Source organism: Melospiza georgiana, chromosome 17 (genome assembly GCF_028018845.1).
Source record: "Melospiza georgiana isolate bMelGeo1 chromosome 17, bMelGeo1.pri, whole genome shotgun sequence".
Classification (NCBI taxonomy): domain Eukaryota; kingdom Metazoa; phylum Chordata; class Aves; order Passeriformes; family Passerellidae; genus Melospiza; species Melospiza georgiana.
Window position 1 is genome coordinate 9,081,708 of NC_080446.1, and position 65,459 is coordinate 9,147,166.

The 65,459-nt window shown below is 52.6% G+C and overlaps 4 protein-coding genes across 4 annotated transcripts in view; 2 read left to right on the forward strand and 2 right to left on the reverse strand.

Annotated features, from left to right (window-relative positions):
- MATN4 (matrilin 4) overlaps window positions 1–5,448 on the reverse strand; it is a 7,563-nt gene extending 2,115 nt beyond the window's left edge. Inside the window, exons 1-8 of the mRNA XM_058036338.1 lie at window positions 5,376–5,448; window positions 3,944–4,086; window positions 2,478–2,904; window positions 1,723–1,845; window positions 967–1,089; window positions 745–867; window positions 487–609; window positions 1–51 (exon numbers count right to left, since the gene is read on the reverse strand). The exon at window positions 1–51 is cut by the window's left edge and continues 363 nt beyond it. Coding sequence (XP_057892321.1) covers window positions 1–51; window positions 487–609; window positions 745–867; window positions 967–1,089; window positions 1,723–1,845; window positions 2,478–2,904; window positions 3,944–4,086; window positions 5,376–5,448 — 1,186 coding nt within the window. The remainder of the gene's footprint in view (window positions 52–486; window positions 610–744; window positions 868–966; window positions 1,090–1,722; window positions 1,846–2,477; window positions 2,905–3,943; window positions 4,087–5,375) is intronic.
- An 8,904-nt stretch (window positions 5,449–14,352) lies between these two features.
- RBPJL (recombination signal binding protein for immunoglobulin kappa J region like) lies at window positions 14,353–28,255 on the forward strand. The gene is made up of 12 exons (XM_058036575.1): window positions 14,353–14,380; window positions 14,490–14,565; window positions 20,867–20,992; window positions 22,826–22,896; window positions 23,124–23,239; window positions 24,096–24,270; window positions 25,028–25,165; window positions 25,629–25,738; window positions 26,368–26,508; window positions 27,150–27,305; window positions 27,493–27,596; window positions 27,982–28,255. The coding sequence occupies exons 1-12, from the start codon at window positions 14,353–14,355 to the stop codon at window positions 28,253–28,255; spliced, it is 1,515 nt and encodes a 504-aa protein (XP_057892558.1).
- Window positions 28,256–38,078: 9,823 nt separating this feature from the next.
- On the reverse strand, window positions 38,079–56,874 carry SDC4 (syndecan 4). Its single transcript, XM_058036191.1, has 5 exons — window positions 56,762–56,874; window positions 43,226–43,367; window positions 42,304–42,356; window positions 41,879–42,062; window positions 38,079–40,557 (listed from the first exon to the last, which is right to left on the reverse strand). The coding sequence occupies exons 1-5, from the start codon at window positions 56,834–56,836 to the stop codon at window positions 40,406–40,408; spliced, it is 606 nt and encodes a 201-aa protein (XP_057892174.1). The 5' UTR covers window positions 56,837–56,874; the 3' UTR covers window positions 38,079–40,405.
- Window positions 56,875–63,598: 6,724 nt separating this feature from the next.
- Window positions 63,599–65,459, forward strand: part of SYS1 (SYS1 golgi trafficking protein) — a 2,298-nt gene continuing 437 nt past the window's right edge. Inside the window, exons 1-3 of the mRNA XM_058036285.1 lie at window positions 63,599–63,775; window positions 64,404–64,471; window positions 65,018–65,459. The exon at window positions 65,018–65,459 is cut by the window's right edge and continues 437 nt beyond it. Of these exons, the coding sequence (XP_057892268.1) occupies window positions 63,614–63,775; window positions 64,404–64,471; window positions 65,018–65,258 (471 nt within the window). The 5' untranslated portion in view covers window positions 63,599–63,613 and the 3' untranslated portion in view covers window positions 65,259–65,459. The remainder of the gene's footprint in view (window positions 63,776–64,403; window positions 64,472–65,017) is intronic.

A 65,459-nucleotide genomic window follows, 5' to 3' on the forward strand; every position in this document is an offset into this window, starting at 1 on the left:
TCTTGGAACCGTCGATCACCATCACCAGGTCGACGTGCCCAGCTCCACACTCTGCAGGGACAGGGGAAGGTGACAGAGGAGCAGCCTGGCCACTGTCACAGTGAAGGGCTGGGGCTGAGTTCTGTGGCACTATGGGAACATCCTGGAACTGCAGCTACAAAGGAGAGCAGACTATGCCCAAGGGACTCAGCCCAAAAACCTCCACTGACATCCCAACACCCCATGAAAGTCTTTCCTAGGTTTCTCTTTTCCCAAAGTTTTCCTTAAAGCCGTTGCATCTTCTGGGCCATGTCTCTGAGGACACAGGCATCCATCCCCACAGCAGCCAGGGTGTTCCCCCAAGCAGAGCCAGCTCACCACCCTCTCCCAGCCTAGCTTAGAGTCCCAAGTGGTGACAGAACCCCCCAGCCCAGTTTCAGGTGAGCTCTCTCCAGGAGCACAGAGCCCAGATAAGGGGAATGTCAAGGGCTGTGTTCCAGTACTCACTGCTGCATGTCTTGCCATCAGCCTGGAGCCGCTGGCCCTCAGGGCACACGCAGTGGTAGGAGCCCTCTGTGCTCACACACTTGAACTCACAGCCGTGATCCACCCCGTTGCAGAGGTCGGTGGCTGGAAGACAAGCCGAGGGCATGGGGTTATCCCCACTCAGGGTGGTTTGGGAGCAGCCCTTCCCTGGAGGCTGGGCAGGACATAAAGGCACGTGCTATACACACAGCCTGTGCTGTGCAGCACGCTGGGACCTACCCCTGCAGGACTTGCCATCGGGCTGGAGCGTGAAGCCGCTGCGGCAGCGGCAGTAGTGCCCGTTGGGGATGCTCACACACTCGTGCTGGCAGCTGTGGTTCCCAAAGCTGCAGTAATCAATCACTGTGGACACAAGGAGAGCGATGGCAGAAGGGAAAAGACAAGAAGATAAAGAGAATGGGAAGCAAACAAGAAGGGACAGGGAGGGAGACAGCCTCTTACTTGTGCAGCTCCTCTTGTTGTGGCTGAGGTAGTAACCCGGCCGGCAGCGGCAGTGGTAGGAGCCCCGCAGGCTGACACAGTGGTGCTGGCAGCCGTGCCTCCCGTCAGCACAGGCATCGATGGCTGGGGGAAAATGGGACACCCATCACCCTCCTGACACAGCCTTCCTGGGACACCCATCACCCTCCTATGGGACACCCATCACTGTCCTGAGCCAGCCTCCAACAGGACACCCATCACCCTCCTGTCCCAGCCTCCATGGGACACCCATCACCCTCCCTGGGACATCCATCACCCTCCTATGGGACACCCATCACCCTCCTGTCCCAGCCTCCATGACACAGCAGGTCAGGGCTGCTCCAGGGCTTCGAAGCAGCTCCCAGCACCATGAAAGAAGGAAATGTCCTGGTGTGGCGGTCAGACCAACTAACACAGCTTTGCACTAAAATCCAGGGGAAAAGCACTGTGCACTCGGGGTGTGAATCCTCTGGAACTCACTGCCTGGACCCCCTCAGCTGACAGGCGCCTGGTTGTGCCCCCATAAGTCATGGGTGTCCCATCTCAGGGAGTTGGGCAGGATTTAGCAATGCTGAGTGTCTGCAGGCATTACAGACCCGGGAGGCAGTGGGCCCAGTGAACAGAGCACCCAGGCTGCTGCTGGCCTCCCTGAATCCTCTGCTGCATGCCAGCTTCCCTCCGTGGGACCCATAACTACAAGCTCCCCATGAAAGTTCAGAAAACAAAAAGGGTTTTTACGGGAACAGGTCTTTCCATCCCCATTGAGCCTGTAGCCTGGGTTGCACTCGCAGTAGAAGGAGCCAGGGGTGCTGATGCAGCTGTGCTGGCAGCCGTGCTCCCTCTCCACGCACATGTCCACCCCTGCAAGACAGAATGGGCATCAGAGTGGCCCACAGGCATGCCAGACACATGGGCACCCTGGCTCTGGCATATGCCCTGTGCCTGCAGCAGAAACCAGTGTGACACAGCCCCACACAGCCCCAGTGCTCAGCCACTGATTTCCAGCACACAGACACGGTACACTGCCCTGTCCTTGCACCTCACTGGGGAGGTTGCTTCCCCATCCACACTGCTTCTGGCAGAGGCAGTCACCCCAAACACCCCTCTGAAGGTCTGGCCTTTTTTTTTTTTGTCAAATAATTAAACTGTATATCCCTACATTATCCAAACCACTTGTGGTCAATACACTTTCAATTAACCTTCCTCTATATTTCCTACTACCAAAAATAACCATCATCATCACTCCACAACCATCCCCAAACAAACAGAGAACTAACCCCAAAACTGGCCCCATCCCAAAAACCAAACAAAAATACAAACCATGATGATAAATCGACTAAGCACCCACCAAACTTTATGTTCTTATAGCTTATAAAAATCATTACACTGAAGACGTCAAGATGGCTGCCACAGCCCAAGGACAAAAGACTTGGGTGAGGAGCAGACACCAGGACCCCCCTTGCCACTCAGCACCAGCAGCAGCCCTCACCCACCACAAAGCTTGTCCTGGAACTGCTTGGCGAACTGCTGGATGAGCTCGAAGGACTCCACCAGGAAGACGTGCTCCTCCAGCGGCGGGGAGGCCATGGCCCGCAGGGAGTTCATGTCTGCCCGCTGGATGCCCACGGCGTAGATCTCGATGCCGGCGTTGCGGGCCTGCGTGGCCACCTCGGTGACGCGGTCCTGGGGCCGCCCGTCGGTGACGATGATGGCGATGCGGGGGATGCCCTTGTGCGGGGGCCGCGCGCCCTCCTGCGTGCTGAAGGCCACGTTCATGGCGTACTGGATGGCCAGCCCCGTCATGGTGCCCTGGGCCAGCGGCACGATGCTGTTGATGGCCCTCTCCATGTCCGCCCGCGTGAAGAAGGTCTTGAGGGAGAAGATGTTCTGCACCTGGCTGGAGTACTGGATCACCCCCACCTGTTGTGTGGTATCACATTTAATTAAATGACATGTTCTGTCTCACCCCTCGAAAATTTAAGGTTTATTCCAAGCCTGTGATCCCCCCCTGAAGTATCACAGATCTATAATCCCAGTGGCCCAAGTCTTATTCAGCACCCACCTTGAATCTCCCTGTTAAGCTGTGTGACAGACACAAAAGCCTCTTAGCCCTTTTCTCTCTCTTGGCCCCTTGGCTCCCTAGGTTCTCCCTCTCTCCCCCTCTCTTTCCCTTCCCTCCTTCTCCCCCATGTGAAAAATGTGTATTTTATGATTGGCTTTTCGCAAATATTAAAATGAATATCATATGTGTTGTGTTAGAAAGTGATGTTGTATTAATTCTCTTAAGTAGTGTGTTAAATACAGTTTTAGGTTATAATAAAATGTTGAAATAGAAACTATGCTATGTAGGATATTTTTTTTCTAAAGAGAGGACTCGCACTGAGATAGCAGCCACAGGACACCTAAATCTTTCAGAGAAAGAGAATTTATTGCTGCATTATCAGGAGAAACGAACTTCTTCCCACCTTGCTCGGGCAGGATTATGAGGAAGAAGTTGACGATGACCAGACAGAATCCTGTATTTGAATGGAATTTATGCATCATGTATTGAGGTGTATGAATATGCAACAGGCGGTTGTTTTTAAGGGCTAATCCTCCATTAATGTGGGTCCTTTTTCGGGCTTGTGCTGCCCAGAAAAAGGTACCCAGACACCCATAACTCTTTGTTTCTATTATCTCATATTGTCCTAATTCAAATTGTCCAAATTATTATTACTCTAATTGTATTACTATTTTTAGAACCATTTTATCACTATTAAACTTTTAAAATTTTAAAAACAAGTGACTGGCGTTTTTCACACTCGGAATCCATGCTGCTCCCAGGGTGGGACCCCCAATAAACCCTCATGTAATGAGCACCCTCAGAAGCTGTGTGGAGTCTCCTTGCCTGCCTGCTGCTAGCAGCGAACACACAGCTTAGGGGGCCCCCAGGGATCCCCCAGAAGAACAGCTCACCCACCCGTGTGGCGTTGGGGCCCACGTCCAGGTTGCTGATGATGTCCATCATGAAGCGCCGCATGGTCTCGAACTCGAAGGGGCGCACGCTGCGCGAGCTGTCGATCACAAACACGATGTCCAGGGGACCCGTCCTGCATTTCACGCCTGAGGAGAAGGCAAGGAGAAGGCTGAGTCCTGTGGCTGTCTGCAGGGAGCACAGAGAGCTCTGCCTGCTGGCTGGGGGTTGCTCATGGGGGATGGAGAGAGCAGCCCCCACAGACCGGCACCTTCCACTGCCCAGTGAAACCACAGAAGGCTGTCACAGACATGTTTTATGAAAAATCCTTTCATTAGGATCCTCTTCTCCTGAGAAGCTGAGAGGCCTCAGAAATTAAATGTAAACAATGGTTATCTGCTGCTGTGGAATGCAACAGGTGCATCTGTGATTCGTCTCATGTGGTTGTTTCTAATTAATGGCCCATCACAGTCCAGCTGGCTCAGACCATCTGGTCAGTCACAAGCCTTTGTTATCATTCTTTTTCTATTCTTAGCTATCCTTCTGATGAAATCCTTTCTTCTATTCTTTTAGTATAGTTTTAATATAATAGATATCATAAAATAATAAATCAAGCCTTCTGAAACATGGAGTCAGATCCTCATCTCTTCCCTCATCCTGGGACCCCTGCAAACACCACCACAGAAAGTGGTGGCAGAGAGCGAAGCAGGGCCAACAGGCTGGGGAGACATCTCCTGACTGTGGGTTCTTGTGGCTGTGGTTTTTTAAGGGCAGGGAATGAGACATTAAAAAGCAGAGCTAAGGGCACACACTTGATGGAGATTGAGCCAAAGAGCTTCTCTTGAGCGTAAGGATGCTACCCCCAGTGCAAACTGGGAGAGTGTTCAGCAAGTGAAATGCCAGTGAACATTTCTGCTGGTAGAATTGGGCCTTAATCACAAGGAAATGCTTTCAGTGCCTTTGAGATGATGCCAATCTCAGCTGCTCTAAAGGTCTCTGAGACATACCTGCTCCTTTCTCCATTTGGTGCCTTCACTGTTTTTAAGCTAAAATTGATTTAGATCTCTCTGTCCTGGGAGGAGAGAGTCTGGAACCTCTGGGTTTGCTTTGTCTCCTGCACCTGGAGAGTCAAGCAAGGAGGAGACTTTCCCTTACAGCTGTGTCTCCTGCAAGGTCACAGCCCATGGCCTGGAGGGTGACAAGCAAGGCTGTGTCATAGCTGAGGAGGTGCCCAGAGCTAGCAGCACCAAAGCCACCGTGCTGGGGCCAGGAAGTTTGTGTTCCACTGCTGGGAGGATCCTCCATCCTCCTGGGGATGCTCCCAAGGAAGAGGCATCATGTCCCCCCATGTCACACAGCAAACTGTCCTCTGAGGGCTCCACTGCCCCAGGTCCTCACTTCTCTCCCCTCCATGCACTCCCCACCAGCCAGGGCTCACCTGCAGGTTTTGGTCTGGCTTCCAGTGTTGTCAGGAGGAGCAGGAGGAGAGGGGCAGCAGGCAGGAGCTTCATGATGGCTCTGGGAGAGCACACAGTTCCAGTGCTGGAAGGTTGTGCTGCAGGGAGAAGACAAGGTGCAATCAGTGCTCAGCCACAGGGCAACATTCTCCTGTGATGGGTGTCCTTAGGAAGTGCCAAAAACCTTCAACAGCAGCAGTTTTGACAGATCCATCCCCAAACTTCTCTGAATCCACATGGAATGTTTCCTGTTCCAAGGACTGGCAGTCTCAGCACAGCTCAATTTCATTACAGTAGCAGCACTCTGCCAAAGGGTCTGATTTTCTGCTCTGGGTGGAGCTGGCCATTACAAGCCTTATTTTCACTTGCAAACCAGGCAGATGGGATGTTCAGCCAAATGCTTTTTCCTTGACTGTGTGGCTGTTCTCTGCAGCCAGTGGAGAGTGGAAAAGCTGCACGCAGGGATGCAGAGCACCAACCCTCCTGATACTCCTGAACGGGGAGAGAAGCCCCCAGATGAAACACCAGCACAGACAGCACCTGCTCAGAAGTCTCTCAAAGTCACTGGCAAAGATCATTTTTCCATAAGTTCCATTCCTGCCTGTCTCCAAACTCCCTTGGGAGAGCAGAAGCCTCTGCAGGCAGAGGGTGCAAGGGTGCCTTTAGAGTCCCCACCACCCTGCACCTCTCCCTGTCCTAAAGGTTTTTCCAAGGGATTCTCTGCACCTCAACAGTTTTTTCATGTCTTTAGGGTGGGATCCCTAAAGTGTGGGGGAAGATATTTAAACTTGTTACCCAAAACCTCAGCTTCTCACTTCTCTCCCTCCCTGCCCACCTCTGTGTTGTCGTGCCTTGCCTTTCCTGGCTCCTGCAGGGACATGGATTTATTTAGTTCCGTTTTATTCCAGCTCTGTTTGGAATAAAAATGCTAGGGATGGAAGGTGCTAGGGGTGGAAATACCACAGATAATGTGACTCTCCCCAGGACACGTGCAGTGCCAGGACTGGGCTCAGGTACTGCAAGGGTGCTTTTAAGAAAAAAAAAAAAACACACCAAAATTCATTTTATCGGTAGTTATCAGGCAGTATTTATTTAGCCCCAGGAGGTCTCAGCTGTAATTCATCACCAGGGTTGCTGTTTAATTGCTCAGTGGTTACGTGCAGCCCTGAACACCACGTCTTTGATAGCAGGGACACTGATAATAGGTTTCACATCTTAAAACTGTCTCGAGGCTCAGTGTTCACACCTGGAAAACTGTATTAGAGAATTAGGAGGGCAGAAAAGGGGTACTGGAGGATACTGGGGTCCAGAACACCCATCTCAAAGTGAGAGACGTGGCCTTTCCCTGGAGGGGAGAGCCCACCAGCCGGCGAGCAGCCCTGGACACAGCGACTGCACAGCAGTGCCAGGAGCTCCTGCAGAGCCCTGCAGGACCAGAGGGATTGCTCTGGCTGAGGGGATGAGCAGGGACAGCAGCCTGGCAGGTCTTTTCCAAGGGGCAGAGATGACCTTTGTGGCCAGGATTGCTCAGTCACCTGTGCCCCCTCACCACATGCAAGCAGAGAGGCGAAGTTGTCCTCCTCCAGCTTTGTTTCCCCATTTATTTAGCAGATTCTTTTTCCAGGGCTGCTTCTTTCCTGGGAGAAAGCATTTACAAACCACTAAATATTTTTGGGACAGCTGTGCCACCTAGAACATTTCTGCAGCTCCCTTCTCTGCACACCTCCCTGCAGTGGCAGGCTGCTGCGGAGCCTGTGTCTCACAGCATCCAGAGAGGTTCAAAGACAGCCCAGGGGGAGGAATGAGCTGTCGGGCCAGGAACCAAGAAGGAGAAAACCAGTTCACGACTGATCTATTTTTAACATCATCTCAGCTTTTGGATGAAGCCTTGGCTCTCCCCACAGCTGCAAGGGCTGATGCTGCCTGGACAGGGCAGGGCATGGCAGCTCAGTCATATTCTGTCCTGGCAGCAGAGACCAGGCTGGGACAGAGTCCTGGCCCCTGGTTCAATTTAATGCCCAGTCCTGCCCCAGCAGCAAAGGGATGGGGAAGCAAAGATGATGGGAGAAAAGCCACCCGATGATGTCTCTCCCACCATCCCTGGCAACTTCCCTCCACCCTCCCTTCCCTGGGCTGACCTGCGTCCCTGCAGAGGCACTGAGGGTGCAGAGCACCCCCTCCATGCCCTGCAGCAGTGGGAGGCCGTGGTGGGAAGGCAGCGGCTGGCAGGCAGGTGCTGCAGGGCAAGGCAAACACCACCTGCACCGCCAGAGACCTTGAGATAACACGGAGCTATAAAGGCAAAAGGATCCAGGCAAGGTGAGTGCTGCTGCCTGGGCTGGCTCAGCCGAACCCTGCAGACGAGCTGGGAGGGCATTGGGACCATTTCTGACACTTCTGAGCAACTCAGAGGCAGAAACAGTTATTGCTCTTCCCTGCTGAAGGAGATGCTCAGTGTGTGATGCAAGGAGCGGAGAGCCACATGTGAGGACAGCAGGGTCACTTCCTCTTCACTCTGCACGTGATCTCAGCCAAGGAGGACATGGAGATGGATCCCCAGAGACACACAGGTAAGCCAGCACACCTTCCCTTGGCACCTCTCCTGGCAATGCTGCTCCCCAGGGCAATTGCATCCCTCCCTGCTCCACCACTTGTCCGTCTGCTCTCCCTGCCAAATGCTGAGTCTCAGCAAAAACAGACGCCTCAGGTTTCAGCCTGGCCTCCTTGGCAGCTCTCTCCTGGCTACAGGTTAGCAGAAATACTCTGAATATTCCCCTTCTGCTTCATCCAGATGGTGGCAGGTGGGGCCTGGGTGCAAGGCCACAGGACAGGGCATGGCAGGGAGCAGGGTGAGGAGTGCTGCCAGCTCCCTGCCCTCCCTCTGCTACAGGGATGGGGGCTCTGTACTGAGCTGCAGAGGGGATGAGCAGATGGGAAAGGAGAGGTGGCAGTGCATTCACAGCCCAGGAAAAGCCCTGACTGTAGTGTCACAGGGAGGAAAGCAGGTTGTGGACCAAGGCTTTGGTGCCATGCTGGCTCCAGACCCTGCAAGAAGCCAGGACAAGGGCTCACTGTGAGCTGCAAGGAGTGGGGAAGAGCTGGGAGCCTGTGAGAAGCACCAGCCAAGCCAGAGGGCTGTGCCATGCAGCAGGGCTGTGCAAGGAGGAGGCACACACAGCAGGTCCAGGCACACCTGGCAGGGTGCAGGCCACTGATGCCACACGTGCTAACAGCATCTATTTCTGTGCTGGAAGCCTTGGGCAATGGCAGAGCAGCCCCAGACACAACGTTGCTGAGATCCACCCTCCTCATCTGCCTCTCCATCCACCCTCCTTGGCTCTGCAGAGATCCAACCAGGCAGCTTTGAGAAATTCAATTCCATCAATGTTATTTGATGAAAGTGTCAAAAAAACCCAATCAAAATATGGCCAGGAGTGCCAGCCCTGAGTCCTTTCACTTAAGACACCTGAGTTCTGCCAGGACAACACAAGAGCACCCTCAAGCTGGAGGATGGGGAGAAAAATTGTGATGTCCTCAGCAGGACAATGAGTCGTCATCCTTCTGGTCCATGCCTGAGAGAAAGGCTGCCCAAAAATGCATGTAGAACCAAGGGAGGAGGACTGAAGTGTGCCTTGCCCCAGGGGACAATGAAGCAACCAGAGCTACCTGGAGAGATGCAGACAATTTACATCATCCTGGAGGCACCTCTCGATGCCAAAATTTGCTGTAGAAACATGGATGAATTGCTGGCACAAGACCTGCAAGCGGTGTGAAAGAATGAGGCCTGGGACAGCCTGGAGCAGGATCCACCCTCCCCGGGAGAGTTGCCCAGAGGTTGGTTTCTCCCAGTATAATCCCCAGTCTCAAGGCGCCCTCTGCTTGCAGATGCCCAGCTCTCAGTGCTACCTGTGCTGCTCACAAGCTCTGAATCCACCCTCAGGACCATTTTACAGGCAGCACTGACCTTACACTCAATCACAGCTCCAAAATCTCAGTGCTCATCCCCCACAGCAGCTGGGTGACAAATCAGAGAGGACAGCAATGCAGATTTTAGAGCAAGGAAGACTCAAGGACCACATGCACATCCAGACCATGGAAATGGCAAGAATTTCCAGCCCCAAAGGGGTTTCTCCCCCCATTTAAGGAGTGATGTGTCCTTGGTTTTTCCCAAACACATGTGGGAGAAGCAGAGCAGACTCTTTCCAGGACATGACAGAGCTCTCTGGTTACAACTCCACGGCAGCTTGACTGGGCCACGTGCCACCTGGAAGGACACGTTGTTTGAAAAACAAGGCTGCATTTCTCCAACAGCACATCGAGGCTCCAAACCCAACAGGAGCAAACCAGCAGGAGGGCTGTAACAGGAAAGCCTTGCTGGATGCAGAAGGAACTCCTCTTTTGCTCTCCTTGCTCCCCACAAAAGCCTTTTCCCCATTTTATGGGACTCACTTCGGTTTATTCACAGGAGGAATATATTTCTTGACCAGGTTCTTCAGCAGTAAGAGATGTCTTTGACTCACAGCTCACGGGCTCAAGTCCTGGCAGGTTTATAGTGTGACATGACATTTGAAATCCCCTTGGGAAGGAAATGGTGGGTGTAGCAATGGACAGAGCATCCCCTCCTAGATGTTCTCCACAACAGCACACGGGGTTTTTCTCTGCCTCAATCTCTCTCTAAAAGACCTCCCAGGGCTCTGCCATTCACTCACCTGGCAGGAAAGGCTCCTGCCCAGACAGCCCTGCACTGAAACAAGCTGTACCTGGGCTGCTTCAGCAACAGCTGCCACAGATAAAAGCCACATTCACTTGCAAATTAAAATGTTAAAGATCTAGCCAAGAGGAAAACACATCTGCCAAATCTCCTTGTTCAGCTAATCGTGTCAGAGATGGCTCCTGTTTCAGGACTGCTGGTGCCATTGCTCTGTTCTCTCTGTCCCACCCAAGACCTTTAGGCCACACTTGTTCCCTGAGCTGCACAACTCAGCCCACCTCCTAACTGCTATTTTCAATAAAACTGGAGTACTCTGATCTTGATGAAGAGTGATCAACAGGGGACAGATCCACTCTCTTTAAAAAGCAAATGCTCTTCTGCAAACAGGTCCTTGGAGGACAGCTGAGCTGGGCCAAGAGACTTCAAACCTTGGAGAGAAGGATGTCCTGGCCATCCAGAAGCTGACGCAGCAATCCATTGCCCAAGTTTTTGTTTTGGGAGGAAGGTGTTAGCATTTTTTTCCCCCAGAAATATGCATGTTCAACCACAAAGGAAAAGTCATGGCCCAGACCAGCCACTGGGCTGGTGCAGAGTTTGTCAGCTAAGCTCCTGATGCAGCAGTGCTGGTATGAGATTGAGAGTTCCCAGCAGGACAGCTGCCTCCCAGATCTGCTAGGACCACAATCCCCAGCTGACCTCAGGAAGTTTGCATGGCACAGACAACCACAGAGCCCGCCTGCTATTCCAGCCCAGCAATCACAGATTCATTGCCTGACCTCCTTCTCAAAGCCTTTATATCATATTTCTCACACTAGAGATGTGACTCAATGTGTTGGCATAAGAAAACACGCCAGGAGAATTATTCTTGTGCCCCTCCCCTTTATCCTACCCATCCTGCTATGTGTTTAATTGAAATAGCAGAAAGTGAGGAACGTCTGGCAGCTGCGGAAAGGCACGCGGGGACTTTTTGTCCCTCCTCAGAACAGAAAAGCAAATTTGTGTAGATACTTTTCACAGGGAGAACCTCAAAGGTAGCACAGGAAATGTCTCACACCCAAATTCACAGCTTCCACGTCCCTCTGGCAGCAGGAGATCTGTCCTGGGACTGGGATGCTGTCACCCCTTAGGAGATGCATCAAAGGAGAGCTTCACCAGCAGCACAGTGGCTGTGGCCTCCCTTCTGCCCACACTGGAGAGCAGGTGACATTCTGGGAAAGCCATCCAAGCCCAGCTGCAGGTGTGTGAGCTGTGAAAGCCCAAAGGCAGTGTTTGAGCTGTATGAATTCCCAAAGGCAGCGTTTTTCCACGTGTGGAGCTTGCCTGATTTTCCAGCCCAGAGACTCTTGTACAGGGGGTTATCTCTGCTGCCAACAGATCTGCTCCCACTGGCTCCTGCCACAGAGCATGCCCTCATATGGATCCACAGACTGCAAAGATTCCTGAACTTACACACTGGCAAAGCACAACACAGCCCAGAGACAGAAAAGCTGAAGTCTGGAGAGAAAGCAAGGTCCTGCCACCTCTCTGCAAGGGACAGCAGCTGAGCCCTGTGGATGTCCCTGAGGGGCACCAGAGGGACCAGGCTGGGGATGGACTCGTGTGCAAGCAGAGCCTTCAAGGCCAGAGGATCAGAGGTTTGCAGATAGACAGGCAAAGACAGAATATTGGTGGGAAAGATGGATTCTGACTCCAGTAAAAAACGCCAGGAAGGACAAGCTGTGTGAGAACCAAGAAAGATTCAGGCACAGGATAAGACTCAGTCTGGAGCATCCCACATGGAAATGCTGCCATTGCTGTGAACCAGCCTCTGGAGTCTACTGGGCACACACCTCTACCCTCTCCTGCTTTAACAGAGCTGGTTTAAAACCCTTTCTATTTAGCCAAGGCAGGAGAAAACCAAAGCCTTCTAAGACTTGAAAACATTACCTGTCACCCAAAGGTACATCTGTGCTGTGAGTGCCGACAGGGGGTGATGCTCACCAGCCTCAGCAGTAATGGAGAGCACTGGGTCAGGGTCCCCATGGCCAGCAGATCAGTGCAGCCCTTGTGGCAGCTGCATGAGCTGCTGAAGGTGCCCAAGTGCTCAATTTGCTACTGTGTGAGCCCACAAACAGGATTACTGAGAGGTAATGACAAGTGTCAGGAGCCACTCAGCCTCCTGGCTTGGTTGGAAGAGACATCTGGCATGAAAGGGTCCCAGTGGTGCAGGGGGAGTAGCTGACTTTTATAAGTTTCTTTATAAGCACCACTCCCATCTATTTTATTTTTTTTTTTCTGTGTTTTTTCTAGGTCCCACTTATTCACTCACAGTAGGGCCTGTCTGTAAGTCCTGTGTGTCTGTGTAGGTACAAACTCTGTTTATCTCCCCTCCATGTTTCAGCCCTATTCATCAGGCATTTGTAAATGGCATTTTATGAGTGCTGAGTTTTTAACAGGGCAGGCACGCTGCTCCAGAGCGAACAAAGGGGCCCCTATTGGAAACTTTAAAGATGTTTAAACAAAGACTTCTCTTGAAAACCTTTAACCCCTCATGCCAACCTCAAGGGAAATGCTATGTTATGAGCAATGGGAGCACAAACATCTTCTGTGACCACAGATTTTCTACAACAGGCTGCCTTGTTGGCCACAGCTCCTCTGTTTGCTCCAGCCACCAGCCAGGGCAGCCCCTGAGCCCATCTTGTTCTGAGCACATACGGTTTCTTTAATTCTTCAACAAAAAATGAAAGTTACAACTTCCACAAAAATCAACAACAGCTCTTTCCCATTGGATGCAGCAATACCCTGCCTGCTTTGATGAAAAGTGTTGTTTTACTGCAGACACCAAGATCTGTCGCCTGGTTTCCAGAGGGAAGTTTGCATTTTGGATGAGGCTGAATTTATCCATACCCTGGTAGCAAAGATCAGGGCTGAGATCTGAGAGATTTCCTCACACACAGCTTTTTGCTGATATCAACAGCAATCTAATGAATTCCTGCAGAGATTGCAAGAATCTGCTTGTGAAATGCAGTTTCTACTTGTTATTGAGAGCCTGCACACTCACTGCCTGGGATTAACTGCTCCTGTCCTTGAAAAAATAAAAATCTTTACTATCAAGAGATGCTACAGAGTGTCCCACAGGGAGAGGTCCCACAGGGAGAACTTCATAATAACTTTATAAATAATCTGGGTTTAAGTGAAGCAAAAATCCAGTGTGATTAAGCAAAAGAGGCAAAGCCCCATGCTTTGTCTCAGAGTTGGACTGAGAACAGGCCCCTCTCTTGGACCCCTGCTCCCCTCAGTCCCACTGCACCCATGGTGGCTTCTATCGACACAGGACTGTCCCGTTTCCCTGCCAGCCTCCTTACCCACTCTGCAGCCTGCCTGCTGAAGGATTCAGCAGCTCTCTGCTCCACAGCAAAGGCTGTCCCTGCAGAACCCCAGCAGAGCACATACCACCACCACAGCATGGATCTGCTCAGCTCACTCGAGTGCATGTGCACACAAACACCATGAGTGCAGAATAATCTCATTTTCCAAACAAGTTTTCCCATGCAATTGCTTGGAACAGAAGTACCCAAAGCTAATTTTATCCTGTGAAACAGTTGGAATGATAAGCCGAAGGTGGGTGATTGCTTGTGCAAACGAGTATGCACAGACCCAATTTTCCAGTCGTGCAGAAACAAACTTAGGGTACACTTCTGAGCTTATCTTTCTGCAGGATCTCCATTTCCTGCTGCTCAGCACGCCTTGCCCAGGTGTACCAGACATTATTATTCTCTGCTATGAGATCCTCGGCTGTATAAGCAGGGACCTGCCCGACAGGTAGGCAAAAGGCGAGCAGGGCAGGCAGCGGGAAGAGCTCGCTCACATCGCTGCCACAGCACCGAGGAACCGAGCACGGGTTCCGTGCCCCGGCACCGTGCACCCGGGACCGGGAGGGCTCCAGCCCCCAGACGGGAGGAAAAACCCTTTGGGGCCAAGGATGTGCTCTTCCCTTCCTCCCGGCTTTGCTTTCTGCTCCTGGCGCCCAGGATCGCCGCTCCCCTTCCTGCCAGCCCCGCTCCGAGGAAAAGCCCCCTCGGAGGGTGCCAATGTCCGCTCGGCACCGCGCACAGCCCCGCTGGACCGGGCTGGGACCGGCACTGGGACCGGGATCGGAATCGGGACAGAAATCGGGATCGGGATCGGGGTGGGGACTGGGATCGGGATCTGCATGAGGATCGAGACCGGGACCGGGACACAGGATCGGGACAGGGACCGGGACCGGGATGGGGATCGAGATGGGAATGGGGATCGGTTCCGGGAGCGGGACATGGATCGAGATCGGGATGGGGACCGGGACCCGGACCGGGACCGGACTCACCCGCGCCCTCCTGACCCTGCTCGTGTGCTGTGCTCCCCGCAGGAGCGGCGGTGCCCGCGGAGCCGCCGCCTCAGCCGTGCCGGGCTCGGAGCCGCTCCCCGCCGCGCTGCTGGCTCAGGTACGCGCTGCGGGCGGTGCGGCAGCGCCGGGGCCCGCCGGCTTTAACGGGGCGGGGGAGCGGGCGGGGGGGCGGCATTGGGGCGGGCACGGCCCGGCCCCGGGGCTGCGCCGGGAGCGGGGGGAACGGGGGGAACGGGGGGAACCGGGGGGAACGGGGGGAACCGGGGGGATCCGGGGGGAACCGGGGGCTCCCCGTGCCCCCGCCCCGCCGAGCGCGGCCCCGCGGGAGCTGCGCGCAGGTGGAGCCGGCACCGGAGGGCGCCGGGACGGGACGGGACGGCCGGGGCTCACCGGCGGGGAGGGCCCCTCTGCTTTTAGCGGTTTAGCTTCATTTTTTCTTTATTTTTCTCTGTTTTTACTTTTTTAACCCTTTATTTCACTTTCTTAATTTTTAAAATTTTTTCTTTATTTTCTCTATTTTATTTATTTATTGTTTTCTCTAATTTATTTCTTGTTCTTTTTTGTCTTGCTTTATTTTTTCTTTATTTTTCTCTGTTTTTCCTTTTTTACCCCTTTATTTCACTTTCTTAATTTTTTAAAATTTTTTCTTTATTTTCTCTATTTTATTTATTTATTTATTATTTTCTCTAATTTATTTATTGTTCTTTTTTATCTTGCTTTATTTTTTCTTTATTTTTCTCTGTTTTTCCTTTTTTACCCCTTTATTTCACTTTCTTAAAATTTTTTCTTTATTTTCTCTATTTTATTTATTTATTGTTTTCTCTAATTTATTTATTGTTCTTTTTTATCTTGCTTTATTTTTCTTTATTTTATCTATTTCTTCTCCTTTCGCTTTTTTCTTTTTTTATATATTTTTATTATTTTCTCCTTTTCTCCCTGGTTTTTGTTTTTTTTTTTTTTTTTTTACCCTTTTGTTGTCTCTTCTCCTACTGGGGTAATGCATGTGGTAGCCCCATAAACTCAAAAGTTCATGGGAAAAGGAGAGTCTAAGCTTAATACCCATTTGACCTGCAGTGTCCTGGAAGTTTAGGAACATCAGCAGGTAGTGGCTGCAGTGTGGGGAGGTGAGTTTGAGCCAGGAGACTGCAGAGCAGAGCTTGGACGGCTGTAGAGCCTCAGGTTAATCTTTCATCAAGAAGGTCAACTGATGTGTATTGGAGATCTTCAGCAGAGGCTTCTTGAAAACTCTGGAATAGATCTTTCCAGTCCCCCAGCACCTAGATCAGTCTGGTGGTGGCAGGAACCACCTTTAGTGCTTTTCAGGACTGTGTAGTGGTGCTTTAACAGCATTTCCCTTCCTCTTTGCACACGAGGAACAGAGAAAGGGGACTCCAGTAAATCACCTCCACTGTCTGAATTTTCTAGCAGATGTACCAGTGCTGTTTTATCAAACTTGGGCATTTTGGGGGTGTTGGTGCTGCTGGGGTGCCCAGCCCAGCTGGTCCCTGCTCCCTGCAGAGCTCACTGCCACAGGCTTTTCCTGCTCTCAGCCGCTGCTTGCCCTTGGTGTGGTCAATAAATCCCCCAGGCCTAGAAAAGGCTGAATTTCACTTGTGTGTGCAGTGAGGAAAATACAGGATTTATAAATACCCATGCATATACAAGGGCTGTGGGTTGGGCTGGTCTGGATTAAAGGAGGTATTGAAAAATGAGGGAAGCCAGAAACTGCAGGCTTCTCATTTCTGTGATTTCTAATGGCTTTTCCTTTTGCATAAACATTGCCTTGACTCCATACCCAAGAGCACTGCAGGCGTTTTCTCCCCTGATCTGCACAAAATATAACCCAGACCTCTAAAATGGATATTTTTTATTAGGATGTTTGGTTTCCCCAAACTGAGGGCAGAACAGTTGCCCTCTGTGGCAGCAAATCCCCACCAAGCTTCAGGGCAGCTGTGTCCTGCACAAGGCAAACCACAGCTCCTTTTTTGGGGGGGAGAAAAGCAGAAAATTAGGTCTCTGCACTTCAATTCAGAGTGCTAACTGCACTTGGGGACACTGTTACTGTGAGTTACAGTTCTTGTCTAAAGAGGTGATTTGAAGACCCAGTTTTTAAACAATAGCTGCTGGGATTGCATTTTGGTCTCCAGAGTTGGGTACTTTCATTCCCAGGGGACCAAATACATCAGATCCCTTCCTGAGCTGGTGGAGCTCACTGAACTGAGCTGGTGGAGCTCACTGAACTGAAAAGCAGCAGGGCAGAGGGCAGTTTGCTTCTCCCAGTGCCTGCAAAGCGCTTTTTCCTTCTGCTGCGGTTGCCCCAGGGTGTGGGCATCACACAGAGGTGATGTGTGGAGCAGGGCATGTCCCACACAGGGAGCAGCATTCCCCAGCTGCAGGCAGCACAAAGCACTGAGTGATGCCCCTGAGCACTTGCTGCAGGGAGGGAGAGGGATAATTTTCAGCTGTGGTGTTAAACATCACTTCTCCTAAAATCAGCCACGGGGCTGTGGGGTCCAGCCCTCCCAAAGCCTCCCGGCGCCTCGGTGTGCCCACATGAAACAGCCCCGTGCAAGGTGGTCCAGCTGTGTGTCTCCTGTGGAAAGCACACAGAGCACTCCTCCTTTTCTGCCTCATTTCCCATGGGAGAGGGCACAGGAACCCAGACAGGGTTTACAAATCCCCCGGGGTACCCTGGGTGTCCTCCAGCTCAAGCAGCAGGGCAGAGACACCCTGGAGATGCACCACAAATGCACTCACACCCTCTCCTGAGGCTCATCCTGACCTAAAGCAAAGGAAAAGCCTTGGTGAGTGGTGCCAGGCTGAGCAGGGAAGGGGAAAGGCTTACAGAAATCAGTGTAGGAGAAAGGTGGTGGATCCCCCCTTCCTCCCCCTCCTTTTTCTACATAATGCCCAACTGTGTGGAGAGCAGCAGAGCCACAGCCAAGACCTCAGGCTCTGAAAAGGCAGCTTTTAGTGAGAGCTGTGAGAGCCCAGCCCGTGTGGGGCTGCTAACATGACACTGAACTAACACTGCACTACAGCCTAAGCATTTTAATAATTTAATATAATAAATGTCAGAAGGAGTGAATAATTCTCTGTAACCCTGAGGAGGCTGGAGGTGCCAGAAGGAGCCAAGTGGGCATACTGAGCTGCTTTAGCAAGAGCCCTTTGACTCTCTGAAGAGAAATTTATAGCAGATGATGGATGCTGGGTGGTCGCCTCTGTGGGCAGAATGGCAAACACTGTTCAGGAGTGCGTCACTCACACAATTTAGCCCCAAAATTTGGAAGGCAAGGGCTGCAGAAAATGGACAAAGAAAAGAAAGCCAAGTTTCTAGGTAGCTGTTCCTCCAGCTGGACATCAAATCTGAAGAGTTCCCATCTGTTTACCTGCCTTTGGCATGCACATTCCCCCTTCAAGCAGTGAGTAGCACGGGGATAATTGTTCCAGAAGGTTCTTTAATCATCTCCAGGCAGTGACCCACGTGCCTCTGGAATTCTGCAGGGATGGCAGGGAGCAGTGATAGCTGCACAAGCCTGGCCCTGCCCTGAGCCAGGGCTGTGGGAGGCTCTGCAGAGCAGGCATTGCTGCTGCCCACGCTGCCAGCACACGTCTCAATCCACAGCTTTTGGCAATTCACTCCTGAACACTCCCTGGCCTCCGTGCCAGGCTGTTCCACACTTTGCCAAGGGGTTAATAGCAGAGGAGCCCCACAGGGAGACATCAAGCTGTGTGGATGGGCAGTGGTGACTGCATTGGTGACACTAACAGGGATGGAGCGTGTGGCTCTGCAGCTGAGACACAAGCACCCAGAGCTGTGCTCCTAATTTTACACAGCACACTGAACCATGAGACTCACCAGGAAAAAATTCACACACCCAGCCTGGTTCTTCCCTGCTGTGTGCCCGTTGTCTCTGACAAACTGAGGGTGAAATGCTACTGAACAGAGCCAGCCAGGTTCAGTACTCATTTAACACTCTGTTAGTTAATTTAACACTGCATTAGTGTAAAAGGGTATCCAGGGTCAGGCCGATTTCCTTGATATATTTCCATATTTATCCCAATCATAATAAGTTGTTCTGAAAAAAAAAAAAAAAAAGAAAAAAGAAAACAACAACTAAACCAACCAACCGGGAAAAAAAAAAAAAAAGAGAGTTTTGCTGAGATTCCCAAATAGTGCTTTTATATGAAGGAAAGGAAAAATAGCAAAGGCAGATCAAAGCTGAAATCACACCATTGCTTGGCAGCAGAGGAGTGAAACAGCTGCAGATTGCCACTATGGAAAAAGATTAAATAACTTTCTTATGGGATCTCTTTGGCTGTGCAAAGATATAAACTATTCATTGGCTAGGAAGGGGAGTGAAACTCCAGCAAGCCTAAGTGACCCACCCTGGAGCAGCCACTGGTGGGATACTGGTAAATATAAAGCTCTGTTTCAGTGTGCTGCAGTGCTGGAGCAGGAGTCTCCCAGCACCTGGATGGAGGGAACAGGTACAGCCTTGGCAAAGGAGCTGCTTGTCACAAAATGAAAGCCTCGTCCTTCATTGGCAGATAAACAGCTTTTAAAAATGCCCCAGTTGATCCCAAAGTTCAAATCCTTCAGCAGAGCTCTGGCATTTTTTGATTGGAGGGGAAGAAAAGGAGAAAAATCATTATCTGGGGTCCCATGAGTGCTGTGGGCTGAGCCCAGAGCCCTGAGCTGGCAGCAGCTCTGGGGCTGCCACAGGAGCAGAGCCTGGTGGCAGCCTGTGCTCTGCACTCAGCAATGGCCATAAAACATTCATTTTCCAGGCACAGAGCAGAGTTAATGCTGTGGGTGACACTGATGCTGGCCCTGGCTGTAAATCTGATTCTGGCAGGGCTCTGGTGATTTATATTTACTAGCTAACACATCTAGGATAAGGAGCTGGGAACAAGGAGGGCAGGAGATTATATTGCCCCTCTGGTAACCTAACAGAGCACATCTGTGCAGTGCAAAGTGTCAGGTCCCCATGGCACTGCTCAGAGAAGACACTGGGCATGGATTTGTTTATATGGGACGTGTGGTTTTCTTCCTCAACAACAGCAGAGCATCAGCTCCATCCAAAGGTGGGAAAGCTGGAACTGAAATGTGTTGAAAGTGAATTGCAACATGGTGCTAAAAGCTGTAAGGGGCACAACCTTTTTAAAGCACTGCACTGTGGAGAACAGAGCTGGCAGGCAAACCCTGCTAGCAGGATGCTTGGGGTGACTGTGTGCAGCTTCTCCCCCTGGAGCCTGCTCTGCCCTCTGAGCCCAGAGGAGCTCAGCACCCCTGCCTTGGGGTGATGGCAGGACCAGACTTACCTCTCCTCACACATCTGATCATTTATGCTCTCAACTTTCTCCCCTTCTAGCCCACTTAAGAGAGAGACTGTGTTTAAAGGGAATGCTCCCCTGCTCATCTCTTGCTGTGCTGCCCTCAGCCCCCAGATGCTCTCTCACAGTTACTCTGCCCTGTGTTTTCCACTGTGGCTGGAGCTTCACAGCCTCCTCTGGGCACTGCTTTGCCTCTGATAGGAGAGTCATTGACCAGGCTGGGTCCCCTCAGCAGGAGCTGTGTGTTCCCAGTGACCACATTGACAGATGTGCCAAGGAGGGACCCCTAGACAGGCATCTCCTCTGGTTTCATCTTATCCAGCCAAATATCCCAAACTCAGGGAATGCTCCCGTCCCAGACTCAGGGGGTTTAGGGGCTTTCAGCAGGGCAGGAGCTGTGCTGTTCAGTGAGTGGTGCACCACAGAAGCCTCCACAGCTGCCATCCCAGAGCTCTCCCCCCCTTGCACTCGTGTCCCAGGTAGCAGAGCCGGGCATCTCAGACCCACCTCCTCTCTCTGCAGCTGGTTAACACCCAACCTACCGAGTTAGCAGAGTTAAATGCCAGGTGTATGGAAACTCCTTCTAGTTAATAGACCAGAAACAATCAGCAGAACCACCTACTCCTTAGGTCTCATAGAAAAACGCAGCTGTTTTCACCCAACATCCCTTGCAGAAGCCAGTGAGTGGCTCAATCTTGCAATGCAGCTCCCAGCTGCACTCACAGCTCAGCAGCATCACTGCCCAGCTCACCCAAAAGCCATACAGCAACAAGCACAGCAGGCTGAAAAACAAATTAATAATCAGTTAGGGTTGCATGGGGGGCTGGAAGTCTTAGAAATGCTCTCTGTGTGTTTGGTGGCAAACTGGTGAAGCAGTTACTCCATCATCCAAACTTTCTGTTTTTCAATGCCAGCCCCATTCTGCAGTTCCTTCTGAAGCCTTTCCACCTTCCCCACCCCATCAGGCTGGGCATGGAGGGAGCTCCTTGCTGCCTGCAGGGCTGGGCAGGAGCTGCTCTGGTGCCCCCATTTTCCCCACACAGGGAAATTGTGTCTTGCAGACCCAAGCCGTGCCAAGGCAGCCTGCTCCAGGACAGCGTGAGGAGGTACCTGCAGCTGCCAGCAGACCAGACAGTGCTCATCCTGCACGCCAAGGTGGCTCAGAAGTCCTATGGCAACGAGAAAAGGTGGGAGATTGTCAGGACCAGGCAATAAGTTACATAATCTCCATATATCACACAAAGCTGATTGTTGTTTATCAACAAACCCATGCTTTTATATCCTAGTGCACTACAGGTTGACCTAACTGGTCCTCCAATCAAAACACCATCACCACGGGCTAATTAAAAAACACCCTTTGGTGAACAATTCTCCATAATTTGTTATGGAGATAACTCATTCCACATTTTCACAATACCAGGTGCAGCAAGTGAAGATAAGAATTGTTTCTCATTATTTTCTCTGATCCTCTCACAGCCTTCCCCAGAACAATGCCTGGTAAAGTTGTGTGTTCCTCTCTGTGGCCAGAGAGCTGCTGCCACAGGAGATGGTCCCAGCTGCCCTGATAGCCACTTCTAAACCCAGCTACCTAAAGCTTCATTTCAGCCTTGCTGGATTTCACTGATCTAAGCTGGTGAAGCAAATTATCCCCTCTGCATTCACTCATCTTTGCATCCAAAGCCATTGTTTAGTCCCATGAATTGAATAACACAAGAAAGGATTAGTTCCAACCTGCATCCATCCCAGTTAGACATTCCCAGTGGATAGGTTCTTTCCATGCAGCAGTAAAGAAAGACAAAGTAAAAGGAATCAAGATTTTGTTCAAATCTCAGCCCCCAAGAAGGAAAGGCTGATGTTTTAACTGCCCTCTAACTCTTGTCTTAAAATCTGCACGGCCACAGCAGGGACTGGGCCGTTTCCATCCATGCCAGTGGTCTCCAAAGCTGCTATTTTTGAAAATCCTCCCCACACTGAACACCTTGAGGTTCTGGCTTGAATCTCCAAAATTGCCACTCGCTGGCAGTGACGTCAGACTGCAGCACTGCAATGTAATTAATCCTCCATTAATCCTTGGGATATAAATACTGCTCCGTTATTACCCAGCATGGAGCAGCTGGGAGGGAACCAGCTCAGCCTCCAAGGTGCAACCACCCAGACCCCAGGAGACAGCTCTGGGATGGGCTGGCTGTGCCTACAAAGCTCTCACCACATCCACTCTCCTGCCAGGGGCTGCTGGTCCACAGGTAAAAAAAGTTATTTCAGGACTGAATCTTCCAGCCAGGAGGGAGCCCTCTCATCACAGCCTCTGCTCCTGACCCTGTGCAAGGGGTGAAAATCACATGCCAGGTCTGAAGAGGGAGAGAAAAACCTGCACAGAGCTCCCAGGTTTGAGTTTGAAGGTGCTGCTGCCATTTTCCTTAATAATGAGAGTCAGGGGCCTGCGCTGTGGATGAGTTGTTGAAATAAACTTGGACCTCCAGGGCTCCAAGATATCCAACCCCCTGCACTGGTGTTTTCTCTGCTAGTGCTTTACTCAGTGTCCATAGAGGATGAATTTACACCATTCACACAAGTGCAAAGACAGTGGAAACCCAAATAAAACACAGGAAAATGGGCTTGCAAACTCCTGGCTATGGGTTTATTTGCACTGGGCTGCAGAAGTGATTGTGAATGCAAACTCTGTTCCCAGCCTGCTGAAACTCCCACATGGCAGGCAGGCAGGCAGGGGCTGATGGTCTCTGGGGGAGCTGGGGGTGCCAGGCTCCCTGTGCTCCCATCCCAGGGCCATCTGTCACTGCTGGGATCGTGGCCACAGTGGCAGCACCAGATGTGGCAGCTGCTGAGGCTGGAACCAGGCACAGGTCAGAGGGTCCCCAGCCCCTGGTTGAGCTCCCCGTGCCTCCCAGGTGCAGGAGTGTCCCCAGTGAAGGTCTCTGCTCTCAGCACAGCCATGCAGCCCCTCCTGAGCACCTTCTCACGGTGCTGGAGGGCAGTAAGAAAATGCCCTCTTGTCTCTGCAGGTTTTTCTGCCCCCCACCTTGTGTTTACCTGAGCGGGCCGGGATGGAAGTTAAAGCAGGAGCAGATAAAAGGTGAGCAGAGCCCTGGACCTCTCCTCCCTCTCTTCCTCCACCATGCCTCTGCAAAGGGGACAGTGAGTCTGTTTATGTTGGTTTTGGCCCTCCAAACTCCTTTCTTGCTCAAGCCTGAGCCCCCAGAAATCCAGACCCAGGGAGAGCTGGGGCTTGGTGATGCTGTGCTCCTGGAGAAGCTGAGCCTGTGCAGGGGGATGGAAGGCGCTGCTCCTTGTCTGTTCCAGCCAGGGACCTGGGAGAGGCTGGATTTCGGGTGTGTGGGTACATGGGGCTGGACAGCATGGGCAGCAGCCTGATGGAGACGCAGAAGCTGAGCTTTGAGGAGCAGCCAGATGCAAAGGTAAAGCCCATGGGGCTGTGGGGATCCCCCTCATGCAGGGGCTGGGCTGTCACCAGCAGCACCCCACACCCTGGGATGTCACACCCTCCCCATCCTCAGGATGTCACAGCTCTTTCTTCCTAGCCATAACTCCCCACTCCCACTCCCCACACCATTCACACAAGTGCAAAGACTGTGAAAACCCAATAAGACACAGGAAAGACTGCTGTGGCATGTGCAGCAATCCAGGCAGCCCAAAGATCCCTGTCTTTCTCTGGAACCATATTTTCAGGTCAACAGGACTGTAGCTGTCAAAATCTGCACAGGTCCCTCAGCCCTGGTTCCTTCTCCTGCTTGTCACAAAATGAAAGCCTCGTCCTTCATTTGCAGATAAACAGCTTTTAAAAATGCTCCAGTTGATCCCAAAGTTCAAATCCTTCAGCAGAGCTCTGGCATTTTTTGATTGGAGGGGGAAAAAAGGAGAAAAAGCATTATCTGGGGGTCCCTGAAGAGCACGGGGTCTGAGGCAGGCCAGGAGCTCACAGAAAGAGCCTTTGTCCACAGTGCTTGCCTTGCTGCTAAAGCACAGCATATCGGCCAGGCTGAGGGAAACCATAAACCCAGGGTGATTTCTCATGTTATGTGGGATAAATCACACATGAACATTCATTTCCATAAGGAATACTCTGCCCCCAGTGTAAATAAAGCCTCTGCTGATCCCCAGCTCTTCATTCCACCTGTAATAACATCTCTGGTCGTTTCTCCCTTTAAATGAACCCGGGGCTCATTGAAGGGAGCTATTATGTCCTTGTGGGGTGGTGAGAAGGGCTGGTGGGGCTGGCTGGAGCTGCTGGCAGCCCCTGTGTGCCCCTGGCAGGGGTTCAGCTGTGCCAAGGCCCTGTACATCTCGGACACGGACAAGCGCAAGCATTTCCGCCTGGTCCTGAAGCTCTTCTTCAGCAACGGGCAGGAGATCGGCACCTTCCACAGCAAACTCATCAAGGTCATCTCCAAACCCTCGCAGAAGAAGCAGTCCCTGAAGAACACGGACCGTGAGTGGCTCTCTGGGGAGGGAGGTGGGTGCCAGCCCAGCGTGGGATGCTCTCTGCTCACAGCTTGGCTCTGGAGGGACCCAGGCTGGACCCAAATGCTTCAATGCTGTGAGGGTTCCAATGAGGAGAGAGAATGCTGCAGCTGACTCCATGGATATCAGAAGGCTAATTAATTATTTTATTATACTATATTGTTCTATACATCTAAAACTGAACCTGCCAAGCACTCAACACTGCTCACACTGCACTGAATCTCGTGACTGTCACCTGACAGTCCTCACACACACACACACACTTGGCCCTGACAGGCCAAGGAAACAAAACACCATCACTTTGGGTAAACAATCTCCATATTGCATTCTACTTTTGCATAAACGCAGGCACAGCAAATGGTAAGAATTGTGTTTTCTTTCTCTGAGGTTCAGAGAATGTGAATCCCAGAAATATTATTGGGAAGAATTGTGCCTTGCTTTTCTCTGTGAAGGGAAATGTGGCTACATCCACAGCCCATGGGAACTCCCAAAAGAGGATGTAGAACTCCCAAAAGAGGATTTATCTGGCACAGTGATGTCTCATTTCCAAGTGGTTCACCCAGCACGGGGTGTAATGCCATGATGCCAATGTGGTCCCCACACCATGGGCCTCACCCCACTCACAAACAGGGAAGGGTTTTGGCTTCTGGATACCCAGGAACCAAGGCTTGACAGAGCCATCATTCAGTCCTGGCAAGCACTAACCCAGGCACCTCTCCCCTCAGTGTGCATCTCCTCAGGCTCCAAAGTGTCCCTCTTCAACCGCCTGCGCTCGCAGACCGTCAGCACCCGGTACCTGTCCGTGGAGGGAGGAGCCTTCATCGCCAGCGCCCGCCAGTGGGCAGCCTTCACCCTCCACCTGGGTAAGGACCCTCGGGGACAATGATGCCACCATGCCTCCAGCCCTGGCCCTCCCGTCCTGCAAAGCCAGTTCTTGGGGGCAGAAAGCATGGGAATTAGCCAGGGGATGCAGGAATCCAGCTCAGTCTCACCTCTGCCCGGCATTCCTGGTGCATCTCTGGACATTTCCCACTGGCTTTGAGGGCACAGGGGCTGTGACTAGGGCTGTACTGGTCTGGAGGTTTACAAATCCAAGCAAGAAATTGCCTGGAAGAGGCCAGAGCCCAATAATATTCCTGCCTTGCAAGGAATGGGCCAGAGCCCAACTGCTCTCCCGGGCTGGGCTCCCAGGAAATGATGCTCTCTCCAAGCATCCTTCCCTATGAGCCCAGGTAAGACAGCAGCAGGAGCAGGGCCAGACCTGTGCCCGGCTGGGTTAACCAGCTCCCCAGGCTGACTCTGCCTCTCCCTCTCCCCCCCGGGCAGCCGACGAGCGCTGCAGCCGCAGCGAGTTCCCCCTGCGGGAAGGGTACATCCGCTACGGCTCCGTGGTCCAGCTGGTCTGCACGGCCACCGGCGTCACCCTGCCGCCCCTGGTGAGCCCCTCACACCCTGGTGAGCCCCTGGTGAGCCCCTCACACCCTGGTGAGCCCCTCACACCCTGGTGAGCCCCTGGTGAGCCCCTGGTGAGCCCCTCACACCTTGGTGAGCCCCTGGTGAGCCCCTCACACGCTGCTGCCCCTGGTAAACTCCTCACTCTGGTGCCCCTGGTGAGCCCCTCACACCCTGGTGAGCCCCTCACACCTTGGTGAGCCCCTGGTGAGCCCCTCACACCCTGGTGAGCCCCTCACACCCTGGTGAGCCCCTCACACCCTGCCACCCCTGGTGAGCCCCTCACACCCTGGTGAGCCAGCTGGTGAGCCCCTCACACCCTGCTGCCCCTGGTAAACTCCTCACCCTGGTGCCCCTGGTGAGCTCTGTGCCTGCAGTGCCAGCACACAGGGCCGCCAGCACCATGGCTCTGAGTGGCAGGGCCGTGCTGGGCATCCGTGCTGGGATCCGTGCCAGGATCCACACCAGGGATCCATGCTGGGGATCCATGCTGGAGATCCATGCTAGGATCCACACCAGGGATCCATGCCAGGATCCACACCAGGGATCCATGCTAGGGATCCATGCCAGGATCCACACCATGGATCCATGCCGGCGCTGCTGCTGCCCACAGATCATCCGGAAGGTGATGAAGCAGTACGCCATGCTGGACGTGGATGAGCCCATCTCCCAGCTGCACAAGTGTGCCTTCCAGCTGCAGGGCAGTGACCGCATGTACCTGTGCCTCTCCACAGACAAGGTGATCCAGTTCCAGGTATGCCAGTGCAGCAGCAGGGTGCTTGCTGCTGTCTCTCCAAGCTCCTGTGTTGCTTCAGGCTGGGGAGCGTGTCCCTGGGAGGAGTCTTGCATCCAAACTCAGGGCAGAATCATGGCAAAGCTTGAGTGGGGACGCTGGAACTGAGGTCTTTGAAAGGAAGCACAATCCCCATTTCCCCATGAGCAAAGCAGTCACTTGCTGGGACCAAGATGCTGAGGGTAGAAGCCAGGCATCCCATCCCCATTCCCTACCACCTCCCCTGCAACAGTAATCCTAGCTCAACTATTCATCCCCCTAGCCTTCTCAGCCTCAGAACTAATACTCTTACATCCCATTCAAAGCCACCCTCATCCCCACTCTCATCCTCATCACATAATGAGGAAACCAACCAGAACACCTGAACGCTGGCATTTACCTCCTATTTTATACACTCGCCAGTTCACTCTCACTACTAATTGCTATCCTCCACCTGCACAATCAAATTGGTGCATTACACTTCCCAATACTCAAACTCTCACATCCTACATTAAACTCTTCTTTGACTGGGCCTGGCTGCAAGCCTAGCTCTTCTACTAGCCTTCATAGTTAAGGCCCTCCTATGCCACCTGACATATTTGGAGCTCTGACACTCTGCACAGGCATCTCCCTGCCCGAAGGAAGCCAACAGGGAGCTGCTGAACGACGGCTCGTGCTGGACCATCATCAGCACAGAGACAGTGGAGTACACCTTCAGCGAGAGCCTGGCGTGCATCCGCGAGCCCGTCAGCCCCGTGCCCCTCATCGCTGCCCTGCAGGTGGGCACAGCCCCGGGCTGCCCCTCCCTGTCGCCTGCCTGCCTCGTGCCTCCTCCTCCTGAGCCCTTCTCCCCCTGTGGCACCTCCCATTCTCGAGTGGGAATGAGGTGCAGAGGCAGAGCAGCCTGTGGGAGAAGCAGTCTGGCTTCATAACCCACCCAGCCCTGCCACACTCTGCCTGTCACAGCTCACAGGTGGTGGGGACGTGGCCATGCTGGAGGTGCAGGGGGAGTATTTCCATGCACACCTCAAGGTCTGGTTCGGAGATGTGGAAGCAGAGACCATGTACAGGTAAGGTGGATAGGGCAGCTGAAGGCAGGGAACAGCAGCCAGGTGTGGGCTGTGCTGGGCAGGTCTGGGAAGGATGTGGCTGCAGACACTGGGGACAAGGACACTTGCAGGAGCAAGGAAAGGCAGGAATGAGTCTGGTGCCTGCTCTCTGCCCTGGCTGCAGTCTGGGCATAACCATGGGTGGGGAACAACAGGGATTTCAGGGAACTGCAAACAACCAAGCAGCCCTGGGAGAGAGGAATGCAAGACTGGGAGGAGAGAGGGAGCTGGGTGGAGACTCACACTGAGCTCCAGGATGGAGGAGAAGAGCAAGTCACTCAGTGCTGGCTGCTCCTGCAGGGGCCCTTCCCTGGTTAATGCACGTTTTCCTCTCCTGCCCTGACAGGAGCCCCAAGTCCCTGGTGTGTGTGGTCCCTGATGTCTCTGCCTTCGGCAGCGACTGGAGGTGGCTGCGCTATCCCATCACAGTCCCGCTCCTGCTCATCAGGGACGACGGCCTCATCTACTCCAGCTCCTTCACATTCACCTACACCCCGGAGCAGAGCTGCATCCCAGGGCAGCAGGTCCTCTCTGATGTTCCCCAGGACTCAGACAAATTACTGGACAGCATCCACCAGGAGTTCACCAGAACCAACTTCCACCTCTTCATGCAGACCTAGCAGGCTGGGCTGGAGCAGGCTTGGCCTCCCTGCTGGCCTAGGGAAGGGGAGCAGCCCTGAGCCATGCTGGAGGGGCTCATCCAGGGCTTGGGGTGGCCCTGCCAAAGGGCTCTCCGCACTCACTGAACCCACACCGTGCTCCTGTGATTTACTGATTTATCTCTTTCTCACAGCAGCATCTCACGCTGCGAAGATCTCACATGAGAGCATCAATAAATCAGGCTTGAAGGACTCTGCACTGCTTCAATTGCCTTTTTACTGACTTGCATGATTTACCTGCATGCTGGCATCGAGCACCACAGCTCCCTCAGTGTCCCCAGGCCATATATTCAAAGTCCAGGAGGGACAGGGATAATGCCCAAATGCAACCTTAAGTGTTACTGATCCATACCAGGAATCCCTGCATCACTGCTGTGCTTTTCAGCTCAGCAGGAGCTGCTTCCCAGCAGCCAAATACCCAGCACCAGATGTTTTGGTTTTTTATTGGAGGCCCAAATGGGGTTATTTAAGAAGGAAAAGGGAAAAAGAGAGAAAAAACTTCAGTGTGAAACCCAGCTCCTCCCTAGCTGGCGTGGCTCTGCCAAGCTCTGTTGTTTTATACAATTAGACACACTGCTGGCATCAGCAGCAAACTGCTGATTTGGATGCCATAAAAAGCAGCCAGCTTTCCTGGAGCTGGACATGAGCATTTTGCAGAGTGGGCGTTAAAGGCTTTATTTAGATCTCTGTGGCATCCAAAGGCCCATGGTGTACCTGGAAACCTTCTGGTTTGGCAGTCCTGAGCTGGGGTTTGAAACAGCCCAGCAGCCAGACTACAGTGGCAGCCAACCCACCCTGACCTGGGGGCAGGGCAGCAGGGGAAGCACAGCCCCCATGGCCTGCAGCACCCCAGCACGCACACGTGGGCAGCACCTGGAGCAACACCTGGGTTACCTGTGTGCTCTCTGTGATCTGGAATGTCTCAGATGCAGCCCTGCCCTGTGTGCAGTCCGTGCTCAGCCTTGCTGTGTGCCCCCCATGCCTCACTGTGGCCCCAGGTGCTGAGTTTGGGGCTGCAGAGGGCTCACAGCCTCACACCAGCCAGCAGGAGATGCTCAGCCATGCCTGGATCTTGGCCTCCCCCCTCTGCAGCTGGTACCTGTGCTCCCATGGGAACACAAGAGCTTGGGTCCCATCATCCTCACCCAGGGAGCAGCACCTCCCTAAACTCCACCAGGAGATGGGATTCCTTCCTCCTCAAAGCAGGAACTTTGCTGAGGGCAAAAAGCTGTAGCAGACACATCTCTGCATCTGGAGCTGCTGTGGAAAACTGTGAGAATGTTACAGCCTGTGCCAACAGCCAAGGGCTGGTGGAGGAAGAGGCTGGAGGACAGCAGAAGGGTGATCACATGGAAATCCACAAGGGATCCAAAAGCAAGTTCCTCCAGCAGGAGGCAAGGTGCTCATTAGGCATTGGGAGAAGTGCTACAGGACTCTACTGCTCCCATTTCTGAAAAATGCTCAAATATCTTACACAGCTCTGGGGGCTTCCCCTGTGCTGCTGCTGGGCCACCCCACCAGCCCACACTTACCATGCCCTGCACTCACCTCCCCAGCAAATCCACCCCAGCCCTAATGCACCGAGGGTGAAATGCAAGAAAATACTTTAATCAAGTATTTTCAATCAACCCAGAGGATCCCCCACATTTCCCCCAACAGCATTTCCTCCCCCATCTGCTCAGTGGAGGGCTGGAGGGCTGTGCAAGGATGGGCTGAAGCCTTTGGTTGCTGCCTGCATCAGGAGTATCCAGAGCCCTCAGCTCCTCAGCCCGTTCTCCACCCTCACAGGCCAGGGCATTAATTCACATTTTATGAATGGAAAGCATCCTGGGTTATATTTAGCACCAAAGGGCAAGAGGAACGCTGCTTCTTGACTTCAGGGGCTTGGAACAAGCCTGCCTTGTTATGTTTACAGCACTTTGCTGGATGGAGAGGCCAAGAAAGCTCTGAGTGGCTCATTCTTGCAGCCTGATGGATTGAGCAAACAGCCGCAGTAATTCAAGCCACATGGGGAAAGGGGAGAGGTGGCAGGGCGGGCTGGGGGAGCCTCCCGGGGCTCCTGCCTTCCCCACCGGCCTCTGCCTGCCTTCAATCTGCTTTTCACAGCGGGTCCCACGCTGGGGACGAGGAGCCGGCAGCTCCTGCAGGGGACACTCGCCTGCCACAGGAACAGATGCTCGCATCGCGCCGGGAGCCGGGAGCGTGGCAGAGCTGTTTATTTGCATAATCGCTGATTAACACAAATGTCTCGGACAGGAGCCAGGCAGGCAGTTGCGTGTTCTCACTCGGGAATGTCTCTGCCGGATCCCACAATAACGCAGCGTGTGTCCGGGCAGGGAGCGCGGCCCGTCCGCCGGCCCTGGCTCTGTGCTGCCCGTCTGACAGCGCTGCTCTGAGCTCTGCCAGGCAGCCAGGAACACGGGCATGAAAACACCTTTACATGGCTCCAAGAGCTGGATTTAGGAAAAGCATCGAATGCTTGAAGGATGCACGGGATAATTCATGTGTAGGATGTGGTGTGACAGGAGCATCCCCAGGTGATGGTGAGGCTGGAAGGCGATGGGGATCTGCAGCTTCTGCCCGTCCCCAGGCAGCAGAAACACGGCTGGACATAAAATCGGGCGTGAAAACACCGTTATATGGCTCCAAGAGCTGGATTTAGGAAAAGCATCGAATGTTTTAGGGATGCAGGGGATAATTCATCTGTAGGATGTGGTGTAGCATTAGCACCTCCAGTGATGGTGAGGCTCGAAGGCGATGGGGATCCCCTGCTTTCACCAGCCCCACCACATCGAGCAGTCACTTCAGGTCCCAGAGCAGAGCATTCCCTTTAAAAACATCAAGAAGAAAATGAAATCCTGGCTTTCCCGCCGTGACACATCATCCCAGAGGAGCGCTCAGCCCGTGTTGGTGCCTCCCTCCCTGCCCGGGCTGTGTCACTGAGCTGTTTGGAAGAAGCTGCTGCCATCTAGTGAAGCCAGCCCGGTGATCACAGTGACTGCCCATCGTGCCCGGGGCTCGGGACAGCCCGGGACACACGCTGGGCACCTCCGGCCACCTCCGGGGAACATCTTCTGTCCAAATCAAAGGGTTTGGCTGCTTTCTGAACAGCCCCTGCGCTGCATTTTGCCCCACATCACCCAGCAGTGGGCTGGTTGGGTGCTTTTCAGAAAAGGGAGGGCAGCTGTGGGACAGTGGAGGGTGGGCACTGTCCCTTCCCTGCTCACTCAGCCCAGCTGGTGGCACTGCTCCTGGCACTGAGGTGGCAGCTGGGCTGGATTGCCTGCAGGACAATTTGTAACCACACCTGCAGGAAAACCAGAAAAACTCTGTTAAAGCAGGGGATTTACAACCCCTGAGTGCAAGGGGTGGGTGAAGGGGGAGCTGTAAAAAGTGGGGCTGTTCTGTACCAGGGGTGTTTGCCTCAGCAAGGACAGCCCCAGGGCAGGTTCCTCTGCTGTGCCGTGACTTGGTCACCTCCCTGACAGGAACGTGGCAGTTCTCCAGGTTCTGTCCATCCCCTGTGGGAAGCACAGAGTGTAGGCCAGCATCAGCAGGGAATGTGCACCAGGATGAGCAGCAGACACTCACTGAGAGCGGCCTGCCTCCCCTGCTCTGAGCCCCCACAGCCCAGGCACAGCCTCCAGGAGGGCCAGGGGCCCACAGCCCACCCTGTTCAGTGTAAATATCTGCAATCCTGGCCCTCAGGAGCAGGGGATGTGGGAATGCTGCTCTGCCCATCAGCCAGGGGAAGGGAGCAGGGAGAAACCTCTTATTGAAAGCTGCCCCCAAGGTGTTGGTGCCCAGGGCACAAAAGGGACTCAGCCAGCCAGACTGAACCAAGGGGCCATGTTGTCATCGTATTTCAAAAGTTCCATACATTCTCAGTGATTTCTCATGGACATCTCCTTGCAGCACTGACTTCTTCTGCACAATACAGCCAACAAACACCAAATCTCTTCACAGCACAAGCAACAAACTCCATCTCTCTTCACAGCCAAAAACTCCAACTCTCTCCTGGACCAGCTAACCCACTCTTTTGTAGCACTCTTCCTTACTAGTCTCAGCTGTGGCCTATCAAGGGCAGGCCTGTTCCTAATCTTTGGTGATCAGTACAGCTGCAACTCCTCAGGGGTGAGATTACCTTCTGCACTATCTTTATTTTCTCACATTCTATCCTCCCACAGGGCCAGTCACTGCACCACAAGGCAAAAAATCCCTCTCCTAGCAAGGCTGGTGCCAGCACTGCCCACACACCCCAGTGGGGTCCCTGAGCATCCCTCCAAGGGCACTCCCTGCCCCAGCACACAGGGCCATAGATCTGCACAGTGCCCAGAAACCCTGTGCTGATTTTATCCTTTTTCATGACAGAGCTATAAATTACCCAGCTGGGCCTCAGGATGCAAAACTATGCTGGGGCCAAAATAAGCCAAGCTGGGTTGCTGAGGAATTACAATTACCTGCTCAAGAGGCTTCAAGCACATCAGGAACTGCTCAGGCGTGTGGCCCTGCTGGCCAGGCTCTGAAATAAACTCAAACAGCAGCAAGGACAGAGTTAGACACCCGTGGGTGCTTGTGGCACCAGCAGTGCCAGGAGTGGGTGTTATTAGCCCTGAGACTGCCACGCTTCTGTGCCCAGAGCCCTGGGCACTCAGCCCTGCCCATGCAGCCAAAAAGCCTGTGGAAAATTAGGCTTGCTTTTTGTCAGTGGTTTTGGGTATTTTGCCTAAAAGCAAGCTGAAAACAAGCTAATTCCTGTCAAGCTCTGGGCTCCCTGCAACTGAGGGAAGGACCAAGCCCAGCGGCCAGCAGTGTCCCAGGGGCCAGCAGTGTCCCCAAGGCTGGAGCTGGGGTTTGATGGCCTCTCTAGGGTGGGGTCAGTGCTGGCACAGCTCCCTGTGGTCAGCCCCACGCTGCAGCACTGCTAGGGGCTTTGGGGATCCAGTGAGGGGGGCAGAGCACTGGCAGTCTCCTTTCATCCTGCTCTCAAAAGGAACACAGGCATAGTTTTCTCAGGATTCACTAGGGAAGGAAAGTCACTTTGTAAACAGCTTAAATAAACAACTGGGCTTGAAAGCACGGCCCTGATTTCCATGCACTGCTGCAGGAATTGGGGTGCAGAGCAGGCAGGCAGTCACAGATCAGCACTGAGGAGGAAAGGACTGGACTCAGCTCCCTCCCCGTGAGGCGAGGGGGGATTAGGCACCAGTGGAGCTGCCAATGGAGGGGCTGAGCAGCACCCCTGGGTGCCCATGCACAGCCCCAAGGCTGTGGGGCTTGGCAGGACCCATGGCTTTGCCCAGAGCACTGTGAGGAGCAGGCAGGACCGTGCAGTGCCATGTGTGACAGTGTTCACAGGGGTCCCAGAATGAGGGAAGGGGCGAGGATCTGACTCCATGTTTCAGAAGGCTGATTTATTATTTTATTATATATATTACATTAAAACTATACTAAAAGAATAGAAGAAAGGATTTCACCAGAAGGCTAGCTAAGAATAGAATAGGAAGGAATGATAACAAAGGTTTGTGGCTTGGACTCTCTGTGCTCACTGTGATTGGCCATTAATTACAAACATCCAACATGGGCCAATCACAGCTCCACCTGTTGCATTCCACAGCAGCAGATAATCAATGTTTACATTTTGTTCCTGAGGCCTCTCAGCTTCTCAGGAGGAAAAATCCCAAGGAAAGGATTTTCCATAGAAGATGTCTGTGACAGCCATGCATGGAGCACACTGGCACCCGGCTGCGTGGTGGTGCTGCCTGCAAGAACCCCCTGCCCCACGCCCTGCTAAACCAAACCTCCTGCCCTGGCTGGTGTGGGCTGGGACAGCTTAGGGGTGAAGCCTCAGCTGTCCCACTGATGCCCCTTGCTTCTGCAGCAGATTTGGCCAGAGGCAGAAGGAAAGGCACTTCATAAATGAACAGCAAGAGCAGGGTGGGTGCCAAGAGCAGGGTGGGATTTTCTCTTTGCTCTCTGCCTTGGGGTGCTCACCAGGAGTGTGGCTGTGCGAGAGGAGCCTCCCCACTGCAGCTGTGGCTCCCAAGGAAGCTGGGGATGCACCCAGGGTTTGTTCTTAAGCCCTGCCCAGTGTCACCATCCCCCTGGGCTGTTTTTGTGGGTGTGCATGGTCACTGTCCCCTCACACCCTGCTGAGCACCAACACGTGTTGTGTGCCCACAGCCCCGGGCTGTGCTGGGGGGTTTGAAGGGCTCTTTGTTCCCCTGTGTAATTATACCTGAGCAGCGGAATAGGAACGTGCTGAAAACCCCTCGCTGGACCTTTCTGACGGAGCCGGGCCTGAGGCTGCACAGTGGCTCCATTGTTCCCCTCCATGTGCCTCAAGCAGCCAGACCAGCTCCTGCACCCCCCACTTCCCCAGAATAACCAGCCTGGGAGTATAAACCAGATCTTTTCCCTCCAATACTGGGCAAAATGCCCCAAGGCACCGCCCTACCCAGGGCTGGCAGGGTGACACTGTGGCAGCAAGGGCAGGGCCCGCAGGTCAGGCAGTGCCTTTGGCACTGGGGACATCCCCAGCACCCAGGACCTTCACAGAGCTATGGGGACATCCATGGGGACACCCCCAGCACCCAGGACCTTCACAGAGCTATGGGGACATCCATGGGGACACCCCCAGCACCCAGGACCTTCACAGAGCTATGGGGACATCCATGGGGACATAAAGGGAAATCCATGGGGACATCCATGGGACTTGTATCCATCCCTGCCCATGAGCAACCCCACGGGCGGAATGGGGCAGGGGAGAAGGCAGAGGGGGGGAAAAAAGGGGGGCAAGAAGGGAGGAAAGGGGAAAAAAGAAAACAGGAAAGGACAAACTCCTGTATCCAGCAGGATTCACCACCATTAGTGAGATCACAGAATTCCCACCCACAGCGGGGCAGATCGGGCAGCCTGTAACCAGCAGAGACGGCCCCTAAAAGATGCTCTTGGCTGTGGGAGCCAGCAGGAAGCCCCCTAAAGGAGCCCTTGGCGGTGGACGGCAGCAGGAAGGTTCTTAAAGGTGCCCTTAGGTTTGGGAGCCAGCAGGAAGGCCCTTAAAGGTGCCCTCGGCTGTGGGAGGCAGCAGGAAGGTCCCTAAAGGTGCCCTTGGCTTTGGGAGCCGGGGCAAGGTCCCTAAAGGTGCCCTCGGCGGTGGGAGGCAGCGGGAGCGGGGCAGAGCCGGGGGCAGGGGCCCTGCAGTACCGGGCGTGCCCAGGAGGCGGCAGCAGACACGCGGGGAGCGGGACGGGATAACGGGGGAGAAGCGGGATAACGGGGAGGGATAACGGGGGAACCGGCATAACAGGGGGGAACGGGGATAACGTGGAAAAGGGGATAACGAGGGGGATCGGGATGACGGGGGGGAACAGGGATAACGGGGGGAAAAGGGATAACGGGGAAGACCCGGGATCACGGGGGAACCGGGATAACGGAGGGGGAACTGGGATAACAGGAGGAAAAGGGATAACAGGGGAGCGGGATAACGGGGGAACTGGGATAACGGGGAACCGGGATCACGGGGGGGGACAGGGATAACGGAGGGGAACCGGGATAACGGGAGGGGAACAGGGATAACGGGGGGAGCCGGGATAACAGGGGGCACTGGGATAACGGGGGGGGGGGGGGGGACAGGGATAACGGGGAGGGATAACGGGGGGAACCGGGATAATGGGGAGGGATAACGGGGGGAACCAGCATAACGGGGGGGGAACGGGATAACGGGGGGAGCCGGGATAATGGGGGGACAGGGATAAGGAGGGAACCGTGATAACAGGCAGAGCCGGGATAATAGAACCGAGATAACGGGGGCAACCAGGATAACGAGGGGAGGCGGATAAAGGGGGGAAACAGGGATAATGGGGCAGGGGGAGCAGAACCGGGATAACTGGAGTAGTCAAGATGATGGGGGGGAACCGGGATATTGGGGGGGGGGGGGCAGGGGGTGTCATGGTGTCGTGCCACAGGGAGCCCAGCTGAGCACCTGGCTCAGCACCCAGGGGGCTGGGGAGGGTCATGGGATGCTCATGGCAAACACCACAGCTCCAGGCCGCAGGAATTGTGCCCTCCCAGACTCTGCAGGTTCCAGGTGTTGGGAACAGACACAATCACCAGCACATCACTGCTGTGAGCCATTTTGGCACCTTTGGCACACAGCCCAGTGCCTCAGCTCACACTGCTAAACAAGGGGCTCGAACACCCACAAACATCACCTCAAAGCCCCCTGGAAGCCATAAAGGTCAGCAAGGTTACACCTAATTTTGCAGCTCCTCCATGTCCCTCATTCAGGGAGCATTTGGGAATGACAGATCTTCCCTGGCTGCTCAATCACATCAGTACCTGGGAGGGTTCCAGCTATTTTGAAGCCAGATAAAGATCCTCAGCCTTTTGGTTTTAAACCAGAGTAGCACTAAGAAAAAAAACCAAAAGTGCCATCTGTGAGGTCAGAGATGAAGACCAGGAATTGTCACAGTGCTGGTGCCTCTCAGCACACAACCAGGTACAGGCAGGCTGGCTGGAAGGGCAGGAAGGCAGATGGAGGGAATGGTGACAAATCCATCTCAGGAGCTGGGGCTCTGCAAGGACAGGCAGGCAGCCAGGCTGGAGCTCTGGGGATTTGCAGGCTGCCCGTCCAGATTGCTTTGCAAAAACAAGGCACTTCTACGCTGAGCGAGGGCAGTTTTGGAAAGTACACAGCATTCTTGCAACCAAGAGACGAAGCCCAGGAGAGAAAGAAAGGGAAAAGCTAAATAAAAAAAAAAACCAACAAAAAGTGACAAACGTAGGTTGTTCCAAGCAGCAGCACTTCCAAGAAGCTGTCAGAGGCAGGAGAACACGGAGCTGGCAGGGTACGTCAGCCATGTGCTGACAAACAGCAGCTCCCATGGGCACTGCAGGGCCCTGGGAGCACAGGGCTCTGCTTTTCCTGGCACTGCAGGAGACTCCCAGAGCACCTGAGAGCACACCTGGCACAGGGCAGGCAGCAAGGAGCAGAGGAGCACGTGCTGCTCCCTCACCCTGAGTGCCAGTCCCAATTTGTTTCCTCTGTCCGTGCTAATCCAAAGCACCTGGAGCAGGAATTCCCACCGGGGAGAAGGGAATTAGATTTTCTCGAGGATGATAATCCATTTAAATGCCGCACTTGTGAGGAGCCTCACACTGTTCCCAGTGAGCAGCCCCTGCTCTCCCACCCGCCGGGGAGAGGTGAGCCCTGTCCATTGAGAGCAGCAAGCTGGCAGAGCAGGGGGGCTTGGATGAACTGCTAGCAGATTCCTCCTGCCTGAAAGTGCAGCTGTTTAACCCCAAACAACACGAAATCACTGTGGACTTGCTCCCAGAGCAGCTGATCAGCTCTGCACCCTGCATTGGTTAAACAGGGTTGGCTTGAAACTTGATTAAGCAAAACATCCAGTGCACTGCTTTCATTTCAGGGGACAGGCACAGGGGATGTGCCTTCAACCTCCCTCTGCCCCTCCTGATCACAAGGGGACAGCACTCTCAGAATGCCATCACAGAACTGATCACAAGCAGGACACTCACCCCATGGCTCTGTGCTGTGCCTGCTTCACCTGAGCAGCTCCAGAGGCCAGGGCTGCTGCTGCTCTGGGAATCCTGCATGGCTGAGCACTGCAGGCAGCTCAGGAGCTGCTGACAAAGCCCCTTTGAGCTGCAGGCCAGGTCCCAGCCTGCCTCCCCCTGCAGTAACCAAGCAGTTACACAAACATTTAGCTCCCAGTTATCCGGCTCCCAAAAGTAATTTCAGATCAGAAACAGTCCAAAGAGACAGTTTTAGAAAGTACCATTTATTTGAGGGGAAAAAAAAAACCAAACAAAAAAACAAAAAAACAACAAAACCAGTAACAGTGGAAAATCCCCAAGAGCAATTACACAAGAGAATGTGAATATCCCGAGAAGCAGCCACAGCTCCTGCCTGCCTGGCAGTGCTGTCCACAGGCAGTACAGCCCTCCCTCTCCTTTCCAGCCTCCTGTGAACTCTGTGCAGCTTTGAGAGCCTCCCAGAGCCCCCAGTTTCCCAAAAACACTCATACTGGGACTGAGTCACCCAGAGGAGGATCTCTCCTCTGCCCTGATGTCTCAACACACATTCCTGCCTCACCCCGACAAGGGGACACATTTTAGTCTATCTCCTCTCTGGATTTGGCCTCAAGCCCACAGCAAAGCCTCAGGAAGGAGCTTTCCGGAGCTATGAAGATTTCCAAGCAGCCTTTGCAACTGCCCGGCTCAGTGCTGCCTGCTCAGGTGCTCAGTCTGGGGAGCCACGCACAGATTTTCGTCTCACACCACGTCAGACTGGGAGATGCAGGAGGACCCAGCTTGCTCATGGTTCTGTAACACCTTCCTGGCACCAGGCACACATCACCCTCTGCTCTGGGGACTGGGGGCTGCTCCCACCCTCAGGGGAGGTTAAACAGGGGATGTTAGAGATCCAGAACAGGGGAGTTCAGAGCTCAGAGCCCTGTGAAAGCTCAGTGCTTCCCAGTGGGAGATGCAGAGCTCAGACCCAGCCTGCCCTGAAGCAGGGCTTGGCACAGCACCACAGGGGACAGAAAGTTGTCACCTCCACACTGAAGCTCCCAAGGGCAGCTGGAGGTGGGGATCTCTGCTCTGACTCTGTGCATCCAGCCCTGCACATCCGGACACAGCCATGGATGCCCCAGGCTCCTTCCCAAGCCCCTGGTGCTCCACACAAGACGTTGGACAAACAGCAGCACAAACAAGATCAAAAAGCCTCTTACACACCACACCATAAGGCTGCTGAAGAATTAACTCCAGCCTTTTCATTCTCATCTGTATATATCTCAGTAAAATATATAATATATAGCTCTATAGGACTGATTGAAATATATTACAGCCTAGGATTACTCCTGTCTTTTCCCTACTTCAATCATATTTATGCATCCAACTTTGCATACAGAAGTTATTGCCTTGAATTTGTAATTGAAATTCACAGAATAAAGCTTAAATAGTTTTCACAGAGACTCATTATATTAGTGTTTTACATAAAAAGGATAAAAGTTACCAAATGAGAAAGCAGCCATTTCAGAAACTATAAATAATTCTATTTTATTTTAAAAAATCCTAGAAAAGTTATGAGAAAACCATAAATATCTTTACCCTCTATAGTAGCTGCTGTAGAACTAGAAGAAACCTGTAACACTCTGTAACTAACTCTGCTTCAGTTCAGAATAGGAATCATATAAAACAGCATCTCTAGAGAAATGCCCGGCCAAAGGAAACACAAAGGGATTGAAAAAATAAATCTGAGGAAATTAAAAAAGTAGATTATTTTTTTATTATTATTTCAAAACAATTTCTACAAACTTTATATAAACATTAGGCTATTTTCTTTAAAATTTTGTTATAAAAAAAATCCTACAAGCCGTCCTTAAAAAAAGGTAAGAGACTGAAGGCAAGGAAAGGGTGTTGCCATAGCCAAACACAACTGGCTGTCCTGATTTCATCGACTAATGACCCTTGCCTGGGGCCAACAGGAAAAGACAGAAATCTCCTGGGGAGGACATTCCCATAGGCCCTTTATGGCATTCAGGGATATGGAGCCCTCGTGGGCCTTTTGCTCCCTGATAAGGCAACATTATCTGTAGTGTAAGAGATTCATAAATAGTTCTCCACAAAAATGCTTCACATCAACAGCCTGCTGCAAGACATCTAGTAGCAAGATTTATATATAAAAAAAAAAAAAAGCCATCTTCTATGGAAGCAGCCAATCCCAGGACAGCACGCAGGATGCAAACACATGGTGTTTGCTTCCATACAGTCTGGTTTGTGTTTATATACCCTCCATAAAAACCAAGCAGAAAATTTGGCATCTTTACTCTTTTTATGCTAACTTATGGAAAAAAAAATACACTGAGGTTTTTTTTTCAGACTCTTTGTATTTCATTGGGCCCTTGTTAGCTGAGTGGGATGGGAAGGGTCACGAAGGAAGTTTGTTTTTTCTCAAAGTCACTTTGAAATTCAATCCAAAAAATAAAAAAAAAAAAAAACATTTGTTCACCACATCTCATCTGAGGGCACAGTGTTTCAGTACAGTCTGCTTGTCCCTTGATGGGCACAAGGTGCTGCTGAGCTTTAGGCATAGAACTCATTTGTGGGGGCCTTCTTGTAGATGGGTTTCTTGCCCAGGTCGTAACTGCCCTCGTCCTTTTTCTTCATGCGGTAGACCAAGAGCAGGATCAGGAAGATGGCAAACAGGAGACCCACTGCTCCTCCTGCGATGAGAGCTGGGGAGGAAAGAGACAGGAATGAGCCTGGACAGCCCCAAACCACCACAGCTCCAAGAGCAGCAGCCTCAGACAGGGTCCGTGTGCCTGTCACGGCCTGTGCTGGCACTGTCTGCAACAGCAGATGTTACTGGGGAAGGCCAGGAGGGCTCCCAGTCCAGCCACAGAATAATCACATGTTCCACACTAACCAGTTTGAGCTAATCTTCCAGTTCAGTCCAAAAAAGAAATGTTGATGACAAAAGATGTTCTCCTTGTATAGAGACAAAACAAAAAAAAAAACCCAACCCCCCAAAAAAACCAACCAAACAAAAAAAACCCCAAAAAAACCCTCAAAAAGACCACAAAAATACCTACCAAAAAAAAAAAAAACAAACAAAAACAAACAAAAAAACAACAAACAAACAAAAAAAAAACCCACCACCCAAAAAAGCCCCACCACAACCCACAGAAAAATGGTACAGCTCCAATCTGAATGCTTTGTTAGCAACCTGTGGGAGCACACCCTGGGGACTGTATTTCAATTCATCAACACCTAATTACCAACACCACTTCCCTCAAAAAAAGGAAAAAAAAACAAAATCAGAAAACCTCAATAGCCAAAACCCACAAACCTGCAAAACACCACCAAGATTTCCTCTCTCCTCACACCAAGCATGGCCACAACAGTCACTCAAGTTTATTCCTTGTTGTGACACCTATTGCTTGCACTAAATCAGCTTCTTTGCTAAATGGTTTTGCAATCCACTCTTCCCATCTCTTCTCTGACTGGGAGGATGGCTGCAGATCAGCACAAAGGGTTTGGGTTTGTACCTGGGCCATCAGGCCAAGTGCTTGAAGCAGCAATGTGCTGGGGACACACCTGTCCCACACACTGAGGGGAAGGCACTCACTTGGTTTTGCTCTGGACATTGGTACTCAGATTCCTACAGCTGGAACCCCTTAGAGGGGCTGCTTGGCTCCTGGCAAAGCCCAGAAAAGGCAGAACTTGGGCAGAGGTTGGAAGGAAAATGCCTGTGCTTGATATGAAACTGATGTCACTGCTTTATGGCCAGAGACACCTCTTGTAGAGGCAGTACCTGGGTGCAGAGCAGCTGCCACATGAGTCAAGCCAGCAGTCAGCTGGCAGGCTCAAAAATGAGCTGTTTATCCCAGCAAAGGCAGCAGCAGGCTCTGGGAGGCAGAGCCACCCTGCTGCAGGCAGCCACTCATGGTAAAGCAGCTCATTCCCCAGGGAGCTGCTCCCCAGAGAAACAGGGAACAACAGAAGCCATTCTGATTTTCATTATTAATGATTTACCCGTTCAAGGTGGAGTATTACCTGTAAGGACTTCTGTTCTCTCAAAGATGCTGCTGTTGGCCGTGCTTGCCATGGAGATCTTGTTGGACAGGTTCTCCTCCAGAGGTACAGCTTTGTCTGGAATGATTTCATTGTCCACCATTGTGTTTTCCTTCTCACCTTCTATCTTTCTGCCAGTATCTCCAGGGATATAGTTGTCAGATATCTAGAGAACACAGACAAACCACACCCATCAGCAAGCAGCACCCAGCCTGCCCACAGCTGAAACCAGGAGGGTGTGCAGGGAATGCAAAGTTTGCTCAGAGCATTACAAACACTCTGTGCCTGCTCATGCAGGTGGATTTGTCTTGATGCCACGTCCTGCAGGGCAGGAGGGTGCTCAGAAGGTTTCACAGACAGACCAGGGGAGCTACATGCTGCTTAAAGACACACTGAGTAATACCTACCAGAGGGGTATCCATGGTGGTCAGATACAAGCCATCTTCAGAGTCTGGGTAGTCTGCAGAAGGGGCAAAAAAAATAGAAAGGGCTCTCAAGGTTTGGCCTCATTACATGTTGTTTTTACAGGATTCAGACACTTCCTGCAATACCAGCAACTGCACATATTAGGACTCTTGTCCTCTACAATTCCCCCTTATCTCCTAGCACTATTGATCACTGAATGGCTTGGATTGCACAAGACCACGAGGTGAAATCTTGAAGCCAACACCTCTCCACGGGGAGGGATCTGAGGCTGGACCCATTGGCCCTGCAGAGCAGGTCTGCCACAGCTCCCCAGGTGATGCCAATGGAGGGCACTGCTCCCACCACCCACCCCTACAGGATCCTCCACCAAACCTCCAGATCTGCCCAGACACGCCAGGCACCGATTGCAGCATTTGTTCTTTTGCTTTTAGAGAACAAATGTTCACATAAAGGGACACAGAGCTACAGAAACTGGTTTGGGCAGGGAGCTTTGCATGTCACAGAGAGTTCACTTGAACACCAGTTACTCCTTTACCTTGTTTGGCCTCAACTGAGACATTAACTTTAAGCCTTTTAACACTGCCTCAACAATAGATTATTTTTTTTTAAAGTTTCTCAGCAGTTCTTTGGAGTTCAACAGGAAAAAGATCCAGCCAGCACAAGGCTTTTTTATTTGCAGCAAGACAAGCTTGGCTGGACTCCATCTGTCCTCCCTGAGTGATTCAACATCACAGCACCACAACTCTCACTGTTCTCATCTGAGTGACTGGAGTCACAGTTTTCATCTCCACCTGGCACTGTGCTGTCTCTGCAGCTCTGGCTGTGATTTAGCCCATCACTCAAGGGCTGGTGCTGAAAGAAATTCCACAGCAGCTGCTGAGGGAGATCCACTCCGCCACTCACCTCCTGACCCAGATGTCTCATCTATATCTAACCCATCAGAGGTTAAGTGAGGCCTGAATTCACCAATGTCTTCATCATCTGGCAGGTCCCCAGATGCAGGGTAGTCCAGCCATCCAGCATTCATGGTTTCAGTTTCCCTCACCTGTAAAAATGGGGGTGGAGACATGTTAAACACATGTTAAATATGAAACAACTCTCCAGAAGCGTTTCACAGAAGGTTCAGGGCCTGAGCATATCACTTCCACCAGAAAAAAAAAACCCATTAAATGCTGAATTTCCTCTCCGTCAAAAGCATTATCTTTATCAGCTGAATTTCCCTAGAATTTCTCAGAACAGAAGTGAGAGCCAGGCTGGGAGGGGAATTTCCTGAGGGCTACACATTGAAGAGGTTCACCCAAACACACAGGGTGAAAATATCACAACAGGATCTTGGTCAGGAGTTTGTGGCAAAGCATTTGGAACAGCAGCACCTTCAGCTTGTGATAAGGGAGAGTTAGGAGGGAATTGTAATTCCCAGGGAAAAAGCCTGATGGGTGTAGGGCAGTTTTTTGCATAGCACCACAGCTTCATGCCAAAGCAATCCCTCACTCTTTATAGGAGAACAAGGCTATTTTATCAGCCAAGGGTTAAAAGCTGCTCTGTGAGTTCAGCTGAACTGCAGTGCAATACAGGCTGAGTTCAAGAGCACTGCTATCAATAATGACCCGCCTGAAGGAAGAGCTTCCCCTGCATCACCTTCTTTAAAAGCATGTAAACAAACAAACCCATAAAACATCTCCAGGATCCAAAGGCCCAAGGAGTGCAGTCACAGCAGGAAAGCTGGAGAGCCTCCCAGATATCAGCTGTTTGCCCACAAGGGCAATTTGCACACCAGAGCTCATTTGCACTTGGACCTTCCAGGAGCCACAAGCCCCAGTCTCCTGCCCTCACCAAAGTTATGCAACTCCCCAGAAGTATTCCTCCTCACCCCACAGCCCTGGGGCCAGGCCAGTGAGGGTACCACAGGTATGAGCTCTGGGGTTGCTCAACACCACCCCACAGACTCCAGATGCTTCCAGAGCCATGAAATCACCACCAAGGAGGGGGCTCAGCCCCTTGCCCCAGGCCAGAGGCACAATGCAGATGGACAGGTCCCTTAGCTCGGGGCTAAGCTGACAACATTCTTCTGTGCTGGCCTCACAGGACAGCTTGGGGAGCCTTGACAAAGGTTTTGTCCAGCCAGAAGAGCACTCCATGAGGGTTTTTCTCAATGCAAAGTTTCCAGGCTACAGCCTCACTGGGGTGAGGAGGATCAGGGACTGCTGGGGACACTCAGAGCTGGATGGCAGCACCACAGAGCCCTGGGGTCACCCCCTGCTCACCTGGCCAGGTGTGGCCCATCCCACAGCCCAGAGGGGTGATGAATGACATCCGCTAGCTATTGATCCCTAACCACGGCTAACAATCAGCCAGGAGCCATGTGTCAGCTTCCTCTGCCCACAGCCCTGATTCCAGCCCCATTCCCCTGCCCACAGCCCCGATTCCAGCCCCATCCCCCTGCCCACAGCCCCGATTCCAGCCCCATCCCCCTGCCCACAGCCCCATCCCCCTGCCCACTGGCACACAGGGCTGGCCACAAACAAGCACAAGATGTTTCTCAGTTTGCACCAGGAGCAGCAGCAGCAGCACTGGATGTGCTTTTCCTTGCTTATTGAGGCATTTTTAGTTTCCCCAGCAACCCCTCTACAGGACAAGCAGATGAACAGCCCAGAGGGCATGAAGTGCTGAGGCCAGACCCTCTCTCCCTGCTATGCCAAGCCTGGCACTAGGTGCTGGGAAGGGGGCTGGGAGCAAAGGCAGCTTGGAAGGAATCCTCTCCCAGCCTGGAATCAGGCATTCCTGCCGTTATGGATCACTTGCTCCAAGACAAATTAATTTCAAGATATGTGAAACCCAGCCTCAGCCAGCCCTGCAGTGGAAGCTGCTGCCAGCAGGCAGTAGCTGCTCCCAGGGCAGCTTCTGGCCACTTCATGGAGGGGCAGGAAGAACTCAATTCCTGGGGCTGGGGAGCACATCTGCTGCAGATCCCAAAAGCCCTGCACCAGGCACAGATTGGTGTTGGCAAGAGCTGTGCAGAGCCACACCCCAGCGCCAGCTCACCCTGTACTTCACCATGAGTCACAGGCAGCAATGTCCAACAAGGGCAGCTCAAGAAAAGCCAGGTTTAAGCCCTGGGGTGGCTGGACAGCCCAGTGGCCTTATCAGATCAGCCCAGCCACGAGCTGAGTGGTGGCACACAGCCACAGTGATTAGTGCACGCTGTGGGCTGCCTATCAAAAACCCCTATTTAAATCAGCACACACAGTGTTTACCAGCAGGGCACATAACAAGGAAATTACTGACTCACAAGCATAAATAAGATTAAATGGGAGCGTTCCCTGAGCTCATTCTTCATCATCCTCTTGAGCAAGGATGGGGAAGTTCCTGGAGGCCGCCAAGAACTCCTCAAACCATACAGGAAACTTTTCTTGTGGGCAGTGGCCTCACATGACAGGTTCATCCAACAGGGAAGTCCAAGGGCTGCTGGGCACCTGCACAATTACTCTCCAGGTTTAAAGGCAGGTCCTTCTAGGAAGCAGCCCTGCCTGGGAGCTGGGGCACGGCAGGCTGGGAAGGGTTAACACTGCAGTGCAGGGCTGGGGCAGGCACATTCCTCACATACACACCTGTGAGAGGGCACACACAGGCACCCTCACAGCTCTGGGCCTTCCCAAGTGCCACATAAGAGCTCCCTGGAGGGTTGTTTAAAGAAGCACATCCTTTTACAAGAGCACACAGTGCTCCCTGCAGCTCTGCTGCCTGGTGCACCACGGAAGGTGTCTGTACATCCTCTGGCTTGCACGATGTGGGAAAAGCTCTGAGATGACCACAGGAGGATGGTCAGCACTTGCCAAGTCACCCCTGGCACATCCAGCTGAACACCTCCTGCAGCTGCCAGCTCTGAGCCTGCCTTCCCCACCTGCTGTCCTGCGCTGGAATCCAGCCTGTGCAGCCCCACCTCACCCTGGCAGCTGAAATGCACTCCTACAACCAATGTGCTCCTCTCCAAGAGGGGTCTGTACAGGAATCAACCTTCCCTGCAGGAGTCCAGTTCAAGGATTTCTTCCTCATGTTAAGCAGCTTTATCCCCAGTAAGCACGAAGGGAGATTAAACAGTTGAAGCTTTTCCTGCCTGCCAGTGGCAAAAATAAATAAATAAATAAGAGTTTATTCCCTGCCAGACAGCCAGCACGTCAGGCACGTGAACTGTGAGAGCCATTCCTGGAAAAGCTGGGCACAGAGGGCTGATGTTTGAGACAGGCTGCACCAGTGGATGAAGGCAGACACTCTTTGCTCAGTGGAGACACAGGAACAGCACCCCTGGGAGCCCAGGCAGCCCTGCTGTGCTCCACCCCACGCCATCCCACCCCCTTTCCTGCTCCTGGGGTTTTCCCTTGCAGCCCCAGAAGAGCACTCACCTCCTCTCAAAACAAAATCAGCTATTTATTGAGGCAGTGAGCAAAGTTTCTGTGCAATGTGTGAATTTCCCCAGCCACTGGCAAGTCCTGGGAAATAACAAACCCAGGCAGCTCACCTGCCCCAGCCTACATGTCCTCACCACAGCCTTTGCAACCCTTTTGAAAAAACCCAAATGGTGTTTTGGGGCAGAGACAAAGTTTTCCAAACATGGAACTGGCTTTTACAGCTGTCCCTCGCCTCTGATCAAACACAGAGTTCATTAAAAGCTCCTTTGAAGGGTCACAGCCAGCAAGCTGCACAGGGAGTCAGACCTGCAGGGTACTCACAGTGTACAGAGCCCTTTATCAAGTTTATAATTTCAGCATGGAGACCCAGCGCTCGCTCCTGGCCTCCCTTCCCAGCACTGTGTACATAAACCTGGGGGTAAACAGGAACAAGGTGAAAGTCAACCTTTCCTAGACAAAGGCACGTGGAGCTGGGCCAGCCTGGGGGATGGCAGAGGCACAGACCTGTTAACCCTGTGTGCCCTGCAGGGACAGGTGGGTGTAAGGTGTGCCCAGGGCTTCTCAGGCTCTGCACTCAGGGTCAGGGTACGGATCACCACCTCATCTCACAGCAGCAAGCAGCAAAACACAAAATAAAATAGCCACAAAATAAAATAGCCACAAAATAAAATAGCCTCCCCAGCCCCTGTGCTGTCACAGACAGGTGTCACCTGCCAGCACCACAACACACAGCATAATCAGGAAGGGCTCCTAAACAACACGAGCAGCTGCAAGGATGCAAAGAGCCCTGCAAACCACAGAGCCCAAGAGAGGGGATTTCCATACTTCCACCCAGCTCTTGCAGGAGCCCACAAAGCAGGAAGGTTTTAAAGATCACACCAAGCATGTGAAAGAGCAGGGGGTAGGAGTGAGCTCACCCCCTTGATGCCCCAGCATCTGCTCCCCCAAAAGCAGAGGAGCCACACAGCATTGGAAACAGGGCAGCTCAAATCAGGGTGAAACTGCCAGACAGAGCTCATCTCCACAGCAGGGAGGAGTGCAGTGACAACAGGCAAAGACTGCTCTATCTTCCCATCTAATAAACATTAAAAAACCTTATTAGAAGTGACATGAGCTTCCAGCAGAGGCAGCTCCTTCCACACAGGTAAGGGAAGGGTCTGTGTTACCCCACAAAATACCCTTCACTCCCTTCATGCTTCAGCTCCACGTAAGGGAGAAGAAAATAAACACCCAGAAGTCAGTTTAGTCCTGAGAGCAAAGCAAATATCAACATTTCAACTGAAGTCACACCTAACTCCCTAAACACACCAGCCACAGTAAAATAATAAAAAAAAATCCACTTGTGCCAGCTCCTTGTGACCATGCCTGGAGGTATCATTTTACCACCCATTCCTGGTCAGTCTGTCCCACAAAACTTGCAGCACACACGGCCTGCACTGGCCTTTGTGCCAAGGGACAAAAGTTACACAGCTCCCATCCAGGCTATGTTTGCATTTAGTTGCATGACAGGTTCACCTGAGGCTTCCAGACATAGTTAAATACCACCTTTGCTCCACACTTCCCAGGCAGCCCTAGAGCAGGGCCAGCCTTGCACATCTCCCCTGACAGCACTCCCACCACAATGACCCAGAAAGGCAAACCCACAGCAGTGAGGAAAGGTGAAATCAGAGTGGAGAGCAGCCCAGGGCTTGCAGGCAGCCCCAGCACCCACAGCAGCTACTGCACGGTCTGTGCCTCTCACCAAAGAGGGGAAAACAACTCTTTTTAATTGTTCTCAGTAGCAAAAAAGAGGGTTTTGCTCAATAAGACAGCAGAAGCACGAGGCAGGCCGGGGAACTGCTGAGCTGCTTAGAGCATCCCTTGTTCCAGGTGAGCCCAGTGCCTGTCCAAGCAGGTCTGCACCTCCCAGTGTGCTCACCCTGCACAGCCCACGTGCAGAAGGCACATCCAGCCCCATCCCAGCCCTATCCCTCTCCCCCCTTGGTCAGTCCCTGGGTGATTCTTTAAGCCCTGTGGCCACGAGCAGCTCTCAGGGCTCATGTGGCAGCAGAGCCATAATCCCCGTGACAGTGACAGTAATCCCGGGCTCCCAGGGCCACTCCTGTCCCCTGCAGCAGGGATGAACCCTCCCAGCCCTGCCTGCTCAAAATAGGCTCCTTGCACTCACAAAGTCAAACCTCAGCCACCTTTGAGCTGCTCCTGCTGACACACAGCCTGCTCCCTCCAGCCCACACCACACTGCAGGAGCAGGAGGACAGAGAGATTAAAAAGGAATGAACTCTTGTTTAACTGCTTTTGCCTGACTATCAGCCAAGAGCAAAGCCATAAAGATTGAGTCCTTTGCCAGACAGGCACATGCTGGGATATGTTTACTGCAATGGTGGCAAAATAGCTGCTCAAAACACTCAGTTCCCAGCTCCACACTCAATTCCCAACTCTAAAACCTGAGTGGGAAGGAGATGACTGCTCCCCACTCCAGCTCAGGGACATAAAGCTCTGCAGACAGTTGCAGATGGCTGTGTCTTCATCACTTGCCCTGAAGCCAATGAAGAAAGCTTAGAGGAAGAAGAAAGTTTGGTTGTGTCTTCATCACTTGGCCTGAAGCAAAATGAAGAAAGTTTGGAGGAAAACTACAGGAGGAAAAAGCAGGAGTTCTCATGTGACTCAAGAGGAAAACAACTGTGACAGACATTTCACGCCCCTGAAGGGTTCTCCCGGTCACAGGCCATGATACACACCTAGTTCATAAAGAGATTAGTTTTTTTAATGGTATTTACAAACCTAATCATAAGTAGTTCATATGCTTCACTATCCAGAACTCATATAAGAAGCTGGAAAGATTCTGTTCAAGCTTAACAAAAGGAATTTATGATTTTTCCAGCTCACAACTCACTCTGAGTTGCCCTAGTCTAGAATAAATGTTTCTATCCTTGTCTGTGGAAGAAAAAAAGGATATAAATGCCCCAGCAAAGCAGCTTTTCCATCAAGGATGGCTTTTCATGCTGACACTTCAAACTTGGGATCTCACATGTCCCACTTCCCCCACATGCCAGGAAGAAGCCCGCCCTCACTGCCCTTTCCTAGAATCCAGCTACACCCCAAGGCTTCCCCGAACACGCACACAAGCAGAATTTCCACTCTGCAAGAAATCTCTGACGTGCACTTTTGGGATCTTTCTGCTCCCCCATGCCAGAGCCTTAGCAAAACTCAGCCAGGCAGCCACCCAACTTCAAAGGGTGCCCTTCCTCCCTAGCTCACCATGCAGCTAATCTCAGCTTGTTTGTACAGCCACGATTCCCAACGCTGCGGCCTACAAACGCTTCCCCTCCCACCATCCATTTTAATCTAATCAGAAGTAGCAGCCCAAAGATTCAGGCTTGGCCCAGGCTGTCGAGCTCTGCCAGCAGCACAGTTATGCTATTTCAAAGCAGAGGTGCCAGCAAAGAGCAGCAGCAGGGGAAGTTATCGGCACAAAGCACTCGAGACACTGCTACGCTATCAGCCATACCCAAGTGAGCATTTATACAAACAAACATTTCACCAGCAGGGATTTTCCTGGCTAGCTGCAGCACCACGGGCTGGGTTTCCAGGGCACGGGGCTCGGCGGGGATTTTTTGGTTTGTTCCTTCACAAAGACATTGCCTGCTTCTGGCTTGGCTTGGGCCCAGAGAGCAGCAGACACAGAACGTGCTGTTGGGGATAATACAGCTGCAGTTCAGGAAACCTGTCACTTCCAGAAGCATTTTCCTCCCTCTGAGGGCTCTGAACTCCCTGTCAGGTTCCTTCCCCTCTCTGAGCATGGGGTGAGCAACCAGCAGCAGCTCTCCAGCCCTCGCTGACCACATCTGTGCAGCCACAGAGGCAGAGCAGAGAGACCCAGGCGTTGTTTTGGTCACTCCTTCCCCTGCAGAGCCATGCCGGGCTGGACGAGCGAGTCTGGGAGCAACCAACACGCAGGACCTGCTCCTGGTCCTCAGCCTCAGGAAATTCGGAATTAGCGCCAAGAACAGCCCGCACACAAACAGTCTCCTGCAAGATCCTGGCTCCAGACCCTGCTCCGCTGCACACTGAGGAATTGCAATAAATATTTACCTCGCTGGGGAACAGAATCTTCCAAGCAAAAGCTCCTGACATCAGTAAGGGACTGTATTTCCATTTGGAGAGTAGGAGCTTCTCTGTTTTTAAAGCAGGGCATTAGCCCATTAAAGCAGCTTCTGCCACCCTCCTAGCACCACAGCAGGCAGGATCTGTCCCTCCACCTATGGTTCCACTCCTCTCCAGGCCAGCACAGCAGCACACCTGGTGCCCTCCTCCCAGCCATACTCATCTCAGTCACTCTGCCTTCTGCACAGAGATTTCTGGCTACTGTGCTGTGCAGGCCACTTCAGTGCAAGTCCAAGCACTTTCACAGTCACTAATACACATTACCTTTGCCTTTCATTGCTCTAGTTCGACTGTGGCAGCAGCTAAAGGGCAGGAGGCAGGGTTAGCCTCACAGCAAGGTAAGTGGGGCAAGGCCACATCTCTGTATTCAAGTTGGACAGCAGCACAGTTTTAGAGGAGCAATGGTGAAGATACCCTTTTCCCTTCAGCAGCTAAGGCAGAGCAACATCAAGAGATAAATCCTTCCCATGGAAGGCCTTGCTTTCCCTGACAGAACAGGATTTGTTTAAGCAAGGAGCAGCCGTGGTTTTGGTTGACATAAGCCCAGCTGCTTGGGTAACAGTGCTATGGGTCTTCCCAGTCTCCTTCCTGCCCCAAGGAGTGTCTCCCTGAGATTTTAATTAACTGCTTTGATTTTTAAGTTGGCCCAATAATTTGTCTAACAAGAGCCTCTTGGCATTTCACAAGCAGAGTCTCAGCCTCAAAGGATTTAAGGCTAAAACTGACAAGAGTGCAAACTTCCAGCAAAAATAAAGACTTTTACAAGAAGCACACTTTGCAAGTCAGCCAGCCTTCAGAAACTGAGAGGGACACAGCTATGCATTGCATGCTTTCCCCTCCTACGCTGACATTTTCTCCAGATTCAGGATTAAGTATTTAACCCCCTCTTTTAAGACTTTACACTCCTTTAGCTTGCTTTGAATGCTTTCAGTCATTTCAGATAATACTGCTGCTTTCCTGTCTCCCATGCAGCTCTTGTTTCCAACAGTATCTGCCTGAAAATGAAGGAACCACTGCACTGCCAGAGCAAGTTACAGCTCCTCAAGACAGTTCCATTTTCTGCTCTGTCCTTGCCAACCCAACTCAGCTGCTGGCAGCAGTCACACGGCAGAGCCCGACAGCTTTTCTGCCCACCAAAGCCACAACCAGATTAAACAGGAGGCAGCAGCTCGGTGCCAAGGGCAGCACAGACCGGGTGCCAAGCAGCAGCACCAGTTTTGCCTGTCAGCCCCTTTTCCAGCCCCAGAAGAGATCCACCTCTGCTCAGAAGTCTGAGTCACTGCTTTGGGTAAGGGGCCAGGGCCGTTACTCACAGGTGACAGCAGTGTCCCCGGAGCCGGGATGCCAAGCCAAGTGCCAGAAACCTGAGTCAGAGCATGACTGCTGCAAGTCAGGGCAGCAGAGCTGGTCCTCGGACCAGCAGCATTTACTGGACAAACATTCAGGCACACGCTTAAATACAAAAAACTAAGTCTGAACCAACCCAGCAGCACAGCCCTAACTGCTCATTAGGGTAGGATCTTTTACAGCCCCTCGGAGCAGAGGCTTATTACAAGTGCAACTCTTTAACTAGGCTGCCCTGTCTATTCAGAGCCACCAAGCCCGGTCTCATCACAAGAGTCTCATTCTAGTGCAAATCATTTGAATCCTTAATCTGGAGCATTTGCATTCCAGCGAGTCTCAAACAAACAGCCACACATGCTCCTCAGCAGCAGCCCCGAGGTCAGGCGTGTGCAGGGCTCGTCCCCTCGCCTCTGTAGTGCTTCAACTGCATCAGCTTCTCCTCTGAGGCTGCAAAGGCAGCACAGCCCGGCTGTTGTTACAGGGCATAAAGGAACAGGATGTACTGAGCACAGGGGGAGAATGCAGCTGCAAGACCTAAGAGCAGGCTCAAGAGGATAAATGTGAACTCAAGAGCTAGGAAGTGTTTTGAAGGATGGACGCTGAGTTTAGTCTGGCCCAAGTGATAGCTGGGGAGCTCTGCGGGATCACAGAGCCATGACTACTTCATCAAGTCATCCCAAGTAATTTACATGGCAGACTGTGGAACCACAGCTACCATGCCACCCTTACAGGTAGAGATACTATCACTAATCAAAAAAAAAGCCTTTAAACCTAAGTCCATCAATCCATTCATTTGAGGGAAAACAACTTACAAAATACAGCACAACTTAGGGGTAACTTATAGTCAAGGGGATTCAAGCAACCGGGATATTTCTAACAGAGCATTTAGCAGCACCTAAAGGGTGGAAAAGTAGCTGTAGGAGTCAAAAGAGAAGGAAAAGTAGCTGTAGGAGCTGTGCTGAAGCCTGCATGCTGAGCAGCAAGCCACTGTGCCCCCTTCCCCACCAGCATCAATGGGAATGTCAGGTTAGCAGCTTCCAGCTTGTGGTGGAAGTGGGATACACACATTTTGAAAAGGCACTATAGGAAAATCATGGCAAGGTCACATTAGGCTCTAGTTCAGGTATTTGAGAGCAAATGGCCTCCCCAAGCCATTCAAACAGCTCAAGGCAATAGTACAGCCATTAGGAGAGGCTTGGAAGGGAAGGAAGAGGGGAAGACACATAGGAAAAACATCTTCCCTGTTGCTGGACTGGATGCAGAATCTCCAAGTGCCTCGACAGAGAGCAACCAGAGGGGCAGGAAAGAGAGCAATCAGGTTGGCTGACAGCCTTTACTTCCCAGGGTGAATGAGCCTCAGCTATCACAACTCTGAAAAGCACCAAGTTCAGCCCCAATTCGCCTCTTGCGTAAGATGTTCGGGAAAGCTCTGAAGCACAGGAAAGCACTCTGCAGCATGGGAGCTGGCAGCAGGGGGACAGATGAGAGCTGGGCAGCAGTGCTGTTCCCCTGACTGTGCCCCAAGTGCTGCAGGGTGACTGCTCCTACCCATGGAACCCCCACATCATCCAAGGTGCTCAGCAGTGCAGGGACCCAGCAGCCCTGCATGGTCCCACCTCACCCCAGGAGTTGTGCATGCAGTTCAAGAAAGTACAGGGTGCTAAAGGAGCTGTTTTTTTCCTACACATAACAGTCATTTCATCCCAACAACTATAGGTTTGACTTCCAAAAGTCATGAGCTCCTTCCCCTTCAGGGCTGAGGGACATTGCTTCAGACTCTGTCATTTTGCTGCTCTGTGTTTTAGGGAGACTGAAGCAAAGCAGAGATTTGCTCTAAATGTGAGCATGGCAAGTAAAGGTAAAATAAAGTAAACCACGCAGATAGCAATGTCTTGATTTGATTGGGAGGGACAGATGAGAAACTGGGCAAAGAGCAGAAAGAACAGGCCTCGGGGATCAATGGCAGCAGGACAAGCCAAACCGGTTTTAACATTAATAATGCTGCACTACTTTCCAAACACAGCTATCATCAACAAGACACCAGCTTTGCCAATCAGGAGGCCTCTGAGCATGATTGCTTTAGACCAGCAAACAGAGCCCACAAACAGCACGAAGCCTCCCCCACCTCTCCCTCAGCAATCCTCTGCCAGCAGCTTCTGGGTTGGATTTGCGCTCCTCTGCACTGCTGAGGACACACAAACACGATTTGGTGCTGCACGAAGACTTTTTCTGCAGAGTTCAAGGCACTAAAGTAGGACAACTGCAGCAAGCCTGCAGCCCACTAGCACTGCTCCAGCCCTGCTGAGCCCTTCTGCAGCCCAGGAAACTGAGCAGAGCCCGAGCCTGCAGCAGAGGGAACACTCTCACCCCATGGGACAACACCCCCTGCTCCCCTCCTGTGCTGCCAGGGGCACTGCTGGAGGCCAAATGCACAGGGAAAGCTCAGCCACTCTGCCCAAGCAAGGCAGACCTCACATCTTTTGTTAACTCCACCGATCCCACATCTTGGATGCATTGGTGACTTTCTGTGCATCCCCACTCAAGCATCTTCTGCAGGAAGCCCATCCCTGCACAGCACAGAGGGGAGCATCCTGCCCACGCATCCTCTGCTTTCCAAGGCACTCAGGCAGAGAGGGCTGGGGACCACCTGGGGACATCAGGCACCAGGGGAAGAAGGCAATGTTCTCACACAAAGCTGCGGGGCTGTTGTAACACAACCCACCCACCCACAGCCTGGGCTCCCACGTCACACTGAGGCACTTCAGTCATACTCCCCACCCTCTTACACATCCAGGATTGCTTCACACGGAGAAATCCCATTTACACCAGAAAGCTGCTCAAGGGGAAAAGAGCCAAGGCACTTTTGTTTGTACAGGCGTGGGGAAATATTCAAGCACCGATTCACTCCCAACGTCCATGCTCTTACATAAGCACAAGAAATACAATCCCCATCTTGTTAAGAAACAGCTACCTGTCCTCACCCTGCCCGCACAGAAAAACCAAGAGCCACATGCTGTGCAGCCCTGCACGTTTTGGCAGTGCTATTAAAAAAAAAAATATGGGAGGAGTGCCAGCAGAACTCTCCCAAACCGTGTGTCATCCTTGTCTCCTCCCCTGTAACCCAAACAATTTGTTTGGATTAGGCTTTATAGTAGGCCAGTGTTACTTCTCAAGCATGCACTCAATCTTAGGTAGCTTAAAAGACACGGATAAATATTCCACGTAAATTCTATATAAGTATTTACAGACCACATCTGTGCAAAATTTGTTGTCTTTGTAGAAACTCGATGCTGGCAGACCAGTCCAGTCCCCAGGGACACCAAGTTGCATTTCATACCAAACATGGTCAGTGCAACTTCCAGATGCTGTCTGCCCCAAAGGTTTGCCCTACTAGTTTGGGCCAGTTCCCAAACGACCGATTCACGTGCTTAATGGCCGGGATAAACACACCAGATTAGAGTAAAGTGGATTTGGGCTGCTTGGTTTTAGAGAGTAGCTGACAATTACTACAGATGCTCTCTGTGGGAGATTCCTGCTCCACGATCAGCAACCCCCCAGCAAAACCTTATCAGTTCTGATCGGCCCACCCAGCCATCAGTCCAAAACAATCCAATGTGGATGATTAAATCTACTTTGGGAATCCCTGATCTCCTGCAGTTACCTTAATCTCAGCAGCTCTTTCACACTACCAGAGGAATCCGCCCCGATTGCACTATCAGCAAGATGGTCACACACAAAAACAAACAAACAGCAGGGAGGCCAGAATGCCCAGACCTCCGATTCACCACGGAGACCCCACATGTGCCGGACTGAAGAACATCCAAATGTTTCCCCTCTTTGTACGTTTAAGAGATTTTGAAACCCTCCACAGTAATGCATCGCTTTTCACTCCCATGTGGACGCGAGGAAGGTTTGATAGACAGAAAAAAACATCAGGTACCAGTACCACCAAACTCAGGTAAGGCTGGAAAGCCTATCCAGGTACTGTAACACATCCATACGCACAAGAAAATAAGAATTACAGGATTTTCACGACCAGAAGTTGAAGATTAAAACTGTAATGGAGAGCGGCTCATTTCCACCAGGTAGCCGGGAGCAATCCCAGCACCCTGAGCGGGGCAGAGCGGGATACGTGAGAGGCGGCACAGCCGCGGGGCACCGGGCACGGCGACAACGGGGCACCCACCGGGCACGGCCGAGCGGGGACAGCGCGGGGGCACCCACCGGGCACGGCGACAACGGGGACCGCGGGGCTGCCTCGGCATCTGCCGGAGGAAGCAGCGCCCGAGCCAAGGGAACCGGAGGAAGACCGGGAACGGCCCCATGGCCGTACTTCGCTCACCCTTCCTTTTCCCCGGAGAAGGGCAGACCGCCCCGGGGGGCAGCGGGGGCACCGGCTCTCGGGCTGCCACCGAGCGGGGCGCGACACCCAAGGGTCACCCACCCCTCTGGGCACCGGGAGCCCTTCGCTGCCGGGACAGACCCTCCCCTTTCCCCCCGACCCTCAGGGCCCGGCCGGACTCACCGACTCGGCGGCGGCGGCTTGCAGGAGGAGGCCGAGCAGCAGCGCGGCGCACAGGGGAACACGGGGCAGCGGCATGGCTGGGCTGGGACACACGGAGCGACAGCGGCGACACCGAGCGGAGCGGGCTCTGAACGCGCCCTGCCGCCGCCACCGCCCTTATAGGGACGGCTGGGCGCGGGGCGGAGCGGGGCGGTGCCTCCGGTCTGCCGGGAATGCCCCGCACCGACACCGGGGCTGCGACCTGCCCCGCACCGACACCGGGGGTGCGACCTGCCCCGCACCGACCCCGGGGCTGCGAACTGCCCCACACCGACCCTGGGGCTACAAACTGCCCCACACCGACACCGGGGGTGCGAACTGCCCCGCACCGACCCTGGGGCTACAAACTGCCCCACACCGACACCGGGGCTGCGAACTGCACCGACACCGGGGCTGCGAACTGCCCCGCACCGACCCCGGGGGTGCGAACTGCACCGACACCGGGGGTGCGACCTGCCCCACACCGACCCCGGGGGTGCGAACTGCCCCGCACCGACACCGCGGCTGCGACCTGCCCCGCACCGACACCGCGGCTGCGAACTGCCCCACACCGACCCCGGGGCTACAAACTGCCCCACACCGACACTGGGGCTGCGAACTGCCCCACACCGACCCCGCGGCTGCGAACTGCACCGACACCGGGGGTGCGACCTGCCCCGCACCGACCCCGCGGCTGCGAACTGCACCGACCCCGGGGCTACAAACTGCCCCGCACCGACACGGGGGCTGCGAACTGCCCCACACCGACACGGGGGAAGGGACACTGTGGGGCTGACGGCGAGGGGACACGGAGGAACCCAGCCCCGGACCCCGCTGTGCATGGAGGGACCCCCGCACGGCCCGCGGCCAGCGTCACTGCGTTATGGGGAGCGGGCGGAAAGGAGAAAGGGGAGAAAGATAGAGGAAAAGGAATGGAAAGGGGGGAAAAGGAGAAAGAGGACAGGAGAAAACGAAAGGAGGAAAAAGATGGGAAAAGGGAAGGGAGAAGTGAAAAGAGAGAGGGAAAGCGAAAGAGGGGGAAGAAGTGAAAAATTAGGGGGAAAGGAAAAAAGGGAAGGGAAAGCGGGCGTAAGAAGGAGGAAAGAGAAAGTGGGGGGAGTGGGCACCCAGCATCCGCCTTTGCAGCATTCCACAAGTGACGATGTCACATTTACAGAAAGCCCTGTCCCTGGCAGCGTGTCGCCGCCGCGGTTGCATCACTCGGGGATGGAACACGAAACCGCTCCCTCAGTCTTCTAAGTAAGCGGCAAGCGCAAAAACCCACAGTGATAAAGGAGGCGGAAAACCCAACGGCGCAGTTCAACTATTTCCGTTTCTCTTCTCACATGAATAGCTTTGCCTGACCATAAAAACTTGCTTGACAATCTCTATTTCAACCCCTTAACCCGAGGGGCACCTGAAACACCATAACACTACAGCCCCGTGCTCGTGCTGCAGCCACATCAATTTTTCACTTGGGTTTCCAGCTGGTTTTCTCTGGTTTGTAGAGAATGAAAACACTTCTTAACAGGGAAGCAATGCATAGCAAAGCATATGTGCCATGGTCCCACCTGCCAGGTATGCCAGCTCCTCTTGGTCGGATTCTCAGCCTTCTCCAGCACTACCTGAGAGAACCTGTAGCCTTCCCCCTGTCCCACCTCCAACCAAAAAGATCCCTAAGGTGACGCAGCTTTTCCAAGTGCCTGTTCCTTTGGGAATACACAGCTGCAGAGGGTGTGAGCTGAGATCCATTGGTGTCCTCAGTGTTTACTAGCACTGTGCCCAGGCACAATACCACTGGCAGGAGGGATCCGTGCTGAGCTGGCTTGCAGAACCTGTTGGCACAGTATGAAGTGACAAAGGGGCACTGCTCAGGGCTTAAAAAAAGTAGTTAAGATCTGAAGACAGCACACATGTGGGTAATGGTAGAGCCAACCTGAACAGGCTGTGGGGGAGTTTGCTGACCTGCTCTGCTCCTCCACCTCAGCATCCAAGGCCATCAGGGAGGGGTCTGTGCTATGGGCTGGGTGACTACCCTTCCTTATTACCTTTACTTCGTCACACAGAGGAACTGATAAAAATCGTTGCTGGTGCAGCCAGGGAGCCCAGCTCTCATAAATATCCAGCTCTGGACACTCAGCAGAGGTGGGGAGCAGTGGATGGTGAGGAACAAGAGCACACAGGCTGGGTCAAATGTGCAAAGAATGGTCCTTACCATGACATCTGTCAGACAGGAGCCAGCCTCAGCAGCACAAAGTGGCCAGAAGTACTCCATGCCCCTGAACCCTCTAAATGCCACCTGTATTTGTGTGCATGTGGCCATGACCCCTCTACACGTCCTTCCAGCTAAAGCAGCCACCACAAAGATGCTTTCAAAACCAGCTTTCTGTATTGTGGCTACAAATATTGCTCACTCACCTGTTAACTTCCTCTCCAAACCAGCACAATATGCCCAGCTCCTGGTCATCATACCCTCAACACATACCCCTTCCACCCAAAAATCCCCTCGCATGGCACAGGACAGTGTTTATCCTCCCAGGGAAGTTCTGCTCTGATGGGATGGAGAGGAGTCAGTCTGCCTGGCCTGGGGACCACACACACTGTCCATCCATCTCACATCTGTGTGCACAATCTTCAGGAAAACTGATCTTGGGCTTCTGGAAACAGAAGAGAAAATTAAACTACAGCCTAATGTACTTTTCGGCCTTGAGAACAAATTCCTGTAACTTTACTGATGACATTTTTAACGTGCATTGCGTAGATCCACCTCCCTTCCTCACACACACAGAAACGTTCTGTGACTGTATCTCAAGAGAATAAGAGGAAATGCAGTCATAAAAGTCATCATATGATTCTAAACTCATGGCCATAAAACAGCTGCCTTCATTTTGCCCTTCAAGTGTTTCCTTTCAAGATGCTGACATTGTCCTCTCTGGAATAATGCAGGAAATCCGTGTGTATGTGACACTCTGAGAGAGCAACAGGACAAATGGATTAGAGCAAAAATGTCCTTTCCTGAAACTTCACCACGAGGGAAAGAAGCAGAAGCAAAACGAAATGCATGTCGAGAAACACATTTGTTCTGGGCAATGAATTCTCACATTCAAGGTGCATCAGTTGCATTCTCCACATAAAAATTACAGCTGGCAGAGAAATAACACAGGCTGGCCACCACTGTTCCCAACCTAGTGAAGGATTACCTAACCCTCATGTTGAAAATAGAAATAAACACCTGTCAATTACCAACACAGCACAAACATGCTGGAAGTGGAATGGAGTGTCCAAATACAACACATTTGGAGGGTGAAGGGAATCTCACTTCTACATGGCACATCAAGAAATAATCTAGAGATAAATAAAAATAAATAATAATAGAAATTATAGAAATAAATCATAATAGAATAATAGAAATAAAAAGAAATAATCTAGATAATCTTGGGAAGACCACACACAAGGCCCTTTAAACAACTTGATCATAAATTCTGTTGCACTAATCAGGAAAAGAGATTCTCCAGCCAAGCTCAGCACAGTTCCTATAGCAAATTTTTAGAAAGAGCTTAGAGCAGGATTCTCAAGCGAGAAGAAACCTTAAGTAGGGTTTTAAAAATTCCATTTTAAATTATTTAATTCCATTCCAAATTTTAAAAAGTCCATTCAGTACACTGAATTCTTTGGAAAAACACACCTGCACACCATGTGGGTGGAGGAAGAGGAGTGACTGAAAACTCTCATCCCATGGTTTGAGCCACTTAATGTTGAATTATTCTGGAAATGTGTGCTCTTAGCCTTGCTGTCCCTTTAGCAAAGGTGACCTTAGCACAACTGCTACCTTCCAGTCAGGAGGGAAATGAACTCCAGCAAAGGTCATCCAGACAGCACCACCCTTTGTACACCAGCTGGTAAAATACAGACCACCTAAATAAACAGCTTCCTGTTTAGCCAATGATTCCTGGGGAGGAAAACAGTACCCTCCTAGGCAGCTATTTTTTATGTAAAGAATCAGTGGCTAAATAGGGTATTCTTTTCCTACACTCCTGATAAAGAAGTGACCACAATGGTTTCATGTGACCTGGGTACACCCTCAAGTCATCAGCTGCGTCCTGGGCGTATCGCCGCTGCTCCTTCCACCTGCTGCACTCACAGAACAGTCACTGCTTAAAAACGATGTTCTAACCAGAAGACAGGCCAGCAGCACCCACTGTGGCACCCTAGAAATCATGGTCTTTGTGTTTCAACATCCTTTTCCTCTTTAACACGTTTCCTCCACAGCTGTCCCCAACTTTTTATTTAAACAAAGAGGAAGAAAAGATAAATTAAGAAAGCTGTTTAATTCCCAATGCTGTTTGCTTTCCAGCTCCACTTTAAACCTTATTCCTTATTCCACAGAGCAGGTGTGGGGGGCAAGGCATCCCACAGGGGGAACACCCTCTTTTCAAGGAGAAGAACACAGTCCCTTATGCTGGAGCAGCCTGGAGAGGAGAGAGAGCCAAATCAGGAGCAGGAACAAACAAACATGACCATGAAAGATGCTGTCACAAAGTCAGACAGGAAACAAGCTCACAAACTCAACTGCAGTTGAGTCACAGCACAAATGTGCCACAGCCCTTCCCCATGTCCATATGGGAACTCTGTCTGTCCAGGGCAGGAGGGAGCCTCAAATCACACCTGAGGCTATTCCATACCTTCAGTCACAAAGGCAGCAACCAAGAAGGGAGGAGCCTCAGATTCCAAAGCAATTCAAGTCAACACCTCCCAAAACACCAGCTTGTATCCTGTGATGCCATGGACTTTTGGATAAGTCAGATATTTGGCTGTGGAAAGATAACCAGCAATGATACCAACAGTGCTATCTTGCACTAGCTTGGAGTTTAGTCAGCTTTGTCTAAACTGACAAAATTTTTGCTGGCAAAGGAAAGTTAGTCCTATGAGGGACTATAAAAGAAATAGGTAAGTGAGAATTAATATCTAAGTGATGGCTTGCATGTCTCTGAGAGCCAAACACAGCAGATTTCAGGAAAGGAAACCAATTTCTACCAAGAATTAACAGAGGAAGTGTCGAGCCTCACAATTTAGGCTCAGCAACGTGTTGGCAGCAGACAGCACTGACATCGCTGGGATTTTCCCCTCTTCATTTCTACACTGGCTGAGGCTGGAGCTTCTGCAAAATCAGATTCTCCAAAGGCCAAAGTGAGAACTCGGCAATAGTGGCCCACGTCCACCACACATGTGCCTCTGCCTTGCACAATCTTTCCTAGGAAATGGTCAGGGAACAGGGAACAAAATGTGTCAAACCTGGCTCAGCACAGAAATTCACAGAATGGGGAAAGGAAAACATACAGCAGAGTTGCATAGGGAACTTCCCATACGAGGCATGGAAAAAACGTCATGAGAGCCTGTCAGAGATCATAATCTGTGTTCCCATAGCCAGCATATTCCACACCCACAACCGATGTGAACCTACCACCTCCCTCAGAACCTGGATTCCCCTTTTTATTCCTTCTGCTCTCTTTTCCAGGTGAAAACGGCTCTTGTGGCAACTCCCCCATCGACTGAAACAGCCCGGGGGTGCCTCCTCTCCTTTTTCCAGCAAAGATTTTATCTCCAAAATGCTCCGTTGTCCCACACAGCCTTGGGGATTTTGCTATTAAGTCAGTGACAATTCTTATACCTGAAGCCAAGCAAGCAGGACAGCTCACAACAAGCCCCAGCAGCCAGGAGCTGATCACAGAAGGGGTACAGTGGAGCATGAGGGTATCTGGCACCTGGCCATGTCATGAGGCCAAATAAAGATAGCAGCACGTATCAGAAGAAACCTCCCAACCCAGCCCTGTAATGGAAAGGTGCTGCCAGGGCACACCAGGACTCAGAACAACATCGTGGTATGGCCTAGAGCTAAAATGAGCACAGCTGGGCAGCAGCTGCCAAGAGCCTCAGCGCCCACAGGAACTGGCCTGGAAATGAAAGGAAATACCCGGGGACAACAATTTCTTGTATGGTTGGTATTTGTGTCCTTAGCAAGGGCTGCTCGGCCACGTTACTGAACACGCTGACACCAGTGCAGGGGCTGGGGAAGCCTTATCGCCAAAATCCTCTGTTGTCCCACACAGCCTCGGGAATTTCACAGTTCACACAGCGACAATCTCATAGCTGAAGCCAAGCAAACACTGCGGCTCACTGAGGGCACCAAACCGAGCCCCGCAGCCAAGGGCTGATCACAGGAGGGGGACGGGGGAGCACGAGGGACTCTGAGTCTTTTTAGCAACTTTTAGTGATGAAGGCACCGACCCAGGGCAGGGGACAGGGCTGGGGACGCCCTTGGCAGGCAGATATGGGAGAGCGGGACACTGGGCACGGAGGGCAGCCGGGTCCGGGGTGGTAGCTGGGAGTCGGAGGCAGCGGGCGGGGTCGGGATCGGGATCGAGCGGGGTCAGGATCGGGGTCAGGATCGGGATCCAGCGGGATCGAGGACACCGAGCGGGGTCAGGATCGGGGTCAGGATCGGGATCCAGCGGGATCGAGGACACCGAGCGGGGTTAGGATCAGGATTGGGATCGGGACCGAGCGGGGTCGGGGCAGCGGGCTGGGGTCAGGATCGGGACCGAATGGGCTCGGGGACACCGAGCGGGGGGTCGGGATCGGGATCCGAATCGGGATCAGGACCGGGACAGGGCGAGGTCGGGATCGAGCGGGGTCAGGATCGGGACCGGGACCGGGACCGAGCGGGCTCGGGGCAGCGGGCGGGGCTCGGGGCCGCAGCGGGTCCTCCCCCCCGCTAGGGGGCGCTCTGGCGCGGCACCTCCGGCACTTCCGTCGCGGGCGGGAGGCGGGCGGGCGATGGCGGCGCAGTTCCGCAGCTACGTGTGGGACCCCGCGCTGATCGTGGCGCAGATGGTCCTGCTGCAGGCGGGATACTACAGCTCGCTCGGGCTCTGGCTCGCCCTCCTCGGCACCCTGGGCAGCACCGGGCCCTCCCTCCAGCAGGTGTTCAGCGACGAGGTGAGGGCGCGCCCCGGGAAGCCGCCGCCGTGGGCACAGGCCGTGGAGCGGGGGGATTGCTGGGGCTCTCTGGGGAGGGAGAGCCCGCTGCCGTGTGGGCATTCCCGGTGCTAGGGACATCTCCCCGCCCTGGGAGCACCCCGGTGTGCGCTCAGGGCTCCCATGCCCCATAGCAGCCCCCCAATGCATAGACCTGTCCTGTGTGCGTGCCCCAGTGTGGAGGGGAAGCCGTCCCTCTCAATAGGTACCCGGGGTAGAGACAGCAATTCGGTGTGTGGCGGGGGGTACCCCCATATAGGGACAGACACCCTGTGCAGATGGTGCCCCTGTGGAGAGGGAGCACCTCGTTCTGTAGGTGATACCCCCTTATAGAGATACCCTTTGTAGGTATCTCCGGTATAAAGACTCCCTACCCCCTAGAAACACCCCCACTATGGACGCACACCCTCCAGCCCCAGTTTAGGGGATTCCCCTCAGCACAGAACCAGACCTTTCCCTTTCCCATAGGTGCCCCCAGACAGACAGTCATCTCCAGCTCCTCCTGTAGATCCTGATCCATGCAGGGCTGTGCCACGGGAGACTCGGGCTGCGATTTGTGCCGCGGGTTCCTACTAATAGTCCCATGTAGATTTTAGGCTTCTCAACCCCGCCGGGGAGGCTCTCCATGATGGCTTTCATCCTCAATGCACTCACCTGGTAAGTCTGCAGCTAGCTGGACCTCCTGTATCTTGTCCTTTCATGCCATTAAGCTGTAAAAGAATTCAGTGTGCTGTACTGCCTCTCTCCAAACATCTCCCAAAATCCCTGTGCCTTCTTAACCGTGTCTGCCGAGGGCAGTAGGGAACTGCTGACTCTTGGCTTTCTAGAACCTGGAAAAGTCATTTCACTTCTCTGCCTCAGTTTCCCAGCTGGGACTGAGATTTACTTTTGTGGGAGATTTTACTAAAAGTTAGAATGAATGGATTTCAGCAAACACTAATGTATTAGGAGATAGTCTATAAGTTCCTGCCTGTTTTCTGCACTAAAATCTAATTTTCCTGCCGTCATGTAATTAAAAGCTGTAAGCCTGCAAGTCTTGCTGCAGCAGCCAGGAGAGAGGTCAGAAACAACCTACTCTTAAAATACTTGAAGAAGTTTTAAACCCACTGCATAATCAGCAGTGAGAACTGCTGACAGCTCTTGCTGCAGCACCTTTTCCGCAGGTCTGGTGGAGTTCACTAATCCCTTGCCTTTGCTTTGCAGCGCTCTGGGCTTGCTGTACTTCATCCGCCGAGGGAAGCAGTGCCTGGATTTCACCGTCACCGTTCACTTCTTCCACCTGCTGGGCTGCTGGATCTACAACTCGCGTTTCCCCTCGACGCTGACGTGGTGGCTGGTGCACATCGTGTGCACGGCGCTGATGGCGGCCATCGGCGAGTACCTGTGCATGAGAATAGAGCTGCGGGAGATCCCCCTCAACTCCGCCCCCAAATCCAACGTATAGACTGCCGCAGGCTGCGTTTTGTCATTGTTCCCAGCACAATGCACCCAATGCCTCAGAATCATCCCTCAAGAAGCACAGCAGGTCTGTTCAGACTTTATGGTTTTGGTTTTTTTTTTTTCCTTTGGACCTCGGTGACTGCATGAGTGCGAGCGTCTCCTCTGGCATCGGCTGACAGCAGGGGAGGAGCAGAAGTTTATTTTG

Coding starts and splice junctions, on each gene's coding strand:
- RBPJL (XM_058036575.1), top strand. CDS start 14,353: ATGGGGATCGAGATGGGAATGGGGATCG. Junction 25,739..26,367: donor GCGTCACCCTGCCGCCCCTG/GTGAGCCCCTCA, acceptor TGCTGCCCACAG/ATCATCCGGAAGGTGATGAA. Junction 26,509..27,149: donor ACAAGGTGATCCAGTTCCAG/GTATGCCAGTGC, acceptor CACTCTGCACAG/GCATCTCCCTGCCCGAAGGA.
- SDC4 (XM_058036191.1), bottom strand. CDS start 56,836: ATGCCGCTGCCCCGTGTTCCCCTGTGCGCCGCGCTGCTGCTCGGCCTC. Junction 42,357..43,225: donor TGAGACATCTGGGTCAGGAG/GTGAGTGGCGGA, acceptor CCCCTTCTGCAG/ACTACCCAGACTCTGAAGAT. Junction 40,558..41,878: donor GAGAACAGAAGTCCTTACAG/GTAATACTCCAC, acceptor TTTCCTCCCCAG/CTCTCATCGCAGGAGGAGCA.